Source organism: Vanellus vanellus (assembly GCF_965231255.1).
Source record: "Vanellus vanellus genome assembly, chromosome: 16".
Taxonomy (NCBI): Eukaryota; Metazoa; Chordata; class Aves; order Charadriiformes; family Charadriidae; genus Vanellus; species Vanellus vanellus.
Genome location: NC_138921.1, coordinates 10,990,244 through 11,050,008, shown reverse-complemented (window position 1 = coordinate 11,050,008; position 59,765 = coordinate 10,990,244). Strand labels below are relative to the sequence as shown.

The window sequence follows — 59,765 nt, the reverse complement described above, 5'->3', positions numbered from 1 at the left end:
TTTTTTTTTCTCCTTGGCTGAGAGAACTGTACCAACCTCTTCCTTCCACGTGAAATTTGTAATGGAGAGGAATAGCGGTGTTTTGGCAAATATTTTGGTCTTCCTGAGGTTACAGTGGTAGCTTTCCCTATTTGGTACTTAGTATTTTGTATTTCTTCCTCATTGCGTATCATTTATTTATACCTGTCACCTTCTGATCTGCTTTCTGTTATTTGAGGTCAGCAGAAAAGGAGCTAGTGGAAGGGTAGGAAATGGCCGCTGCAGACTGTTCCTTTTCCATGTGGGCGCAGCATTTGAGCACAGAGACTGCGCTGTTACTGTGTGCTTAATAACCGCTCCCTGGGCAGGGTCTTGGCCCTTGTGCCCAATCCTTTAGAAAAGGAGGGAAGGCTGACACAATCATCCAGCAGCTGATAACAGTAGATTCATGAAACATACTGCACTCTACAAAATATCAAATTATTTATTTATATAAAATATAATACACAACAGTTGTACACATGCACACACCCACACAGTACTTTACCACAAATTTAGGCCAGTTATTTTCTTTAATTAAATGTTATAATCTAGCACACGGTATCTTACAGTAATTTACATTATTATCTGAAGACACAATGGGGAAGCTTTGATCATTCATTTATAAACCTTCCATAAATTACAAAAAGAAAGGCAGTCTGAAAAGTATGTATAAACAGTAAAAACAATTTACAAATGGACAAGAATTACAAAATAGTAACAGCCAATGACTGCCATCAATGTGTAAGATTTGTTTTTATTGAGATGCCAATATTGCAATTAATATTTGATTATCAGCTGTTGCAGCCTTTTTACTGGCTTCGGCTGAGTGTGTGTAACAGTTTTTCACTTTTAACTTTAGACATGCGCTTTGTCTTGAATGTGACATCATCAACATGAAAATGCCTTTTAACTTAGGACTGTACCTCCACAGGAAAAAAAGTTGGGGAGTAAAGGTTTTTGTTGTGTTTTGGTTTGTTTTCTTCCCCCCCCCTAGTAATTTAGAACGGTGAAACAGGAACTCCAGAGCTGGAGGCTGCACGGTTGAAACTGGGTGAGCCTCTGAATAACTTACACTGTATCTGATTTCAGTTTAGTGAAAATGTTGACAAAGGAAACTGATACAAGGGGTTTGGTTTGAGGAAAAAAAGGCAAAAAATCAAAAAGAAAGCATTTTGCACAGCACTTCCAAACTCCTAGGAGTTACATCAGACATTGAATGGAGTCAGTAACATAGTACTTGATCTTAAATTACCATGTTTTAGGGAAGATGAAGACAGTTGAATACACAGTACATACAAAGTATACGCTGTATATTTATTAGACAGTACAAATCATTGTGCATTAATAAGGCAAAACATCAAGGCTGATTAAACTAGGAGTTTCAAGACCATTTTTGTTTGTGATAAATATTAGATACAGTGGGGTGAGCTCTCTGAACCAGGAATCAATGAATAGAGTTTTCTTCCCCCCACTCTTGGCTAAAGGAGAACAAAGGCTGAGGTTTATCCAATGGAGTTGCAGGTGTTGAGTTGACTTCAAATAAAACCATGTTCTTCTGCTCATAAGCCCACAACGTTATTTTTTTTTTAAATAAAAGCATATTTGCAACAACAAATGCACTTCCTTTTTTCTTGCCATTTTGTTTAAGCAATTCACATGATTCTATTGATGTCAGAGTTAAAAATGCAAAGGTTTGGGAAAGTTGTAATGCATAGTCATGAAAGCCCTAGTTTTGACGTTTAAAAAAAAATAAAATACACAGACTGGAAGCTTTACAAGTTGTCCAGGAGTACATGAATCATTTCACTGCACCAAGCTTTTTCAGCAGTTTCTTGCCTTTGGAAAGCAGCCCCTTTTTCTTTTTCGAGGACATATCCCTGCCTCTCCCGGGACTACCAGAACCCATAGGTGACGTAGGTGACCCAGAATGGAGATGAACTGTGGGGGATGGTGCTCTCCGGGATGTACCTGTATTCTCAGGAGGAACCTATTAGGTACATTGTTATAATTTATTGAATGTTTGAAAGCTTAAAAGCTATTATCATCAAGAAAGTTGGTAACATTACTTGTCCCATTACCCACTTAAACAAAAGGGCTGGTTCCTTTCTTTTTTGTGGCTTAAAAAACAGTATGGGCTTAAAGTAAAATACAGAAACTTTGAGAAAAAAAGTATAGACAATAGAAAACACTCCAATAGAGCCCTGGTTTGGTTATACTTTTTTAAAGAAAGAGTTGGGTAAATTGGTTTTGCCATAGTTCTGGCCACAAAAGCCACAAAATGGGGTTTGGTTTTGCATTTCCATACTGTGATTGTACAAAAATTAATAGGGATACTTTTAGCTATAGATTTAAGAAAAATAAATGTGTTAATTACTACAGATTAGCAATCTATAGAAGCCAAACTTTTTGGAAGAAGTTTAAAATGCTACATGATCACTTTTTTTTTTTTTAATGTCCTTTAAATGCCTTTTCTTTAGAATTGGCTAGCAAACTTTATGTACATATTTGAGAAGATGGCACACTGGCTTAAAAAAAAAAAAAAAAAAGAAAAGGAAAAAGAAAAAGCTAAAATGAACCTTAATCACAATCAAAGAAAGCTTAAAGACCCTGACTGCTTGATGCGTGTGCTGCAGCTATGATGTTGCTGAATGAAGGTGAATACTTGTACGATAGTTAGATGACAGCATTCCTAAATATCTTAAACAACTATTTTTTTTTTTTCAATCATCAAAAGCACTTGAATGAAAATGCTAAAGCTACTTCTACTCAGCCTATCCTAACTACAGTGCCTGGCTGACAGGATGTGACGCTATCGATTAAGGTGATATTTTCACAGCAGAATCCATGCCTTGGGGACCCCTGTTATCTTGTAGTTCAAGTTCAAACATTAGCAATTTACTGGCTTGTGCAACAGGGAGTTAAGCAAAGGGGCTTCAAGCCTACTTTGATTTTAAATCAAGGTCTAGTTCTAATGAAAAAAAACCAAAAACCAAAACCAACTTGGTAAAGCACCCCAACGTACACCTGAAGATACCATATATTTAGTCTAATGCATTCATTCAGTGAGCTGCATCTTTCATAGAGACTTTTATTGCATTGGTAAACCAAACAGTTGCTGATATTTCAAATGTGCACTTTCTAGGAAAAGCCAAGTAAATTGTATCATGTGAAGGGATTTTTTCAGAATTGTTGAATAGTTGGTCTTAGGCAAACTGGGTATAATCGATTATGGAAAACACATTTTAAGGCAGACAATTTAAGTAGCTATATTTGAGTGTAATGAGTTTCAAAACCAACTATACCCTTGTAAACTACCATACGTATCAGCTTACGTGTCATTTGTATGGTCTTTAAGGGTTGGGGGTGTTGTGCTTTTCTCTTGATGTAGGAGCTTGGAATTTTTACATCCCAGGTTGGCTAACAATGCAATATGCAGCTTTTGGTTGTAGGGTAGTTAGACATCAAACTCTCCTTTCTATGTAAACATAAACAGTCAGCTCGGGAAGAAATATGTTCCAAAGGTTGACCTTCATAAAGTGAGGTCTAATTGACTTATTTCTAAAGATTCCTTTTTAAAGGATTTGTCTCCTAAAAAAACTAAATTGACTTGGCTAGATACAGTAAAAGCAGACAGCCTATTCTTCTGTGGCCAAGGCTTTTGGAGACATATTTCTTTTTTTTTTTTCCCCACAATTAAGTTTCAAGACTTGCATTAGAGAGCCAGGTAGCTTTAATTGAAATCTCTATTGGTATCTTCAGTTGCTCACTTACGTGAAGGCTACATTGCCTTATTAAGGTGTGAAATGAACACTCTTCTTCTGTTTCCAAGCAGATGAGCAAAGAAATAAAAATATATATAAAATATATAATATATAAAAGTATTGCAGTGATGAAACAAAACCAAAATGAGATACTCTAAACATGATTATTCTTTCATAAAAGAGAAGTCTGTGGGCAATTAACTAATGCCAGTTGGACCAGGAAGTCATACGGATTAAAAGCTGAGTGCTGTCAATCAATCAGCTGCATTCACAGCTTGGCTTTACCGGAATGCTGCTACCACTCTCGTCCACAAGAACTTTTGCTTTCCTCTAGATACCGCGTGTAGTAAGAGCAGCTTAGAAGCATTAGGAAGTAACTACTTTCACCAGGGAAAAGCTGTTTCAACTCAAATTATAATAGAAGGTACTGTAATGACTGAAATCCAATGGTCAATTTAGTTTCTTTATTTACAAATGTAATGAGCTAGTGGAAGGCTACGTAAAGTCATTTTTCTTTGTTTTATTTTATCTATTTGAAAGTTAATTTTAAATGAGCAAATGGATTTAAAATGTTAAAAAGTAATGTCTAAATTATATATGAAACAGAATGGAATGGAAAATAAAAATTTAAGATTTTCTTATTCAGTTGCTTACCCTTTTTGCTTTTGTACGCATCGGTGTATCGTGAACATATCGCGAGGGTGCATCAGACAGATAGACTTCAACATCATCAGGCACTTCTTCAAGAAAGTTGGAAGGAACCAGCCCCTTCTGTCCATTAAGTTCACCCTGCAACACGATGAAAATTTCACTGAATGTTTTAATTAAAGCAACTGTCAGTTCCCAAGAAGGTAAGGAAATACTTTTGACTATTTCAAAGCCGGAGAGGAAGAGGAAATATCCACCTACAGTCACTTAGGACCTTAACCTTAACCCTTTTGAAGACCACAGGGGCTAGCGTGAGTAAGGAGAGCAAATGAACCCCTGTGTGCTTTATCTCCAGGCAGTGGAGAAGCGGGAGCTGCATTCCCACGCAGCTGGGTGGGTCCTCAGGAGGGCAGCGCCACGGCTGCGTGTGCTGCTGGGCTGCACAACCTGAAGGCGCTGCTGAGGCCAGCAAACTTTTCCTTTGGGTCTCAACAGAGGCCACTTCTAAAATGCATCTGAAAGAGACAGCTGGGCCTCTTTCTATGGCCAGGACGGCGTGGAAATGGAAAATGCACATTCCAGCTGCAGATGGGCAGCTGCTGTCAACGTGAAGACAGTTCAGCTGGCCAGGCAATGCTGGAATATTGCCTCCCGCGATCAAACTCTACTTCTCCTAAAGGAATGACAGCAGTACGATCCGTTAACTACTGCTTAAAAGAATACTGAACTATTTTATTGATTTATTTTAATCAAATAACCCTTTATTGTAGGGACAGGGTCTTTCTAGGGTTTTCTCCCCCGTGAAATGCCTTATCCATTAGAAGTCAGTCACATGTTTGTATAGATGGATGTATGATCAAAATACACATTTTCCAGCTAACTGAATGCGGCAAATACAGAATGGTAGCGGCAGCTCTGAGCTGCCTGAACAACACTCCCTAGAGAAAGGGGGCAGGAGTGAGCCTTCTGCAGTGCTGTGGGACCCCCCCAGCGGAGGGAGCTGCTCGGGTCCTACAGCCCACGCAGCAGCAGGAGCTGAGCCTGGGTCAGTGTGCCGGCTCTACCAGGGCTGGTTGTGGCCTCCGTCTCCCAGCGACAAAACGGGCACAGTGACACTAACCCTCTTGTGACATTGCTTCTGGGCACGCCAGCTGGGGCCATGGTTTTGCTAAATTAGGGTCATGGCTATTCCCACACCACGCCGAGCTGGAATTGAGGCCTGGAACCCGCCTGGGCTGTCAGCTGATAATTCGTGTGAGTGAAGATTGCTCTAACAGTCTGTAGCAGTTTGACCCGACCAAACAGAAGCCAACTTACATAGTAAAATCCATCTTCATCAATTTCACCGAAGACCGTGATAATGTCCCCGGTGCAGAACGTCAGCTCAGCCTGCAGAAAAAGGAACAGGTGACAGTGCGCGTCTTGTTAGGCAAAGGTTAACATTGTCTTTATTAATGGTAGATCCGTTAATATTTCTCCCTCTCCTTTATGTTAAGACACACTTGGTGAAACCAAATTGAACTTTGAGAGCAAAACCTTTTTTTGTTTTATAATATTTTTTTTTTTTAGCTTGCTAAATCTGGCACCTCTCCCACCAGCGCCTCGACAGCCCCAGGGCTCCCTGCGACAAACCAGCTGAGCGCGCCCGGACCTTGGCGATCCTCAGAACGCATCTGCACACAGCCTTCAACAACCTGAACAAACTGAAGCTTTGAACTACCTGCCTTCAAAGGTCCCTTTCAGTCAACCCCTCTGAGGAGAGAACAAGCCAGCGGGAGGGACACGGCTCAGGTTCACGATCTGTACGGAGCTGCGCGCTAGGACTAACGGGAGCAGCTGAGGCTGCCTTGCCTCAAACAAAGTTCCTGAACTAAACTGTTGGTCAACAAAAGCTTCATGATGGGCATCTCCAGTCTCTTGATCTGCAAACAGTGTACCGGGCTCTTTTTGATTGCCCGTGGTTTAAATGTAATGTAATTAGTTTTTTTAAACTTATTTTTAGTTACCTGTGGTCATGGGAAAGAGAGAGCAAATAAAATTTTTGCACTCTTATCAGTACAATTTATTTGAGTTGTTGCCCAAACTACTTCAAAACACCGTAATTTAGAACCAGATTTGGTTCAGTGAGAAATACAAGCAACCCTGGTTAAGTTTTAAAACATCAAGTCCTGCATATTTCAAAAATCACTTTCTTATTTAAAAAATTCACAAATTAAACCAAACATTTTAAAGGATAACTGAGAATACCCGCAGTATTTTTCAGAGCTTTGAGTATACCCTGACATTCTTACCACAACACAAATATAAATGAAAATTGCACCACGCTTTGACTGAGGGACTTACTGCGTAACAGCAAAGACAATGGAAAAGTGATTCCCTTGTCCCTAATGACAGATATGGAGAGGTGGGGGACTGCATGTGGGTCAATGGAAGATAAACCCAAGACGAAGCTCTAGCTAACAGTCAGCTGCTTTTTAAATGAAGATCTAGCTAGTGCTCAGTTGTTTACCATATCCTTAAATTATTAAAAAAAAAAAAAAAAGATTACAAACAAGATGTACACTCACAAAAGCTCAGATGTATCAATTCACAGAAAGAAAGACATTATGAATGCTTTCTACTGTGCTATCTTGTTCGGGTTGGGTTGGGAAGGAGGGTTGATTTTTGGTGTCATTGTTGGTTAGAGAGCGTTGGAAGCAGGCATCACTACCAGCTTGTCGGCATGAGCTCAGGCGCTTCTCAAAAAAAAATCGCGTTCTTATGTGGAAACATACACAGGAAATTTGAAAACAATTGGGAAAAATAATCATTCCCTACTATTTATAACTCCATGTGTTTTTAATATAGCCTTTTGTTTTAGATGTATGTATACACATATATTGCACAACCATATATCCATAACTGACTATATAATGTATTGAGCTATAGTAAATAAATCCTACAAAGGCCATTGTTTGAGTGGGCACCATAAATCTACTTGTACAGAAGCCATAAGTTTGTCATAGACATCTGCCCGAAAACACTTGACCGATGTTTGTAATTCTCAACTTTTTTTTTTTTTTGCCCAGCCACTGTAAATATGTCGTAGTGCTCATCAATGCCAACCACATCCCTCCATACATGGTAACCACAGTAAACAGTTATGGCAATACCTCTACGTCAACGTTAGGAGAACTTTCTCTTGGATCATAATCATACAGCGCCACCATCCTTCTTGTAGACACTGTGTGCTGTCTGCCACTCCGTCTGTTTCTTTCTGTTCCGATCACAAGGAGAGGAAGGGAAGGAAAGGAAAGCTATCAAAGTTATTTTGAAAAGAAAAACAAGGTGCAATTTTTCCCCACGTCATTCTCACAACAGTGCAGTAGCTGTTGCTCTTTCTCTAGCATAGTGATAAAAGGTCACAGATTACCAAAACTATTAACGCAGATAAAGGTTTCAAAACAGCATGTATGTTTCATAAATATTTTTTATGCAGTTGGCTCGCCCTCTTTACTCTAAGCCACCGAATCCTCTGAACAGTATTTATCTGCAAAACTACTATTCCGAAATTTTCAGCCATTCTTGGTTGTAAGAATCAGAGGTTACCAGCGTATACAAAAAGCCAAACACTGAAAAATCATGTTTGTTTCATTTTATTCAAACTTCCACGTTTACTGTCTATGCCCCCCCCCGACCCCCCCCTCCTAATCACAAGGAATTTTGTGCCTGGGATTATTCTTCAACTTTCTGCTGGGACACTGGAAGGAGACAGGGACGCTCTTGGCTGGCCCAAGACAATAGGGGCCACCCGCTATGCAAGTGGTTTGCAGAATTTTCAAGACTCTTGACTACAAAACCGGATTCTTAAATACCGCTTAATTTTACAAATTTCCTTTGTGGGGAACAGAAGGAAAGGAGTAAAATTTGTAGTTTCCAAGAACCACATGAAATGTTTATTGATTGATACTAAACATTTACAGCGAAGTCCCAAATGGGCTTCAATTTAAATTTGACTGATATTAGCATGATTCTCGCGGATGATCGCTGCAGCAAGAGAAACATGCTTGTTAGTGCTACTTACAGACAGGCATTGAGGGCAGGTCTGATGAGCGTTAGGCAGTGTGACAGAGGAAGCCCCAGTGAGGGGGAGCCCTATGGTTGTTCCGGCAGGAGGGGGAACATTAAAGGTTGGCTGATGTAGGCGCGAGCGCTGAGTGTAGCATGCACTCACAGCCGGCCCGGCCCCCCCGGCTGCCGCTGAGCGGTCAGTCAGAGGAGATGGCGTACTTTTGCAGTGGGTGGTTTGGAGTGATTTTCCCCGCTACCAACGGAAGGGATTTACACGGAGCACAAGGAGAGTGCCAAAATGAAGGCACGGGCTGTAAGAGACGCGGGACCCGACCCCTGATCCCCAGAGCAGGGATCAACCCACACCGAAGCGATAGTCTCAGGGCTGCACTTTCCATTTTGAAGTACCGCTCTGGGGCAAAACACTGCCCTCTGCTCAGGGTCAAGGGCCCCTCTACGACCAAGAAAAGAATCCAAAAAGGAGCCTACAGGAAATTGCTATGTGACAATATTTTCCAACTTCTGGTTTCCAAAAGTTCGAAGGCATAAAAAAATAACTCTAGACAGCTCAAATCATTTCAGCTAATTTACAGCTTGAATCAAGTTATTGGTTCTTAGCACAGACCTCTTTTAGACTTTCTGGATCTGCGGTGTACAGAGCGTGTGCTCTCTTTGAAACGGTCACAGTTGACTTCAGGAAAGGAATGCATACAAATAAAAGAAGAAAAGATATGAAGCTGTTCAAAGTTCTGTTTTTAAGGATTTCATGTGGGCAAAGGATTAAGAAAAATATAGTCATATGAACACAGCATGTAAAGTGTCTGATATGACATTAAAAATATGAGTAACAATATGAGACAGACTGGCAATTAGAGCCTGCTTCCGCTAAAAATCCACGTGGGCAGCCTCTGTGACAGCAAAGGTCTGGGCACGTGGATCTCCGCTGTTCAGAATTTGTATTTAGTTTAAAATTAAGCCAAACTAACTATTCTTTCCGAATCCATTAGTAGGAGTGTTTGTTGGTTTTTGGTTTTGAAATGACTAACAATTTAAATCCATATTAAAGAGAAAATACATGACGCTTTTAAAGTGCTAAAACATTTAAAGGTGAACTGCTGGGGGTAGGTTGCTAACAGCTCGCTCAGAAACATCCCAGAATAAAAAGAATTGCTTAAAAATGTAAGACAGGGCAACACTTGTGTCACAAATTGCCTCTCCCTCTTTCCATGATAAAGAGTTTCTGATTTCTCAGCCATTTCAGGAGACGCTGCCAGTTAAGCTCAACAAAACCAATCCAATTATATTAGGAAAATATGACTCTTAGCCAAAATATTCAAATTATGGGGAGCTATGTAGATGAGTGTTTGATTTTCACAAGTGTTCTGTATCAACAACTTGCCGACTTTGATAAAAACTGAGAGCGCTGAGCAGGACTTGAAGCAGTAAGTTTCAGTCGTAGCTGTTCAGGCAGATATTTTCTGTACCCACATGTGACCTCATTGCTAGAAGTAAGAATATATTTAGACACTTCCTAATCCCATCCGGCCCCGGTTGTGTTTCCAGCTGTACCTAACACAGGTTAGGGAGCTCATTCTGACAGACCCCAAATGATGTAGACCCATGCTAAGATGAGGATTTGTGCAGAATAATGCCGTCTGCAGCCAACCCCTTTGGGCACACCTGTAGGTCCCACTCTGTGCCTGTCCCAGGCTTTCGTCCTATAAATGTACGTGTAGGTGTCTGTGCTATACCTTCAGGAGCAGATAGGCAGTGGGGTTTACAAGTGCACGTGGGTGGGAGTATTCATTGTATTTCTGCGGCACAAGTAAATAAATACACAGATTGGAATTAAGAACTCAAGCATTTAAGAATTAAATCATACTTCCCTTTCATGGACAATGGAGAATTTAAAAATATCTCAATATCTTACAAAAAATAAATATTCTCACATTTACTAATACAGTTTTGGTTTGGAAACAATAAGGTTTTATTCAATCTAAGAAAACAAAGATTTCTTTGTTTTTTTTAGCAACCACTTTTACAGTTCACTTTTAAACAGGACTGAACCAATTCCAGCCCTTTATACTCTCTGGTTCCTGTTGAAAGTTTTAAAACATATTGAGACAGTTGCGTGGAATTTCTTTTTCAAAATAAATCTAAGTTAAGATACTTGCATTGTGTATCTGTGTACAACATTGAACCAAAGATGTAATACAAGCGGTTCATAACACAGAATTGTTTGTCCAAGCTCTGCTTTTTAAAGGGTTTGTTACTGCAATAGTCGTAAAATCTCATCATACGTAGTGCTATCCCACATGAGATTACACATAACCCTTTGCCACTATCCCTTTAAATTATTGGTAAAGTAGGAAAATGTAGAAGAATAAAATAACAACAAATAAGTGATTCTTTTTATGCTTTGCAGCAGTGAGCGTATCACAAAGCACCTCAGCACAGCACACTCCAAAGCACAGGGATCATGTTCTGTGTCTAGAAATCTTTCAGGTGACAAACCCCATTTTTTTTAAAATAAGAAAATAAAGTAATGAGTGGAGTGGTGAAGATACAAGTCCTCACTTGCAGCAAAAGTTGTGACCAAGATTAAATATTAGTTGAATAAAGTCATCCAGATACTGACACAGAATGTATCCCATGGTGTAGTAAATTGCTGTAAAATTTAGATGCATCTGCATATAGTAAAAAAAAAAAAAAAAAGGCAAAGCAGATCCAGCCAAGTTAACAGCACCCAAAAGTTAGGAGAAGTGAAGTGTATATATTTTTCCTTACCAATTTTCTCAACTGGTGTGTTCAAAGGAAGAAAACCTTGTTTTAGAAGCTGATCCATCATCTCTTCATCATCTGCTTGGATCTCAGAGACCATATTACACGGGATAAGGCCAATTCTTGTACAGGTTTCTCCACGATAGAATCCATCAGCATCTTTGTCCCCATAAACCTGTTATTCAAAGAGGGATACCGTTGACCAATAACGCTTTCAGCATTTAGGAATTATAACACAGGCTAAATGTAGACAGATGACTAAAGTTTGGCTGAGGACTTACATTAGTTTTGGACTACTCTGACTTATGTTAGAAGACTAGAATTATTACATTAATTCGAATTATGACTTCAGATACATAAGCAGAGTTTGGACTTTTTTTGTCAGCAGTGAAATGCACTGAACGTGAGAGCCACAGTTAAAGTCATCAGTTTCTCCCTGTGCAGAGCCAAAAGGATGCTTAATGGCTGACACTCGTGCTTATGGAATCACTCACATGGCACCATTTTTGGTGCTATGTGAACTGTATTCAAAATGAAGCATTTGCAAAACCGTGCCAAGTGTCGGTACTTTGAACAGAACAACTTGTATACGATCAAAAATGCCTATCTAACACCTAGTATACTTGATATGCGTTAAGCTCTGCTATTGTCTTTCCAGAAAACATGAATTAAGGCACAAAAATAGCATCAATTTTCACCAATGAGAACAGGTAAATCCAGAATTTCTCTTAAATTCTAAAAATGCAGTCAATTCATAACGGAGACTAATGATGCAAAGGCCTAAATCGAGGACTGTACTAAACAAAAGGGATGTTGCGAAGGCCAGACTGATGCCTGAGTTTAGATTGTGCCTTGTTTAGGCTCAATCGTTTCCTCTTTAAAAACAAACAAAACCCCTAAACTAATCCCTTCAGTTCAAATCCGAGTTTATTAAAAATGACAGTTGAATGGCCTCAACTTTTGAGAGCAGGAATGTTTTCCACTTTGCACCACCACCTATCGGCGACTTACCTGGCACCACTACTGCGTCACGCAGCACAGCGTACGTGACTGTAACGCGTGTGCGGGATAGGCTGCATACAGCTCGTGGTGGAACTGATCCTCCACCATCCCACTGCTCAGGTAACGTATGCAAAGTATTTTGAAAATGCAAACTAATCCATCTTCACCACAATTTGATGAGAAATTCAAAGCAGCAGATCACATACTAATCACCATGGTCCCAAATATAAAATAAACATCCCTCAGAATAAATTCCTGATGTGGGATGTCTCTAGACTTTTCAGTGCCAAACATGTACATATTTGTGAAGAAATAATTAGAATACCTGAGTGAAACGAACATTCTTGCAAAGAAAAACAAGCTCTCAAACAAGTTCTAGATTTTTGGCATAGATCTTCCATCATGTAAGGAGGTAAGCAAAATATCTAATATCTAACAAAGTATTTAACATTAAGAAAATTGTGATTTATGATACAGACATTTGTGTTACGATCCAATCCAACACAGTGGAAGTCAGTCGGTATTTTAATAGCTTAGATCACTATTTTATCTTTGAAACGGGTAGTGTAACAAATGCGCCTACATGTTTTCAGGTTCTGTTTCAGATCACACAGGAATCCGTTGCCCTCAGACTACCGGCAGCCGGTCCTTCTGCCTCTCTCATTTCTGCCCGTTTTGCACCACACCAGTGAAACACAAGGCGGCAGGAGGAGTTGGTTCCATTTGCCGATTCAACAGAAAAATCTGCTCGCTTTTTAAAATCAGATCAGCAAAGGGAACAAATTTGCCTTGCAGCTGCACAATCACAAGGTGAGGCAAGCTGGGGCAGAGGGCCCGGCTAAAAGCGCTGACAGAGCCTAACGCTGTCCCTGCCACCTCAACAGGGCCCATTTGTCTTCTGCGCCTTGTTTAAAGGCAGCTTGCGTGCTTTGCACCAGCCAGGCAGAAAGGGGAGCAGTTTTCCCAGGTTCAGAAGAGGATGACTCTGGGAGAGAAATACCGAACTTCCGAACTTTAACGAAGCTTAAGTGTATCCTAGCTAGGAGCGTTCAGCACTTAAAAAAATACAGCAGCTCTGGTACGCGTGAAGGTACGACACTAAGCACGTCTGTGGGAGCTTTGCAGTTAAGAAGACACCTTCTCTGAAGCCTGCAGGGTTTGTGGCAACGGACACAGAGTGTTTCAGAGCCACAGTTTTAGTCTTAGCACCTCAGTCTCTAATTCAGCCTGGCCCTAACTATCTGTAGGAACTTTGAGATTTTTGCCCGTTACCTAATCATTTTTAAGCCATCAGCCACTATATATTAGGTTCCAGATCCAGTGAGATTTACAGCCTGAACCTCTGGAGGACAAAAGCCCTTGGACTCTAGTCACACAAGTTGCCTTCTCCACGGGAAACAAAGGAGACCCTGTTTGTAAAACTGGGTCCTTCGTTTCCTTTGCTTTTAGATCCCACCTTAATGATCTGTCCTTCTTTAAATGGCAGCTCTTCTTCTGCAGCATCAGGATTTGGGGACATTGTCAGCGGATCGTAGTCAAAAAGTGCAACAAATATTCGAGTAGATATATCCTCTGTGCCGGGATCTGTTTCTGATTCTTCATAAATATCGGGAGAAAGATGGTCATGACCACCATAGCCATCTATGAAAGTAAATTCAGAAAAGAACAATTCAGTAATACAAGTTGGCCTCCTCTTTCACCTATTCCAGTTAGTATTTGAAAAATGTTTGGCATTTCAGTGAAAAAACCCCAGTAACTTAATGCATATCCTATTCAGTTTGGTGGGGTTTTTTAAATTAGCAAATTGTTTTTTTAAAAAGCATATACAATCTGCATGCACTTAACGTGGTATCGGTCTCCTGCACCGCACTGACATTTACACACATGAACACAGCTCAGGTAAGAAAGCAATTTTTGTTAGGATTCCCAGAGTTTGCCATAAATTAATGAAGCATGTTAAGAGTGACATAATGATGAGTCTGATAGGCTTTATCATTACTGCAAAAATAACCATGCTTTGGTCCACCTGTTTTGCAGCACAGCTGCTTCTGCTCTTCATGGACACAAGAAAGCACATCCCAGCTGTGTTGACACACCATGTTTTAGGTACTAGGTTTAAAACATGGTTATAACCTCTTCTCTCCAGACAGGCAAGAAGAAATGTATTTCAGCAGCGTTAGTTATGCCCGGGTTGGAACTGCACTGCCCACGATTTTGTTGAAACGCAGTCAATAGTTAACATCGCCAGCAGCGCCCCAAACCAACCCACACACTAACAAGATGTGTTAAAAACCAGGAGGAATGCAGCTACGACTGCATTGAACCATAAGCTCATTAGGAAAGATCATCCATGGATATCACAGCTCTTAACACTGCACTGAACTCTGTCCACTGCAGGGTACCAAATCAATTAGGACATAATAAATGAGAACGGACGTTTTCTCTCATAAATCCTTCAGACTTTTCAAATGATCTGGAGAATGCGTTTAGTCCACGATTCAACAACATACTTAAGGATGGGCTTCAGTAAAACTGAAGTAGAAAATTGGGCTAAAATGGCTAACCATTAGTATTTTGATCAACAGGTTTCAGAGGCTTTTAATTTCGTTTTGAAAGAGCACGTGGTAACGCTTTCACTAAAAATAGGCTCTTTCGAGACATACGAATTTGAGTCCCAAAAAATAAAGCCCTCAAAATCACAAGCTACTTCTGAAAAAGTTGGCTTATTGTGCAAGTCCCGCTAACTTCAGTGAGAGCCGCGTGCTTTTGATCTTTGCTGAATCAACACTTATCATCCAGTTTACAAGATCCTTCACGATGAATTAATTGAAAAAGCAATGCTATGAATTATGATGAAAGTGTAGCTCAACTATATCAATTTTTTTCCAAACAATTTTCATATTAATACAATTTTTACTGTAATCGCCTCTTACAAAATAATGACAGCCATTTTTGGTAGCATTTTGAATATTCAATATGGAGCATTTTAGATAAAATTACTCTTTTTGCCTCAACATCAGATGCATTTCATTCAACATTTGATACTTTTAAACTACCTGAAAACATATTTTCAGAGGGTCACAGCTTTAAGGGAACAGCTACGAACTCTTGGGTCCAGAGCGCAAGGAAGAATGTGAATAGGGTAAAATGCAGAACAGCAAAAGGGCAGGGAAAAATTCCAGCCAAGAAGCTTTAGGCAGGCACAAAGCACAGAAAGGAAGTGTGGGAGAAGGGCACATGTGGGACAGAAAGCAATGGGACACAAAGGATGGGGTTCTTCTCTGTTCTCCTCCCACAGTCAGGTTGCACTCACTCTGTGGTTCACACTCAGGCCCACCGGGCAATGCAGAACAGGTGGGTTAAGGGGTGTTCCTTTTTGGTTTTTAAATTAAAAATACCGATTTTTGCACCCAACTGTAACTGCAGTTAATGGGGGTTAGGTGCAAACATGAACTATAGCCAAATGTTGCTCTGTTAAAAGCACTGGCCTGGAACAATCGGACTCAGAATAGTCACGCTGGCTTCAGTGAACCAGAGAGCAAATAATCTCGATTAGCTCATTAGCCGCTTATCTGACTCTTTCCAGAGGTATATACGAATATCATACATACATACACACATGTAACTGTGTATGTCAAATCTTAGTCTTTGGATGCAGCCAGCCAGTTTCCCAACCGATGCACAGCTGCAGCGAATTCACTAGATATACACCAACGTACACGAGCTGATGATCTGTCAGATACTTTGGCTTTGAAAACTCAACATTAACTTACGATTTACCTAAACTTTCAGGGCCCCTTTTATTTCATTTCAGGTATCAACAAAACCCGAATGTGTTTCTTAGCTCTATATATGGCCTGGGCTGTTCTTATGGGTTGTTAGACACTTCGGTTTACTGTGTTATGAACTATGAAAACTGAGTTGTTGATCATGTAATGATTTCTATGTTGATGAAGCAACAAATACTATCAGTAGTGGGTAGAATTGCCTTACTCGTGTAATAGAAGTTTGTCATTATGATGTAATTATTCCTAAAAATAAGAGTAATTTTTGTCTTCACCAAGTGGAACAGCCAAAGTCCTGCGTGGTCATTGAAAAGACCCCGAATCTCCCTTTAGCCCAAGCTGTAAATAAGAATAACGCTTGGCAAGTGCTTCCTATTCCAGGATGCCGGCTTGCGATATACTGGCTACTGCTTGTCCCTGTCCAGTGTATATGAATCAAGTGGAAACGTGGTCATTTTGATGAATGGTTGTTCAGGTGTGTACAGTAAATACTGACTGGCAGTAGTAGCAGCATAGCTTCACAGAGGTTCATGCAACGCAGTGTGCTCGGACTCAGTCGAGTATGGCAAGGTGGCTGCACAGCAGTTTCAGGACAGAGGACTAAGGGCCGTTCGTCCCTTACAGCTGAGCTGCAGAAACTTACCTGAGAGCAGACGGGACTTAAGAGCTAGTTCCCCTGGCATTCTGCATTGCATGCAATGTTGTCATACAGAAACCGCACTTGTTAACAGGCAGCTCTAAAACGTGTCTGTCATAAAGGATGAATAATGTTCGGCATACCGTATCTATATTCAGAGGCCATGGTACGCTGCTGAGGCCATTTCTTGTGTCCACCAATGCTGCGATAATAAGCTTCTTCTTTTACAGGTGAAATATTTCCCTCACTACCTGACCGAGACCGACCGCCTTCACTGTTACTGTCCATTGTAATTTCTATGGAGAAAAAGGGAATGATCTATTAAAACATATTGTATCGTTGCCTTTGCGGAGGCTCCTGCGGGCAGGCTTTGCCTACCTTTTGTTCTGACCTGCATATAGTAGGAAGGCTACACACTGAATATGCTTTGCCAGAGGCCTCAGCCTCTAGAAACCCTTCTTCAGCAGGGGAATCACAGAAACGTGTATCTCCTTTTTTTAAAGCGTCTGAATTTTGCGCTTTTAAAAATTCATACAGTGTAAATATTGTTTGTTAGATCTCTGGATAGGTATCATCTTTTATTATGAGGTTTAAACAATCCTACCTGCCAGATCTGCAAGGTCAAGAGCACTGTAAACTCTGTTTCACCTTCTAAAGTATCAACCTAAAAACAAAAATTAATTAATTTACTTAAATCCTACCTGCAATAAGATACTAATCCAAAGTATTTATAGCTTAATGGAGAAATTACCTCAAAGAATTTAAATTCTGGAACATTTTGGAGAAAGGGTGTATCATTGGAATCCTAAGAACATTACAATTTTGAAGGTCTTTCCCACGAATTTCACCTCCCAGAGTTGCCTTAAGAACTTTGCATTTCTAAAGCGACCCTTTAGCTGAATAACTCAGCAAAAACTCCAGGCATACATGTAAAGGAATAAGCTGCTGCCAAGAAATTTGGAATCCAAATTTTGAGCTATATGCTGAGGCCAACGGTTTCATGTATTTAAGCAGTCTAAACTTTGGCTCAACTGTATTTACTTTCTTCTTTCATTTTACTCTGCTTTTCACTTTGTGGATCTACATAATATAATGGCACAACTATAATAAATTCCTTCTTCAACAAATGTATTTGCAGCTCTTATTCATGGGAAACTTCCTCTGTCGGTGGGAGTTCTGAACAGGGGGTTTATACAATGCTCTACTACATGCTTTTGGATGCCCTACTTTTACCACATTTTATTTATCTGAACTCTTGCTACATTTTACATCTTGTGGATTTTTTTCCAGCAGGCTTACAGGAAGCAACTTTTGTGCAGAGTTTTATCAAGTATTCATATCTGCTTCACTTATCTTCAAAGTGATTTATTACAGTCTGATGCTGAACATGAGAAATATTGCATACATATCTTTCAGCAATTTTCAACACTAGTCTTTTAGTCAGAAATTAGGACTCTCGAACTCTAAACCACATAAAGCCTTTCAACAGCTTCACAGGAAACCGTTTTCTTTTTGTCAGATGCTGTACGTAATGCTCAGTAGTTTGCTTGTTACCAGCATTAGACAATTTTTTTTAATTAAAATGAAAATTAAAATGAAACCCAAAGGATTAATTCAAACAAACCTGTCTACTCTCTTGCTATTCATAAAAAAACATTTTAGTAGATAATATAAAAGAAAGAACTTAGATACAAAACTTGCTTTAAGTAGTCCAAACACAAACCAGAAATCTTTACTCCTGAGAAAAAAAAAAAAAGGCTGCTTTCAGAGAAAAATTAAAAAGGACATGAAAATCTAACAGTCTTCACACATCATCCGAAAGCTATTTGGTTCAGCTAACAACAACCTGTCAACAGAAGCACGAGAGCCTCCCTGGAGCTGATTCTCCCCCATACCATTCTCATACCAGTGTGAATCCATTGACATCTGTGAAGATTATCCTGGTTTATACCAGGATGTGGGGCGAGAATCAGCCTCTGTCCAGTCATGCTATATCGAAGACACTGAGAAAGTTTAATGCATTACAGCTGTGTGTGTTTTCTGATCTACGGTTACAATAATAATAATTACTACCTACTAGATATCAAAATAATTGTGCCCACTAGGGGGTTTTTGCTTTTAATTTACAGTACAGGCATTTTAGTGTGATTCTATGAAAGGGGAAAAATATTTAAGATTTAAAAATAAAAGCATTCCTTAATGATCAGTCTCTTTCCTTCTGATAATCCACATTTGTGATGTCTCTTAATCACAGAAATGTTAGGTGAGAATTGCCTGACACTGCTTCCTTCTCCCCCTGACGATGCCTACAGTATTCACAAATTAAAGTCCAGATTAGGGGTGGGAATGGGACCGACTTTACCTCCCCACAGAGTAAAGTTTTGCTAATAGCTCAAAGAACTCTTTCTGCCTTTGTTTTGCATGTGTTTTCTGATTTTCAATGTGAATGTTTCTTATTTGTCAGTATAGAGTGCAAGTTTTAATAGATATGTATTTGTCCACAGTGTCTTGATTCCATTATCTTTTCTGCACTACTTTTTGGATTTTATGATATACACCAGCATATAGTTTAAGACATAAGCAAACCAGAATAGGAATGATTCTGTATGAAATATCAAATCTAGTAAATATATGTGAGTTCTACTAACTTGATACATTTAAGTGCTTCCATTTTTCCTGCCAAATTCCAAAAAGTAGTCAAGAAAATGGAAAGTGAATGCAAAATGATGGTGGGTGAATGGGAAGATGGATGGCTGAATGGATGGCTGAATGGGTATGTTTATTTCACTGACCATACAGTAGCCTGCCTGCAAACTTCTTAGGTAATATCTAACAGTATCTAAGCTTAATCAAGCTCAGAAAAGCTCCAATACCCACTAAATTCAATGAAAAGACTCCCAGTGATGTCGATGACTACTGATTCAGCCCCCTGTGAGACCCCAGTACACTCGTATTTAGATGGAGATGTTTTCAGTTCCATTTCATCCCATTTAAACTAAGAGTAACCGTGGTTCAAGACAAGCGTCTGTTGTTCCTTTTTTTAAGGACCGCCTTCCCAACTCTGAGGCTGCAAAGAACAGAAATGCACCAATCTGTCCAACTAACCAATGGAAGGGACCAACATTGGTCGAGACCTTTGTGGCACTGCACTGCCATGAGAGGACCTTCGCCCTGCATGCTCCGCCCTTTCAGGCCGTCCTGCAGATGATGGATTACCTAAAAGCTAAAAAACAACAACAGAAAAAACAGGTTTGTAAGTTACATGCATGGTAACATTATGGTTATATGGTTGGACACTAATCAGGTCAATCACATTTGGAAGCATAAGCTCTAAAGGCAACTAAACTTAGTTTTTAACTGAAAGGTTAGCTGAAAGGAAAATACTGTTGCCTGGCAAACCTGCAAAAGAAAAAATGGTTCCCTGATTTATGGCAGAGTTTTGTAACCAGCAGTCACACATCAGAACAAAAAGAAAAGAAAAGAATAATTTTTGAAATATTCTTTTGCCTTTGTTGTTGCTGCTAAGATGACGTTATGATCTCCTGAAGAGTAGTACAACCAGTCATGAGAGGTGTGGAGGTTGGACTGCACTGAAAAGGCAAACCTTTTTTGTATTCAGCTACACAGCTTTGTCCAGTTTGCAGCATGTGAACAAGTGTACGTCCTTCTGTCTTTGAGCACACTGCTCTTCTAGAATGGCCTTCGGTTGTTAAAGCTTTTTAAAGGTCATTGAAACATGTAGAAGGGAATGTAGGCACACTTCGTCTCACATCACAGCTGTCTCTTTCTGTTCGCTACCCTTGCAGAAAACGATGCTATCTTAACTAAATGGTACTATTTTAATGCTCTCCAGAGTTTATCATGCAGTCATTGAGATTAATACAGCTTGGGCACCAATTTTAATAGGAGAAATTTGTAAGGATCGTTTCAGCACAAACTGCTAGGCTAGAAGAGCAGGCAGCTGATTTCTACTCTCACATGAAACATAGCAGATTTGAGGTTTCCACTCTGGACTGTTGCAGACTGAGAGGGTAAAGAACTTGCTCTGGTCTTTAGGGAGCAGGGAAGTCTACGGAAGCATCTATCAAAGCGTGGAGACTCTGCTACGGATTAATGGTCAGAAATGCAAATAGGCAAGATCACGCAGAGGCATCCTTGAAAGATATGGGATGGCCCTGGCCTCTCCCTTTGGAAGAAGCTGTTTGCCTGCATTCTCATGCAGAGATGCAGTCTGCAACTTCAAAGGCAAGAAGAGATGGTCTAAAAAGGAAGGCAAAGTAGTGACAGTGCAGAGATACGGTAGAAAATGGAAACATGATGAAACCCGTGACTCCATAAATCTGGGTCACTGTCACACTGGGGAGAATCTTGATTTTTGTCCAGAGATGTTTCATGATAAAAGAGCATATCCTGAAAATTCTGGGAATGAGGTGAATAAAAGCAACATGATGAAATGAAGTCCTTGACATTAAAAAAAAAAAAAATTACTGATGAAACATTTTTCCAGTTAAAATGCAGCTTTTTTTTAAAGCAACATTTAGATGGGCAAAATAAAGAAAAGCAATACTTTGGAAAAATTACAGTTCAGCTAACCCTTAATTAAAATTTAGATTCAGTTGTCCTTTAATAAAAGCAGCCATTATTGTAATTTGTTCTGTGGGAAAATCATTGTAAAGCAAATTAAATTGATTTCAGCGTGACACAAAAGCGGACTCTAAAGGAAAATGCAGAATAATAAACAAAAATGACTGGGGAGGAAAATAAAAAAAGGGGAAAATGTCGCAGACAGGTCCAAAGGATGGACTCTAAAAATTAATTCAGAAAAAAAAAAAAAGAAAAAGAAAAAAAAAACCAACCAAAAACAAAAGAAAGAAAACAGACTGATTTGGCAAGCAGATGTTAGAAGGAAGATTTATTTCACACACCAGAGAGTCTTCTGCATCTCTGTGGGATGGCTTTGCAAGTAGACCAGCTGCCCTAGAGTCAGCCATTTTTAAGTCGGTCTTCCAGCCTCCCTGAACATCTTCATTAGACAAATTATCTGTTCTATTACATTTCTGAGTCTCATACTTTTTCTCGTAACTGGGCTTGACCTGTTCACTCCTGGGCTCCACAAAGGAAGGACCCAGGTCACCAAAATCTTCTTCGATGCTGGTCTGTCTGGTTAAGGTTTTCCTGCGAGCAAGCAATGGCCTCATGCTTTTCCTGCAGGAACAGTTAGCAGTCTCTGCACAACAGCTAGATGCAACGTTGGCAGAAACTGAATCACAAGTATATCTGAAATTAAAACGAGATTCTTCTTCTTCGCTTCCACAGTCTAGTCCACTGTCTGGGCTTCTCGATAAGGATCGGCTATATTTACATCCTTTGTCGTCTGCAGCAAAGTCCTCCATGCCTGAAATTCTGTGCTTGGCTGGGTACCAGAAGTTGTGCTGCTGGTCTTGATTGTAGGGCCTAGGTGGTCTAGAGTCTCTAGCTATTGTGGGATTCTTTTTATAGGGCATACCTAAACCCTGCTTGTACAGTAGTTCAGAGTATTCACCATCCTCTTCAGCTACTTCTGGAATACTGAAAAGCTTTTTACTGTGATGTATCTGCTGTGAAAAGTCAGGCTGTTCCAAAAAAGTGGCTTCAGTGGTCTTATTCTTATCGCACTCCTTAAGATTATGTAATGTTAAAAACCAGACAGGGAACAAAGAGTGTGTGACAAAAATAAAATGGGAGGGAAAAGGGAGAAGAAAAGAAAAATAAAGACAGAATTAGTTTTAGAGCAATGGTAAACATAAGACATGCATCTTATTTAGTGAAAAGGATGTCATGCTTTGAATGAGAATCTGTGAAAAATAAAGACATGATTAAGAAGTTGCTGGGTGTCAGATACAACATGAGAGGTCAGTACAAACAACGGAGTGATGCTCTTAACAAGAATAAACCCATGCATTTAAAACAAAGCAATAAAAGCTGCATACAGGTTCCAGCACGGTGAATGAGAATGGCATTAAAACACAGCACTAATGCTTAGCGTGTTCCTTGCCCCATGCCAAATTGCTATTTAATTTTTCTTTGTAACCGGAACCCATACTTGAGAATGAGAATTCTGTTCTAGCAAGCCTTCTTGCTTTGCATCTGTTAAAGCATCCTACATGAGTAGCAAATACTCCTAAATCTCCTGCCAGAGAAGACCTATTTTGCAGACATCATTAAAGGAGTTTGTTTCCTTTGTAAAATTGTAAAAAACTTGCACCATTTTTAAAGCTTGGCTTCCACAGAAAGAACCCGAGAAACAGGCTGCTCCGATGGCACTTGGTCTGCACTGTCATCAAATCTCCCATCATAATCTTGTACCTGCTTGATAAAACCGCTATTTGAAAATCAGCCTATTAGCAGTAGTAAGTAAAAGTCTTTGTTTATACCAGAAGCAGGTAAAAACCATCCCAGCCTGGATAAAATAAGCATTATGAACACGACAGACACATTTTGTAATTCTTCCATTATATTTACACAAAACATAGGTTGGTGTGACAGAAGAATCCTATGCAGTATCTTTGTTGGACTCTGAGAAAAGACAAGAGAATAATGATGCAGGAGGTGGTGGTTTTGATTGACGTGGTTTATAGATTCTACATCATTGAGATCACTTCTCCTTCTTTACTCAATGCCTGGATCAGGTAGGTCTCTGGACGAAACAAAACCCATAAATACTGACAGGATCATGTTGGTGACTTCAGCAACGCCTCTCTCTCTGAGCATGTTAAACTTAGCTGGGGTTTGGATGTCTTCCCCTTTCAGGTATTAGGAACTTTGCAAGTTGCTTTATGACTATTATTTGTTTCACCTGTTTTCATTAATTTTTAAAATGCGTCTCACACTTGCGAAACTTTTGAGACAAACTGCCACAAAAGTGGAAAAAATTCAATAAATATGAACAAGGATAGTTTTGATTGGAGCTCAGATCAAGTGAGTTGAATCTTCCCTTGATCACTCCGGTAAGCCTTTGTGTTAGGGAACCATTGGAGGGAATAATAATCTCCCAACAAAGCAAATATATATCTGCATGCAAAATGTTTTCTTGTTACTTGGGGCATCTATCAACTTGGGAGAGACTACTCAATTCCAGCTGCAAGGGCATGGCTGGCATACTTCCAGGTGCAAGAGGAACAAGAATCTGATTGCTTTATGGAAAATTCAGCAAACATGTTTTTCATTTTTTTGTTTATTATTGACGTTGCAAAATGAAATTGGATCTAGTGAAAGAGGGTGAAATTATCTAGCTCTTTGGGATCAGAATCTGACCTGCATTTGACATTAGAAAACTTATCAGCATAGTAGGCCACGTTCTCCAAATGAGACTCAGACACCCATGAGTCCTTCCCCAGGAAGTACTCATTTACTGAACTCCACTTCTGCAGAATGAGTCAACCAACCGTATCCTTCCCATACACTACTATATCAGCAGAAGGATGCCTGCAGACTTTAATGGGTCTAAAATGATTTACTACACCAATTAAGGGTCTGGACCTTTCCTTTTAAATAACAACATTGGCAATACTAATTTAAAACCGAGAAGTAAATGTACTTTCTGATGCATAAAGAATAAGAACAGTCTAGGAATAATTCACTTTTTCCCAAAGGAAAGGGACAGAAGCAGCATGCAGAACGATTTCAGTTTCAATCTTTATGTTAGTGGAACAATAGAAACACTATTCTTTTGAAAAAGTAGCTGTCTCATTCCAGATAGGATCATAATAAAAGGACTGAATTTATAGTACAAGAAAGCAGTTACAAGAATGGTCAAAATTCTTGTATGCATGAGAAAATAGTATATTTTTTTAGTTAAATAGCAACATATTGGAAGAAAAAAAATCAACCTGTGAGTTTCCTTATCATTCAAGTTATCCAGCTTTCTAAGAAAACACAATTTAGTATAATTGCTAGACACAATTTACACGTACAAATATACTGTAGGAAATATATATTCTGTATTGGGTCAGTTCAACATTCTATGCATGCTTCAATTGTGATACTAAAATTGTCTTTCATGATGAATATTCCTGTGTATTGTTAAAGCAGTATTTCTGATAGGTATATTCTACTGTCTCTGATGATTCCTTAATAACCAGAGCATGAGGATTTCTGCATTTATCAAACAAAGCTGACTCAACTCACTTTCTTACAAGCACAATTTAAAGCCTGTGGAAGAGATGGAACTAGCACTGAAAACATGGACAAATTACTCAGACATGAAAAAACTAAGGGTTTTTTTTCTGTATGTTTGTATGTTTATATATAATCTCCTTGTACATGTAGTATATTGTCATAGACATGGGAAAGGTCCCCAGCTACAGAACAGAAATTGCAACTTCAACAATTACATATAGGAAAACAGTCAACTAGTTAAAAGATTAGCTATCAAATAATGCCCCCCCAAAAAGTAATAAATGTATTAAAGTGGCCTTGACATCATAAACAATGTTCACCCCAGTTCTAGGTCTATATGACAGTGTGAGTTTTAATGGTCTGCAAAACCCATAATTGACTAAAAGAAATGCTTTGAAGGAAGAATCAAAATATGGAGGTACTCCTACGGTTTCTCTGCAGTCACACTTACCTTAAGCGCATTGTGTGAAGTCACACTGACTCGTCGCCTTCCTCCATCCTCCAGCTGCATTTCAGAGTACAGCTCTTCCTCATCTTCTTCCATTATATCAGACAAGTCAGAACCTCTGCTGCTCTCTGTATGGTACTCTTCACCATGGCAATAGTGAGGCTAATTGACAGGGTGAGAGGGAAAAATCTTTACTGACTGTAAAGCTGCTAGTCCTTGCATAACACCAATGAGGACTAGAGCATTTCTTAGGTTTGAATGTCACGCTAATAACCACATATAAATTACATCATGCAGCTTGCTGCTCTGTTCTAGTGGAGAGATCATGTACAAAATTTTCTTGCCCATTTATGCTCCCAATTCAAGAAATCCAATCTTAATCCCATAGGTGATAAAAACAGGATGTCTGCATTCACAGCACCAAATCTAGTTTTAGTCGTGATTAAATTCCCTTGATTTAAAGGCTTCCTTCATGCATCAGTGGACTTGCTGACCAAATTGTAAAAGCCCTAGGATAATTCACATATCATCTGTTCTTCACAGCTGTTTGTTACATCACATTGCAATTTAAAAGTCATCAGCATTTAATTCTTGCAGGATGTTGCCATCATTGTATGATATCGCTAGCTGATGGAACTTGAAGCTTGCATTTTCTTAAACATTGTAAAAATAGACTAGCTAAAACCTTAATTGTCTTTTACAATTAGTCGAAATATTTCAAGTTCTTATAAGCTTCCAATTATTTGGAAGATAAGGAGGAAAAAGTATGTTGTACTGAATTGCTAATGTTAAATAGGAGTGGCCTTTGTTAAACATCTAATAAACCAGATCATACACCAAACTCATTGTATTTCCAAGGACAAATTTTCAAATGGAGTCATTTGACTGTCAGATTGCAGTAGAATATTTGAAGAATCAAGTATTCTAAAAGTACCAGAATGCTAGAAATTACTGCATTCCTTCCGCCAGCAATACTAATGAAGACATAATTTCTGTGGTAGCAGATCCATTCCTATAGCTATGTAACGCGCTGGTATCGGTCAATCCCAGCAATGAGAAGAAAATGTCTACAATAAGCAATTTCTCCAAAGTGAAGATGGATTTGCCCTCCAAATACAAGATACGATTTCTCCTCTTTTAGTTCTTTGTTCTAGAGCTAAAAAGATTGTAGGGTGAAGCCTATAGTGAATTCTCGGTGCCAAGACCGCAAAGGTTTTCAGATCCTTCAGATGCATTATATTATGATCATCTTATAAAAAAAGCGACTGCAGTTTCACGATGTTTTTGTTTTCTTCTTGAAGTTAAAAAGATCAAACTATATTCTAATGCTTCATTTTTCACATCTAAACTTTGTGGCTCGTATACTAAATTTTATTATTTAATCAGATCTGTTACAGCAGAATCTTGGTCCCGTTTTTCATAGAAGATCACTCCCGCACTCTTGTTCTCAGCTGTATTCAAGTAGACTTGGGGGTTGCACTGGCACAGTAGTACAAACCTTGCCAATGCCTTGTAGATTATCAAAGTCCAATACTGCTGGAATAAAGCCCTGGTTGCTTGGGCAATCAGACTAAAGAGACCTAGCAAACTGTCTCCAAGGCTTATCTATTTTGGTTCTAATAAATGGAGTGCCTTCCTAAACAGCCACTCAATTATTTAAATACATCTTGTAATTCAAGCACTACATTAATTAAGGTATAAAACATAACTAGGAGATATTATATGAGCAATAATTATGCAATTCTCCTTGCAATCAGTTAACTCTGTAAGGAACAGGGTATGTGTACACTATGTTCAATAACTGGCTGCATTTACACACGCACATTTCCAGTGAAACCCCTATGGCCATATATTCCACGCATCTGTGTTTATTATTTCACGTGTTCTCTAGCGCTGCCCTTCTTGCAAATGTCCCAAGTTGGCTCTGAATTTCAGGTTTATCTCCGATACTTACCTTCCTTACCCTTATTATCTATTTACAGAACAAATCCAATCTTGCAGAAAACAGTATGTTCAAACATTTTTGTGACAAAAGGTAAGAATCATTATTCCCATTTTATTCTTGGCTGACAGACCCACTCACCCAGATCCTCAGAGGTATTGAGATATTTAGATGCATAAATACTTGTGAGGATCTAGGCAAGAAAAACTAACTTTCTAAGTCTAAGTTAAAAAAAAAAAGGCTGTGAGACTGATACTGCACCACTGTTTCAGAACTGTGAACTGTGGAGTTTAAAATCAATATATCTTCCTATGAAACACAATACGACAGACAGACATGAAGGATTTCCATTAGTAGCCATATCTCATGCTAATAAAAACCTTGATGAAAAAAACCATTAACATTACTTGCATTTGCTTGCAGTTTTTTTACTGTTATCTATGGAGTAAGGTAAGTCAACTGACAGAAAGGCGCAGACCTTTGCTAGGGAATCAGCAAGCAGAATAGCACGTGCTTCTGGAAGATACCAGCAGCACTTGAGCGCTGTAACAAAATTAGCAAACTAACAATTTCTTGTGGAGAAACCCACCACGATTACGTTTCTCCAATTGTCTCTACTTATTTCTTCATTAACAAACTAAGTGGTGAAAGTGTTTATCTTTCATAAACAATGCAAACGATCAATTAAACTGCAAATAGGTGTATCTCATGAAGCTATAAAAGAAACATTTAATAACCAATTTACACTTAACACACTGCAGCTGTTTTGCCAGACATAATTTAATTGCTGTTTCTCAAAGTAAATTTTTGACAGTATTTTAAAGCAATGAGGAATTCTTTCAGCCTTACGTGAAAACTAAATTTGAAACCTAATCACATCTGAGAATACTTGCAGCCAGAGAGATTTGAAATCTAGCTCTGAGGACGTACCTAGTAGATAAGAGAGCTTAATCTTTTTAGGCTTCAAGGAATACAACTTTAAGGGTTCCCAGCCTTCCAATGTTCATATCCAAACCTTCTATTTTGTAGAACTTGGTAAAGCAGACGCACTCCAACCCACCTTTTAATGATCTGAGGTAGTAAGTCCACATGGGGCAGCAAATTTGTACTCACCTGGTAGATACCCCAAAGTTTATTTACCAAGGTTAAATATGAAGAATAGTTATGAGAAAAGTGAAATCGATCTTGGTCCCTTACAAACACTCTAAACTTTTTACCCTGCACCTTCTTAATAAGATCACTAGTCCTGTTAGAAAATATTGGCCTCTTTGTGTCTAAGAATAATTTTAATTCTATACAATGGTAGAGATGCATCTCACCCACAAGCACATCTTGTAAGAAGAGCAGGAGTGTATGTATTCCAAAAATGGGAATCACTGTATGTGAAGATGGAACCAAATCAAATCCTGAAGCCACATATTTAGAATGCCGGAAATTTGGAGCAATGTTTATACATTTATAAATACTTGAACTTCTATAATAAACTGAACCAAAATTCCAGAAAGTCTCAGAACTGGTACGAGCAGGAACACTGTTGCTTGGGCCCTGCAACATGGGAGGTCAGGTGTTTGGCTAACAAGATTATTTGAACATGCTAAAATATAAGAAAATACCTCTTTGCTAGAATTTACATCTCTCTTGAAAGTAATATAATGAGTTACTTTATATTTGTTTTCACCGGGATCAGACTAAAAGCTGCACAGATGTGCAAAATTCTTCTGGCAACATCTTTCTATTCATTACAGCAGGCCAAGTACCTACACTGTTAGGTTTCTGCTAATTGGGATTGCAGGTTCTGGCTTTTATGGAACACAAAAATCCTTCCCCTTTTCCCTTTTTTCACAATACGTTTTCATATGCAGTAGTAACACATCACACAGAAAAAGCCCAGACCCCAAACGTGACATTCCAGTCACATTTCTATTTCATTTTTTTCGGCTTCATTTTTTTTCAGTTTCCAGTGCTTAAGACTTCTGCCTGGGATAACAATCTATAGCTGCACGGTGCCAAGCATTCAGTCCCCGTTAGACAGCGTTGTGCTCCAGTAACAGGGCATTCATCTGCCTCCCCACGATTTAGCTGCTTGTCAGTATAGTTTACCAATACGGCTACAATAATCAGACAGTGATCTGGACAGTCTGCTGAGCTTCATAAAATACTTGTTTCGTGCCAGACACCTGACACAGTAACAAGGCCAGGCTACTTACTTGCTTTCCAAGTTCTGACCCTTTCAGGAAATCATCAACTGAAGCCCCCCTTCTTTTGACATTAGGAGAATCATAGCCATCTTCCTCATCATCTGAGTTAGCGTACTGGGCCGCATTACTCCTTTCGCTAAAAACACTCCTCCTCTCCATCTAACAAAGCAACAAAAAAGGGAAAATTGTGAAGCAGACTCATTCCTGCAACCAGTGGAAGAAATGGCAAATATAAGACATAAGGACTCAAGAACACAAAATTTAAATATGCTCATGCTTTAAAGCAATGTTAGCCTCCCCTGACTGTAACCTTTTAGGAGTTTTCAAGAACTTTTGGCTTGTCATATTTCTCTCACTCATAAACAATTATATGCCTTTGTGTGACCATCAACTCAGCTGCTAGCTTTCTTCCCTGTACCACTTATGTCAAAATTGTCAGTATTCTACAGTCAGAGTATGCTAATGAAGCCCCTAATTTCCCCTTGGCAGTGGGCTAGCAGACAACTTACCCACTACAGCATTTTTGACCTCGGTACAAAAAAAACAGCTATAGGATGAGACTTTGTGCTCTTCCTGTGCTCTGAGGTGACACTTACCCCCAGCTAGTGAATCCCGCTGCTTACTCTCGTGACGCTAGCCATCAGCCATCTCACAGGCTGAGAGAAGGGCAGGGAGAAAACACTCAGCTGCTTCTGCAAGGGAAGAATTTCTACTACCGGGGACTAAACGTGACAAATATCATTGGCAGTGTTTGATTGAATTTAGAGTGAATCCATCTGAAAACTTCTGTCCAGATCCTTGAATTAAACATTTCAAGCATCACTAAAATTAATGTAATTAAACATGGTTCAGAGCATATGTTATGTCAGCAATTTTCAAAACCAGAAAATGTATTTCAGTGCTCTTTCCCTGTATAGTTGTTAAATCAACTTTCACTTTAGAGTGCCAAAGAAAAGAAATGCCTTTTCTCCCTCTACTACGTTTATTCCAGTTTGCTTTATTTATAAAGAAAAGGAAGAAATATACACATGCATATGTATGCATTTAAGCAGACCTTATTGATTCAGAATTATTCAGCTTCCCAAAAGCTGTATCATCACCCACTGGCTCAATTCTGTCCCAAACGGAGACAGTCAGTAAGTCGGGGCTGTTAAGACATGTGTGAACTGTCAAAATTAATGGAGTTATTTTGGAGGTACAATGGGAGACAAAAGACCGGAAATAAAAACTGACGACTGCCAGATGAAGGATCAAGATAACATATGAAAAACGTGACACCGGAGCTTGAAACAAGTAATGGAGAGTTGTGAGCAGCTTGTGATGAGTATTTAAGGATTGTGTGCTCGGGCAGGAAAACCAGAGGATGCTGTCAGGATGCATACACATCAGCTATGCTGACCCAAGAGCCTCAAATATGGGATTCAAATCAACTAGCAAACATCAAAGTCACTACAGAAGCCATGGGTCATAATGGTCTCAAAACCAGGGAGTCTCCTTTGGGCAGTGATGCTTCTAGCAGCTACAAAAGCAGCTGTAATGAAAAGCTTTCGAATGGCAGCTATGTTGAAGCAGTTGTAAACTTCTGTGAAGGTGTAGCACTGAGAAAGGGGCACTCTTGAAGGGCAGATATGTAACATTGCCTGTGGATCCGTGACAGCACACAAAATAGTGCTTTACATGCACCTAACCTGCTACTTGCTATTTTGTGAAAGCGGGTGGGTTTAGAATACAACCATTTCTCTTATCTGACTGCTGGTTATATTCCCTTATAGAAACGAGACCCTGTCCTCATTCTGTAAACTGTCAAACAGACTAGCTCTCACAGGAAGCCTGCTCAGGACTTTTGTCTATCTACTTGTTTCCAGACCCATTTTTAAACTGCCTTTTATTGGTTTGGTCTCTTTCAAAGTACTTCAGTACTCTGACTTTTCTCACGGGGGCGCAAGCCGCCCTTTTGACTCCTATAGGATCCAAGCACAAACTTTGATGATTACTATTTTTTTTTATTTTCAGAAGTAAGGCTCTGCATTTTTGGAGACAACGTTTCTAGTGATGTTATGGGGTTTCTGCTGCTGATCAAAGGCTGATAAATGCTCTTTTTATGGTTACAAGCATATTTGTGGAAGATGGCACACAATTTTCACACACTGCTGCTTCTCAAACTATGGATCTTCAGGGTTTAGGAATGATTAGCTGCTCCTTCAAGCATATGATACAAAAAATTCTTTGATGGAAAGTGCCAAAATGAATAAAGCCAGCTCAAAAAAGCCTTAAGAAAAAGTTTGCCTTTACCCTATTGCTCTCTGCAACTCGTTGTGCAGCTTCTCTTGCCATGGCTTTTGCGACGGTATTTGGGATTGGTGTGCCTTGCGGTTGAGGGAGTATTCGGTTAGGCGATGGAGACCTCCTCCCCTGAAGTGGGCCGTGAAAGTTAGGGGCAGGTGGCTCAAGCGTGTGTCCATGAACAGGGGATGCCGAACGAGTCTGCTCCCATGACTCATCCATTTTTAAATGTGGACCTAAATGTTCTTCTTTGGTTTCTGGGGCTCCGGCACTTGCTAATGGCTTAGATTTGGGAGCAGTTCTGGGGTGAGGGGTTGGAGGCACCAGTAGGTCAGATGGAATGGCAGCAACAGAAGAGTCCACTGATTCGCCTTGTGCAGAGAGCGTTCGAACTGTAAGCTCCTTTGCTTCCAAACTCTTCAGTCTCATTAGCTCCACCAACGTGTTCTCTGCTGTTGGAAAGATCACCTCCGCCACCTGAGTACACAAATAAGCACTTACTAGAATGAAGACATCTGTTTCTGTCCCCTCAACCCCACTAAAGTACAATCTTCACATGAAGTGAATTATTGCCAACATGGAGTGGGCTGCAAGAGCCCATATTAAGGCTTAACACCAATTACTACCGGTTGTCTTTAATCCTTTCAACCACTTTTGTCCCCAAGCTTAAGTGCTTATAGAAAGGAAGCTAATGAGCAAGTTACGCACAAAAAAACGAGCTGAGAAAGCCCTAAACACATTCAAGTGCTGTCACATGTTTATCGTTGCCTTTACCTGTCAGTTCAAATTCACCTAATGTAGATGATCACTGTAATGCTGGAAGGAGAACTCACCCGTTGACCTTTCGCATAAACACCATAGCCTGTGACATTGGCGCCATGGGAGGTCCCTGTTGCTGTCAGAGTTGGTGGTTTCCAGGACACCTGTATGGTTGCTGGGGTGGACCCAGCCCGTACAGTAACATCTTGAGGTGGAGCTGGAGGACCTAAGAAAGACAAGATTGGTCACCGTTGAGCTTTAGCTTAGAAGTATGTATGTCAACCGATATACCTGCAAGTAGGAAACTACAGACATCAAAGCAATTCCTTTTTTTTTTCTTTCAGAAGAAAAAACATCTTTATTGCAGTTATTATGTAAAAACAGGAGCATAGGCTCAGCAGGTCATGGAGCCAGGAACTGACCCTCAGCTTACAGCCATTAACTAAACGGTATTTCTTTGCAAGATGGTATGTACTTGTAACTTGCTATGGAGCTATTTTTATCCCTCCAGGCTGCATAACTGCTACTTGCTCCGAATGCAGAAGATGTTAACAGAAAAACGCAGGGAGAAAAAGGCCCAGGAGTGGCACTGGTAGTGGAAAACTGCTGCAGGTGACAGCAAGTGACTTTTTGGTACATATATCTGCACTGAGTACACACTAAATACTCAGAAATTAGTTTCAAATTCTGTCTCTCTGGACCATCAGTGGCTCCAAGTCACAATTTATGGGTCCGAAGCACAATGACACTAAGGTGCAATGTGGACTGCAAGCCAAAACTTTAACGTTTTCAACCAGCAGCACATTGGTTTAAAGGACAACTGGACTCAAAGTCTTTCCTCTGCACTGAAGAAGAAAATACGCCTAGCAAACTTTTAAGACATTTACAGCATGTTAGTGTAATAGCACACCAAATACATCCTTAATTAAAAGGCATTATTACCCTACTATAAATAGCTCTACTTTGGACAGCAAGCCAAAGTAAAAATATCCTAGAGATTATTAGTTCATGCATATTTCAGGCATCCTGTTGTGTTAATTTAACAGTCAAACCCTGAGAAGTGTTTCACGCTAAAACATTTCAGAAGCAGGTTCAGCTGTAGCTGTCTGCATAACAGCTGGGAGAATACAAACCTTGGTTGCTGTGAGTTTGCGTTAAACCGGTGAACTAAGTAAAACCAATTTCTGTTCGTCTACCAAAAAAGCTACAAATATTTTAACTGTGTGCATTCACTGCTAATAAAGAAATTATGATACAAGTGTAAATATGACACGAGCCTCAGCCTCCAGATATGCTGGCAAACCGTCAGTGCATTTCAGTAGTTTGCTGTCACTAAATTTCATCCTCTAGTGGGTGTGGAAATAAAATTATGGTCCTGATCAGGACACTAGAGGCACAACATGAAATTTGTGCCTGTAACATCCCTTGCACCTATAATGTATTTTTAACTTGCAACGTCCAAGTATGCAAACTGACCTTATACTATTCTTGGCCAAGAAATAGATTTTGATTTAGGATTGAATTTCAGCTTCCCCGATCATCCTATTTTATTGACAGCCAACATTCCCAATCCAGTAAACCTCCTCAGTTTACAAGAAAGAATGCATCTGTTCTAGTCTGACATCTTGTCAATGACAGTAACATCAATCTGCTCCTGCCTTCCTTCCATTCTCCCAAAACCAAACTATCCCCAGGGAGCCTAACTCGACTTTCACAAGCTGTAGCAGAGATAGGTTTAATAAACTGTAATGCCCAAGGCTTAGTATGGTTTCTATTTTCCCCCATCATTAAATGGGAGATGACCTTTGATGGTCTTGGTCATCAACACAAGTTGTTTGTTTCAGAATTCTGTTACAGTTTGGTCTTCATGAATTTATTACCTAAATTAGTTCAAAAACCATAACAGTCCCATTGGTCCTGATCCTGTCAATACTTACGTCTGTTTGTAGATCTGAGTGCCTAAAAGAGAACTACTTCTATTTCAACTTAAGCAATTCTAATGCTTTGATGAATCAAGAAGAGGAGTTCAATTGCTCAGCAACAAAAAAGCTCTCACTCAGCTTTGGTCTGACAGGAAGCAATGTGTTTTCAAGTATAAATCATGCAAAACACGATATATCTATGCAAAGAGGAAAATGAAAAGGTGACCTCTAATTGTCCTGTACTTTTCATGCAACTGCTCTCTCTAGCTTTGAAATGTGAGCAGTTTTCTCAAGTTCGTTTTTGCTTAATGTATTCCTAAAAAGACCCTGAGATTGATACAGTGTGATCTCCACTGCCTTTTTGGTATAGGTGGCTGATGGTATCCTTTTCTATAAGGATACCACTGAACACACCAGTAAAGAGCAGAGCTTTGCAGCTTCAACTAAAGCAAGCCCATGTATTCCTTTGTAAACGTTTCTGAAGCCCTGAGAAAAATGTCGGTACAACCGTTAGCAGGTGCCTGTGGCCAGTTATGTTGCAGTGCCTGCTGCACCGTCTGCTAAACCTGACATTCACAGCTAAAGGTTTATTTATGCAGCATCACTCACCCCCATGCATCTCCTAGAGAAGCACAATAACAAAAGATTTCCTTCACACAGAATATCTCTATTGCACCCTCAGCATGCTCTAAAATCATCTTTGAAACATCTTCCTTACAATATAGATCAACTGAAGGTATTTAAGGTGGAAAAATAATTCAGAGTCTGAGAGAAAAACCAGTATTAGTCACATTAAAGACATTTTATCTTTTCTCTTTCAACTTCTTTCTTTTAACTGTAGTCTGATGAAGAGGTATGTGATTACTCAAAGCCCGTAATATTTGCAAGAGAAAAACACGACACACTATGATAGTAATTCCCATTGCTGACTCTGATTTCATGGGCAACCTTTTCCCTTTGTTTCAATGACTTTTGAAATACAAATATCAGCCTCTAATCACTTCAACAGTTGCTATTTTATTTTGCTAGAGAAAAGTGAAAAGTTGACATGCTTTTGTAAAAACATTCTCTGTGAAATGAAGCGGTGGGGAAGATTCTGGGATCTCTGGATCTAAAAGCAGAGATTCCGTTGCATTCTAGCTCCTCGATAGAGAACAGCTCGCTTATTGCTTTAGCATACTTTAGCAACTAGAGGGAGATACAGCATGCTACGTGTTTTGCCTGAAAAAAACTCACTCAAAAGGCCTTTCCCAAATAACAAAGAAATGAACGTATCTAATAAGTTCAAGCCACCACCTAGGCAGCATCTCCCGACTCCCACAGAATGTATACGAAGTTTAAAATGCCCCCTCTCCTAGCAGAGTCTGTAATAGCGCTACCACTTATCTCACTGAAATGATTTAAGACAAATAGTAAATGCCTGAGCTGAGGACATTTTTACTGAAAATATAAATCAACAGCATCAAAAGCAGTAGACGTACAATCTTAACTCCTTCTCTACTCAACCAGCATTACTGTCCTGCATATCTCCTTACATATAAGTCACGCAAGCCAAGGAAGAGACCAGAACTAATTCCTGACCTTTTGCTAGAATCAAATCCCAGCAGGGAGTCGATTAAACCATAGCACAATACATGCTATTGAAATTTCAATCATCAGGAGACACTTGTACTTGACTGTCCCTGCTTCACAGGCATTCAGTGCTCCGAAAGTCTGAATATACAAGGAGTCTTCTGCCTGTCCTTGATTAGATGACCTTGGTTAGATGAATCTATAAGGACCGATGTTAAAATTTTTCAGGTACTGCCATACACCCCCAAAATGATGAGATTATCCTTTAAAGCACTACATTATTTCAGCTCTAATTTTCAACATTACTTCACTGTTCTTAAATACTGGGAAATGACTTGTAACACTTATCACCATTCCTAATGTAAAAGCAAGGTGGGAAAATACCTTGGACTTTCCAAAACAAAACCAATTTGCTATCTTTACAAATTCAAATTGTACAATGTGATTACAACTTCAAAATCAAAATGCATTTACATCCCCTAAATGACTGTGTGGTCCTCTAAGATGTGTGGGTTGTTTTTTATTACAGAAAAGGGCTGGATCATCCCTGTAAAAAGTGCTTTAAGACACACAAATAACATACAAACAACATGTCAGAAGTAATAATTGGTTTTTAACCAGTGTTGTTCACACCAATGAAAAGAAATTGCTACCAGAAACACTATAACTGAACAAATTAAGTACAAATGGAGATTAATCTGATAAAACACTTAGCGTGTGATCAGTGATGACGATAAGCATGGCTTTCCCTTGTTTATCTCCCCCAAATGCTTCAGTCTTTGCCCAGGAACAAAGAATGCAGGACAGAAATTAATTTTAGATACCATAAAGCAATCTAATAATCCCCAGTCTGCTCACGAATGTGACAGGGATTACAGCATAAAGCTAAAGGTTAGATTAATTTATCTGGAATTTTCAGAGAAACTTAACTGGAGAGTTTTGGGGTAGGGAGAAAAATATCAAACCTGCTGGCAATGTAGAAAATTCCACAAAGGCTTCCTTTTTTTCTCGTTGTTCCAGGGGAAGCTGCCAGGGCATCTGATGGGGCTTTGCCATGACCTTCACCTTGTAGGCCATATTGGGCTTCAAATTAAAAAAATGGTACTTGTAGCTAGCAGCCTTGACAATGTCAAATTCTTCTTCATTAAGAAAGATCACATGACTGTAATTACTATTTGTAGGGAGCCAAGACAGCTCAGCAGAAATCTGGGTTATGTTGTCCACTTTAAGATTAGAGGGGGCTACTATGACATCCTTCCCAACTAACAAAGTGCACTGCAGTTCATCTGAGTTACCCTTGTTTGTAATGCTCTGAATTGATATTCGGTATGTACAAGTAGAAATGTTAAGCTTTTCTATAAGAGCTTTTGTTCTGCTTCCCAAGGCTACGTTCATCCGAACTTCTTTATCAACCAGAACATTGTAGCTGCTAATGGTTCCCCATCCGGGTGGCACTACCGGTGGCTCCCAGCCCACAATGACACTTTTGGCTAGTTGTTTAATAAGGGTGATTTTTCTAGGATAAGGCACAATGTCTTCTCCAATTTCATCAATGTTCACATCCAGAGTCCCTGCGCCATTGCTGATTACGCTAGAGTCTATGTGACTTGGTGGACTTATCTCCAAGAGGTCTCCTTCCAAAGTAGGACCCGAATGGTTGATAAAATTCTGATCTTGTTCACTGCTTAATGTGCTCGATAACCGGGTCTCATTGTCTTGAACAAAATCCACAAAATTTGAAGGGACTAGTCCTCTTTGTCCATCTAGAAGTTCCCCTGGTGAGAAAGAACAATGCCATTAAAATCCTTGAAGGAGCTTGCCTCCCACATGTCAATGCCTTGCAAGTGGATAAGGAAGAAGATATAAGTGAAAACTGTGCACAAACAACATTCACAGTTTGAAAATGTAAAGGCTCAGTGAGGCAAAACCCAGAACTGCCAGTAAGCTTTCTTGTCAACTTAAATCTTGCCAGTAGGAAAGCTGACAATATAAAATATCTTATAATTAGCTATGCCTGCAAGGAGCAGCTTTGCTGGTGCAGAAACTCTGTTAATTAACACAATGATGATAGAGGTAATTTTAGCAACTGATTTGGTAGTAGATGAAGGAAAGAATTGGGAGCGTGTTTGACAGACGAACTGATTTGAATCTGCATGAATTAGCATGAATTCACAGATTAAAAAAAAAAATACCTTCATAAAAGCCATCTTCATCCATATCTCCATACACATAAAGGTACTTTCCTGCCGTAAGGGGGAGCTCTGCTTCTGGATTTTCATTTGGTCCATCAAAAGGGTTGTAACTGCAATGGAGTACAGATGGAAAACGTGTGTTCACTTACAATCCGCACACAACTGAATACTCTGAATACTAATCAGAAAAAGGTGTACAGTTCTAAGGCCGCACAGGAAGGTAATTCCTCAGTTCAATCTTTTTGCTTCCCTTCTGAAACATATATTCTGAGGGGAGTCTAAGTGAGTTTGTTGTTGTGAACTGTAACTGTATCACCAACAGGCTGCCATGAAACACAACCTATTCGTTTAAGCGCTATACACTTAAACCCACATCCTCTCCTGTAGAATTTACTAACGCATTTCTCACCTAGGTCTCTTTGAATACACTGGCCAAAATCTTCTTTATTTTTTAAACTGAATTAAAGCAAACTCAGTTGTGCAGTTCTTTTCCAGTCCTCATATTCCATTTGTTTTATATAGCAGTCTTTTATACAAGTTTATTAGCTTCAACAGAGACAAGTTAAATAAAGAAAAAAAACAGTGAGTTACAGCTAAAACAAGCTACTCAAAAACTTCTTGTAAAGTATTTAAATCAATTTCCATCCTGAAAGAAACTGTCAGGCACAGATGTTTTTATCGTGACAGTACTTTATATCTGAAATTTTAATATGCAAAGCAAAGACATGAGGAACTTTTAAATCTTCCTTGCTTTGATGAAAAAGCAATTTACAGGAACAGATGGAGACATCCTCTGTAAAGTAGGAGGTACACATTCTCATCTCATTAAGACACCGAAGGCTAGAAATACAGCGGTGGGTAAAAAAGCCATGCCATGTCAAACTTTCTCTGACAACTAAATCACACAGAAATGGCACTATTTTGCAGCCAGTGCAGACAGGAAAGGGGTCTGCTGTTCATAACGTTGGTTCCGGTAATAATTCAGAGCATGAATAGAAGTGAAGCAAAACCAAATGTTGAATATTACAAATATAAAAAATATATTACAAATACATATATGTATTATATATGTAATGAGCTGGGTTTTTTACCTATATCGGGCAATGCAAAGATGGACTTTCCCAGAATATCTCTGCTTTGAGGTATTGGAATTCTGATCATTATCCATCTGTAGAGGGGAAAAAAAAAAAAGACAATGTGATTTCAAAAAGATGCATGCACTGTTTTCCTGACAGACAATATAAATCAGACAGGGAACATGTAACATTAAAAAAAAACAAAAATTAAATTCTAACATGGAACATAAATGGTTAATTTTACTTAGAAGGCCTTAGGCTAAAAAGGAAAAATAGTAATTCTTTCTGTTATACTTCGAGCCTAGTAGAGTGTTTAAAATGAGAGATACACTTCTTTCCTACACTTATTTTACAGTATGCTGTGAATTCTTTTAGGAAAAATGAACAACTTTTCACCTGAGCTTGAGAGAACTTTAGTCAAGGTAGAAACACTAGGTTTAACATTGGGATCAGTTAAGATATGTTGTCAAAAAATTGACTGAAATTTTACAATCTGGACAGAGTGAATATTCAACTGTAACTTTTGGGCCTAAACTGGTCCCTGTTTGGTTCCCAGTATGGAACAAAAGTGCACTAGAAAACTATTAAGTTACTCGTCCTCTGAATTAACTCTTAAGAGATGGGTTAGCTTGTTGGGTTATCACAACACGCTCTATTCTGCCAGCAATCCACTTCCACTGAGGAGGACAGTAACAGTCAGCTAACAGGTATTCTCCCCTGTGGAGCATTCGGGGATGCAGGCGAATTTTCAAGGTTATCATCCTGATACCTTTTTATGGGCACGTCACAAAGCTCATAACTAACGCAATAATGCTTATTCTAGAAGACTTGGTTACTAGTAACAATCAGGGAAGTTGCAGATATAGTTTTGCAGAGTATATATATATTTTTTTTTAAGACTTCACAGCATTATGCTCCATTTTTAGATTTTATTCATACACTCTCCCCCTGGGTCTGGATACCTCTAAAAGAGAGTTGAGCTTAATTTCTGTGAGCTTGCATAATGTAAGCGTGTATCCCATAATTACACTCCAGAAGGCACAAAACGAACCATTCTGCAAAAGAGGGCTTGACATTCTCAGTGAGAGATAACTCAAAAATCATAGAAAAGGGGAATTAAATTTGACGTGCACTTCTTCTGTTCCTTGCTGTTAGTTCTGCTTCCCTAAGTCTCGTTGCTAAGCTGCTTTTTCCAGTTTGACTATTTCAGGCTGCCTTTTCTGTGGCCTCTTCAAAAAGCAGTGAATGTTCCCACTTTTCAGTAATGCTGCTATGCATAAATATACACATATATTCATTTGTGGATAATCCATATATACGTCCATGGAATTCCTACTATACAAGAATCTAATATTTTGTTGAATATCCTACCCCATACTCAGGCTTGCGATCCATTTAAAAACATTTTGATTCTATCAACTTTCACAGGTTCCGTAGCAATGAATACAAAATAGATAGAAATAGATATGCACACAGTTTCAATTTATTTACTTCTATAAAGATTAAGAATGGGATTCAGGACTGTAAGGTGAGGGGTAAAATCTGAAGATCATTTCCTGATGGCTGTTTGCCCACATAAAACAGGCTTACAGTATTTAATAGAAGATAATACCCTTCTATAAGGTTTTCAAAATGTGTCGTATACCTCCTTGTATTTAACATTTGTCCTACATATCAACAGCCAACTTCCTATGGCACTTTTGTAAAGCTGAGCTTCCCTTTCACTTTCTAGTAGAATTCTACTGAAAACCAGAAAACCTTTCTAAGAAAGGAAGAACAGAATCTTTCAAAAGTCCAATTAAATACAAGCTGTAAAGTTGAATGGTGGAAGAGTTTACTGACAACATTCTGAAACCTTCACTTCCAGATTACAGGCTCAAAATCAGTTTAGGAGATTGTGCTGGAAACTGCTGTTAGCAGGTGGTATCAGCCTAGTTGTAGTGAGAAGATCAACACGTCATGTAAACCAGGCAAAGAACGACTCCTGCAGAATGAGCTAATCATCTGTCAGAGCATACCTGCCTGGACAGAACACTGCATGGAATTTCTCTTCCATTTGCCCAGGCTGTATCAAAGTCACATCTTTTGGTAGATGTAATAAAATAATAATAAACCCGCATAACATACACCAAAACAGACACAGACGGAGATGCTGACTTACACTTCTCATGCACAGAAACAGTACAATGGTCTTAATGCATCACTGAAGGCAGAAGTTTTCATAGAAGCTTGAGGTTCTCACCCACCCATTTTTTATGCTGTGTCACTAGGATATCAGCTGAGACTTCTTTGAAAATATCAGTTAACTTCCCACTGGTCATGTCCCCAAGTTATATAAGAAAATGAGAACATTCATGTCTTGACTTTTTAAAAGTAGGTGGATCAACCTGCATTGGTCCCCTGGAGAAGAAAGGTGCTGGCCCTATAACATACATTTTCAGTAACAAATTTAAAGACTCACGTCTGAATCAAATCTGCATCTTGGGGTACCAGATCTTGACTTGGACAGGAATGTGGGTTTGACAGACAATTGTTCTGGTTTGTCTCCAGATATTTGAAGGGGTCGTATAAACTCTGAAATCACACAACGACTTCCAGACGGACTTTCATGACCTGGCAGGGAACAAAACACATATGAGAATAAGTAGTTGTTCTCAAGCAGAAACACTGCTAACTAATAAGCAGCAGTGAGTTATTTTCGTCTCCTGTTAAAAATAATTCAAGAAAAAGACTAAGGCAGGTAGACTGCAGAGTATAAAAGTAGCTAAGCCTACTATTTCCCAGCCTTTTTGGTAAATTACGTAAGTCAACAATATGTAATGGTACATAACGTAGAAAGTGAAGGTACTTTAATTCCAAACAATCAAAGTTAAAGTTTCCTAATGAAAAAAAAATGTACACCTTGTTCTGAGCATCTTGATATCTTTGGAGAAGTTATCTGACATGCCGATCAACATGCCCAGAACTTAAAAGCTGCTGTTGGAACCCTTCTACTCCTTTCAGCGATGCTGTCATATACTGAAAAGCAGAATAAAGTTGTGCATTTATCTTCTAAGAAAGCTACTGAAATGCTAATAATTTAGTGAACAGGATACTAATTTTGAAATGAAGGGAAGTGGTCTGGCTTTTTGCAGGGCATAAGTACCAAAATTCATATTTCTTAAGAGCTCCTTGCTAACAACAGTACTAAAACACAATTTGATCACAGTGCCATCTCTCCAGTTTCTAAAAGGCGGAAGTTGCAAACTATGAAAAAGGAAAAATCTCCAGAAATGCTTTTTGAATATTTTATTGTGCTTTTTTAAAGGACTTAAAAATGAAAAGGAAAAGACAGTTTATACTGCACATTTAAAGGACCTATGGAGGCAGTCTTACACGAGGCTGAACAGTCTTATCTCCTATTGACTCAAGTGAAAACCAGGCCTAACGGTGAGGGGAGACAAGTAAAAAGAACAACGTCATCAAGGTTGCCAGAGAGACTAATAAAGTGTAATATAAAATACTTCTACATTTTTTCCCTTTTACTGTTAGCTTAGTCCCCAGACCACATGAAAACAAGCAGGAAATTGTAAACGGAGGCTAATTATAGTTGCAGCATCAGCAGAAGTTATAGCACAGCACATAGACTAGGGCATTGCTGACACAATCAGATATCCAGAGTGCTTTCTCCTTTCTCTCTCTCTCATTAACATAATGAGCCTATGCTCTAATTTTTCAGACCCTGGATATGTGTAGGGTCAGCATTTCCTCTCCAGTTCTGCCAGTCTGGACAGCAACGTTTTGCTACTCAATTGCAAGCTTCCCAGACACGCGTCACCAGGAATTACTAGTGGAACCTCTTCATTCATGTCGCAGACGAAAATAAGCTCCAAAACATATCATCAGTGGGTTTTTCTGGTGTGCTCCTTAGTCCAATATGATTAATTTTCTCTGCATCATTGTAATTTACAGCAGGACAGCTTAAGCACATTGACAGCAGGGAAATATACCAGTCATCATACAAAAGATTAATTACAACCAGCCTGCTTACAGCAATCCCCAGGCTGGAAAAGGGCACATTTTTTATTCTTGGAACCTTTCTCACATATATAACAGAAAAGTCATCCCTGTTCAGAAACCTTTAGCCAATTTAGCTCCTTCTGTTTGCTGTTAATGTGCTTGCCATATCAGCCTGTCAGTGCCAAGCCTATAAATAATTGGTCCAACTGTGATTATTCATTCAAAGGAAACTGCTGTTTGGTCTCATACCTCCTGGATTTTTCAGGCTCTGTTATTGAATTAGTTGCACTACATACAAAATGTAGAAATAGATTCTTGGACAATACAGCCCTTGCTTTGCATACATGTAGGATGATAACCAGGACAGGAACACACCTTATCAGGAACTCCAGGAATATCAAGACTCTGGAAGATATTCAAATTCCTATTTTTTCCACTTGTAAAACAGTACATAAAATTTACCTTGAGTCTTTAATACATAGGAGAGAAAACTGCACGGTAGTTGTAATTGCATCATGTGACTGAACGCATCTATGGCTCCAGCTGGTGCTAATAACGAGACACAGCTTACTCAGATACCCCACTTCCCATCAGAGTAAGTCTATAGGCATATTCATCAATGTACGTGGAAATGTAGTTTCTGCCCCAAATCTAGCTCTGGAAATGGATCTGCCTTCCTAACTAGACTTACTGCTGCCTTCGGTGCCCTCTGTTTCTCTATTCATTTGGCTACTTGTGCACCGTAACGTCTCCCTGCTCAATAAATCTGCACTGGGTGCCACCAACCCGTCTCTCTATGAAAAAGTGTGTGAAACAACAGAGGCTGATCATCTAAGGCTCTTTCCCATGCTGCGGGACTGCTTTTATCTGGGACCACAGTGTGATCTATTTCTTAATGCAGCTTAAAAATTACTGCATTTTCAAGGTATTCTAATATCGGCAATAAACTGGAAAGAAGGGATTTTTGGGCGAGCTGTATTATACAATGTTAGCAGTTAGTTCCTGTATACTCTGTACAGAGACTTCTTCATAAGGTCATGAGAAGCTTAAATAATATATGTAAATTCATGCTGATTCTATGTATGTAGAGCCACAGTTGGATTAAAAAAAACAAACACAAGCATCATCAAGAAATGCCTTCGCAAAAAGCAAAACTGAGATTCATTGTGCATGAAGCACATGCCTCCTGAAACCTCCTCTCTGTAATCTCCCCATCATTTCTATAGAGGATGACTACTTTTGCAGATTGTGAATACATGAGTACAGACAAAAATGGCTGCATTTAAAAGCTTAACTTTACTTCCAAAATAAGAAACTATTTCAAACTACGTTCTCTTGTTGATCCAGGGCAATTTCATTGATGTCCCTGGGCTTCAATGTGGAGGAATCAGGCCTATAAAGACTGTTTTAAAACAACTTGTTAACTCACTGGAAACTAAGCAAAAAAAAGGCACCTTTCCTTTTATATTTGCACTCTGGGAAAAACTAATAGTTAAAAACGAAAAATACAAGAGGTCCGTTCCTAAGAACATGCAGCCGCTTCTAGAACCGTGTCCTTTTTTCTCTAAATACTAGAGAAGAACCTTATAAAGCCACAGGGGTTTTGTCCATAAAGACTCGTAAAATCCATATATGCTCAAAATGGCCTTTATTTTCCCACGACTGGCAAGTATGTGTTAAGGAAGTCTGAAGAAGACCCTTTCAAGGAAAGAGGCAAGGAAGAGCACCAGACTTAATTTAAATGTCTCGGCAGAATTAAAGCTGGCCACATTTGTAGTACAATTAGACCCTCCATTTTATTTGTTGGAACAGCTGATTCATTATGGACTACCTAAATTATCTAGAAAAGCCATTTAAATGAGCCTTTTATCTGATGAATAATAAATCTTAAGGTTTCTATATCTGACTGTGACATTATTACACGTTTAGAGTGAACTTTTTACGTTCTAATCTATTCTGGCTAGGTTTGTTTCATTTCCTGACACATTCAAACATCACCAATTAAGGCAAAGCAGCTGGTCATAAACTGATCTCATTTCCGTCATTTGCTTTGCTTTGAAAGCTGTTCTTGTGTTCCTTCTTGTGTTCTTTCTTCCTCACACATAATAAAAATAATTACACTTCTGGTTTGAAGAACTTGCTCTCGCATTACCATCATTATTGTGAAATGGTTCATTTCAATAATTAGAAATCCTGCCCACTTGCTCAAACATTACTTTATTGTTATCGGCGCATTCATACTGAGAATGAATATTGTCAAAGGATTTCTGATGTTTATACTTTAGTGCCACAGGCCCTGAATTCTAAGTCGCATAAAAATCACTAGGTTATGAGAAAAGGTTTACAAAGCAAGGCCTCTAAATGACCTCAGTACAGACCTAGCTGTGTTTTCTGTATTTCTAGCCAAGGATTTTGTGGCAGGTTTCTGTCTGTTATGTTTTGAAGGTTTTTCTAAAAGCTATTGCCATTAGTATTTCAAGAATAAATATCAGATTAGAGCCTATTTAGATCAATTCCAGAGATGCAGACTGGACCTTCACTAGCTGCCTAAAGGACATTTCAATACCTAATTACCTTTCCTATAAAATTAATTGTTGCCTTGAAAATCCTGTCCTTAGAGACCCGAGGAGCTAACCCTGCTGATATTAAAGAAATTTCTACTAAACTCTTTTGGGTATCAAGTAAAGCCTTCCGAATTCTCCATTTAGCACACTTTAATATCCACTTAGGTGAGACTCGCAGCTCCAGAAAAGCCTATGAACTAACATGCACCACTAATATGCCACCGTGGGTAAGACTGCAAACACCTCGAATTTTGTGTTCAAAATCCCAAGGCATACACAGTACAAAGTTGCTGAAGTGAAATGAAAGAAGGATGTCACCTTGGTTCCTTTTGACTTCATTTCACCTTGAGTTTAGCACCCTTCACTGAAAATAACTGCTCATCTGTAACGATAGGGCAATGATTTGTGATTTCTCGGGCCTATGCTTTAGACTTTTTCTAGAAGCTTAGGAAAATGAAATAAAAAGTAGTCAAGACTATTTCATTTTTCCAGTTCCTCTTCATACTTACAATTTTGGGGGAATTTGTAAGCAATGGAAATTACCTGACATTTGTCCCTTTGCAGAACAAGTGGTTAAAGCCATTCTAGCATGGGTGATACTGAGCTGGTGAGCACGTTCCTCAGCCTTGATAACAACATAGTTATAATACACAATCTAACATGCAATTTACATGCAAGTTATGTTCAAGTGTCCTCAGGTAACCTCTTGCCTTGATCTTTGACATTTTCTTATGAATAACGAATTGCTAACAAAGTTGTGTACTTAGGAGGAGCAGTTGCTTCTGGCAACAGGAGATGACCTGGCAAAACTTCAACAACAATCTTGGAAAAACACCTACTGTGTTGAAGATACTAGGCACTATAAGTGTAAGAACACCACTACAAAATAAATTCTTTTTTTCTTTTACTTTACATTCCTTATTTCTTTTAAAACTCAAATCAACAATATTTTTGTTGTGAGTTTTCTATTTCTAAAACACCTGGCAGCTACTTCTTCAAATACTATTTTAAACACAGTTAAAAATTTAAACACACTTTTGCACAGTTTGGTAAGCAACTGTAGGTATTATCCCTATTCAGTTCTGTTAAAATATATCCCGTGAAACTCCTTTCCAACCAAAATCACTTTGGGACAGAGTTTGTGTTCTTGTAGACAGTGTTTGCTTCCATTAAATTTTTTTTAAATGCATTACTTCCAAGTTTTTATGGAGAAGTGCATATTTTCTGTTGAAAAAATGCAACTAAAATAAAAATGTTTTCATGTCTGTCGAAGTATTCCATTCAGTTTTCCCATTTTCTACCCAGATCTATTTACAAGTTTCTTTTATGTAATGGCTAATGCATTGTGGGGGTCTCCGTGCTTTCTTTCCCCATGAACTGCTGCTTCACCAAGACAGCACACAACTCCTGTCCCCAAAACAGTGAAGGCTTTACAACAAAGCCCATACGTGCAGACAGTCTCTCTTCTTCCAACAGAAGTAGATAGTTACACAAGGAATACAACATTTTAACACTGAAGAGGTTTCTCATCACTGCACCCAGCAACAATTAGAGAGAATTCTGCTCACAGCAGTGCCCGAATAAAACTGGAAGAACCTCAGTGAAGTCTTCAGAGATACTCTGAAATTGAAACAAGTCACAAAACAGGAACAGGAGCAAATTCTATCCCCCATTTGTCCAATCAAACTCTATTTACATCATTGAGTTCCATCTTAAAACCTACAGGGCAGAACAGATACCTACAAATAAAATGCTGGCCCTTACCTTTGCCTATAGAAGTGGCTATTCCATTCATCAACTGGGATAGAGATTTACCGGGAGAACCAGGGATATCTGAGGATGCCACCGAGTTACTGCTCAGGAGATCAATCTTCCCTGCTTGCTGTCGAAACTTCTCCAGTTCTCTGGACAGGAGGTTAAATTGTTCGCTCTGTGTCCGGCATTTCTCCTCTAGCTCTCGGACCTTGGCCTGCACGAGCAAGACATAACACAGACATCTGACTGAGATCAGACCGAGCTGCGACTGTGTCAGCTTTTTCTAAGTACCAGGAAGACAGGATAGGCAAACTATTTGGGATAAACAGGCCCACAATCACACTTTTCTCCCCCTAAATTCTCACCCGTATTTAGAACAAACCTTTTAGTAACCCTGTGCTATTGAGGTAAGTACTCCTTTCCTCCCCAGTTTCTAAAGGGGAAATTCCTCATCATATTTTTTGGCAGCACTGAAAAAAATCACTGCCAAGAACACCTGCAAACAGATCCTACAGCTCTGTGACTTCTACACACATTTGAATGTCACTTTTGTGCACTTGTCCAACTTCTTCTAAAACTCAGGTGTATTTCTGAGGTTTGCCCATCCTCTGCTACTAAGTTGAAGCCTCCTGAAATGCTAGATTAACATTTAAGTCTTAAAAACCATAAAACAACAAAAAAAACCCACAGTGGTACATGCAGAATGCGGGCTTAGCGACTGGCTGAATTCACTCTCAAAAATAATGTTCCTCATATAGATGCCAAACCACACAGAAGTAATCCAGACACCAGCCAAGAGGAGATTGTTTGTAAGCTTGTGAGAAGTACCAAAATGTCATTGTTGGCAAACATTTGTGTTTTAATTTTGAGGCAACAGCCTTTAACAGAACAGAACTTCAAAGATAAGCTTCTGTGCTGACTTGGGAAATTTCCCTACCTACAGTTTATGAATTCCTGATGTGAAAAAATGGATGAGGTGATGGAAAGATTCCCTGGCTGAAAGAAACGACAAAGGGCGTGCAAGCAGAAGTAGCTCAACAGCGGCAGTAATAGGCTCCTTATATTAAAAGCTGATGATTATATCCTAATCTGATGCTTTATCATGAACAAAAATCACTCTCCTTCATTAAAAACCCCTTTACAGTATATATGTCTAGTTAAACAACCGTACTAAAAAAGGAAGTCTGGATATCAATTAGATTCATTCAACTGCACTAAAGGTTTCTTCCTCTTGAAAAAGAAGAATGTTCTCAGTTCATGTAAGAAAAACTGCACACATTACATACCAAGAAAATGACATACATTACATGCCACTTATGCAAAGATCTTAGCACAGCTAAAGATAAACAAAACACTTCTACTACCCAGAATAACACAAAACCCCAAATTTCCTACCATAGAAGGTGGTACTGTTTGTTCCATTTTTTTGGTAACAAATACATTTTTAAAGGTACAGTGAATTTTGAGGATATAATTTCTTTATATTCATAAAACAAAAATTAATTTAGTTCAGCTAAAGAAGTCTCAGGGTATCTATTTGTCTGACTATGAAACAGAAAACAGTAAGATACAGACACGTTGTGGGAGTTTTACACAAACATTAAATGCTTTGATTTTGGTTTTTTGTCTTTCATCTTTTCACCGTGGTTTGGAGCAACCAAAATGTCAGCCTTTCCTACTCGTTACTTTGCTGCATGAATAAGGCACCTATGTACAATTTCAAAACAACATTAAACAAACAAAGTAGTAAGGTGGATTTGGTTTTGAGATCCCTCTTTCCAATGGAAAGTTTAAAGATGAGCTATTCAGCTCTCTAAGAATGTATACTGACCTTTCCACATGCTGTTATGGAAACTCTAGCATAAAATAAAAAATAAAAACATCATCATCCAGAACCCAACAAGATGCTAAGGCTGCCTTAAAAAATATTTTTGAAAAAAATATAAATTTAATGTCTTATTATTATTTATTTATTTAAACCTTATTTGCATTTCGGTATATGCCTTCTTTGACTTTTCTTTCAAGTATCTAGAATCTTCATTTTCAAGTTGTTCTCTCACAACAGTATGAAGCCTGGAAGAAAAATGCCTTTACTACTTTTTTTAAAATCAAAAGTTTTAAGTCAGAAGTGAGCACAAAGCTGGTACTATACAGAGGAAAAAATTGCCATAAGATCAACAATAGGACTAACAGGAGGCATCCCCGTCCCCATCTTTGTTTCTTCACTTCAGGCAGGTGCTTGGTTCGCTGTTAGCCAGCCAGACCCACCTCACTGCAGAAAATCCACATATTCATGTATGTCACTACAGAGAGAGGCATGTGCTTACACTGTCAGAAGTACTGAATTTTTATTCTGTACCATAGTTCTGCCCATATAGCCTATGCTAATGACAACGGCACAGAAGTGCCGAGTCTACCAGATCTCCCTAACACTGGATCTGCCTATAGCAGTGGTTGTATGAAAAGACATTCTCTACTGCAGACCATATTGAATGTATCATCTCACTCAGGACTTGCCAAGTTTCTCATACAATACATAGTGCTATTTCTAAAACTTAAATAGCTTCTTAAATTGAAAATGAAGTAGACTTCATCCACTACAAGACAGATACTGTTTGCACAAGACAGGTAAGATGGTGAGCAACTTTCCAGGTGGACAGGCTTGAATTCAGACTAGTAATTAGCTCACATATTCTGCTATGGACATACCATTTCATAGTTTAATTGTTTACGTAGCAGCAATGCATTTCAGTAGGTGGCTCAATAAATCAACCTCAGGTGAAAACACCACATAAAATTATCTTTGTATTAACAAAGAAACAATCTGAATTCAGGCAAAATCCACACAGTCAGAAAGCCACTATCTTGAATAAACTACCAAACCATTCTTACTGGGCATGCTCACAAGAAATCCATTTTCAAAAACATATCTGAGTTCTCATTAAATCATGCCATATTTGAAGACCAGTTTCTTGCAGAAGAAAATTCTGGGTTTGGTAATTTAGTATTAGGCCAATAAATGCCAAGCATGCTTGCATAACAATGGTTCTAGCACACATCCCATGCAAGGTTAGGCAGGACTATCGTACTCATTTTGAAGGGGAAAAGTGCAGAATTCAGGACAGAGAAAGGAGAATTGATGCCCTAAAATACCTGCATGCTGTCCAAGGTGTTCTGGATGAAGTGCAAAGCAATAAATTCCAAACAAGACACAGTAAACAAAGAGATGGGAAATAAACAAAGAAATAAAAACAGTTTTGAACACTTTTTTTACATTTCAAAGCAAAATATATTACAACAGTTAACACGTGTAAAAACATGCATTAACACAAAGCGCACTATAGAACGTTTCAGAAATCAATACCACTGCTGGAGTTAAATTGCAAAAGGCAGATTAAATAAAATGCTAAAAATTAATGGGCTTCTGGCAATAAGAAGCAAAAGCTTAGGAAATTTTGATGGGGTTACGCAAATCAGAGGTTGCAGACAAATCAGCAAAATAGGAATTTTCATTAGCTTGAGGGAGGTAAATAAGCACTTGCCTGTTTTGTTCCTACTTATGTTTTCCTGCATCATATGCTTTCCACCAGGCATTAAATAATAATTTAATCTTATGTTCTTAAAGGCAAGACAAACTTAATATATATGATGATAATGAAAGCATAAGTAAAACACTTCTTGTTGGAATATTAACTTTTATAGATATAAACAATTACAAAAAAAATTTTTTAAAAAATGATCAATGCACCAGAAAAACCACCTTCCGTCAATGCATGACCAGTAAGTACACAGACAGAACAACTACTGTGAGAAGGTGGAAATTACCTTCTGCTCAAAACAGATTTCTAAGCGAAAAGTTGACAACGCACTCGCTATAATCAATCTACAGTATCGCATGTTCTTTATGATATGTACAGTATGTTAAGACTTAATAACCATTTTAATGCCTTTGCTTTTTCTTAGACAGAAAAACTAGTTTGGTGGTTATCAGTGGAAACCTATTTTACGTGCAAAAATGAAGAACAAAAAAGAACAAAAGGAAGTCAGTTAGCGTGCTATTTACTTGGGCATCTATACTTTCTGACACTTTACCTTATCAAATCATCAAATGATCACCACATCAGATGATTCGACTGGAACTTAAAGAATCTGTTGAGACTGGTTTTGAAAAACTGAGGAGGAATTATTTGCTTTAGGAACCTTCTTGCAAGAGTTCAGATTTCTGCTACTTGTTGTCATGTGTCCTATCTTACACAACAGTGTGGGTCAGCCTGCATTTCTATACAGCAGACAGCAAAGGGAATAAAAGGTCTTGTCAGCACCAAGCAGATATTTGAGTGTATACATTTATTTCAATTCTCCTTTGATTTTTTGTGTTTTCATATGTAATTTAACCATAACTGTATACATCCATTATAAAGGTTCCGTTGTTGTAAGAATCTCAGTTTAAAGTCTCTAAAAATTTCATTCCAGCTTAAGGCAACGAGGTTTTGCACACCTTGCCCTGTTCCAACTAAAATTGACAACAAAGCTCACGGTTTTTGAATGGGAGAGTAAGAATTTGTGCCTATTCTTCATTTAACTTCCATACAAGACACAAGCAATTCTGCATCCTTAGGCACAGAATATTAAATTACTAGAATTTTTTTTTAGGACTAATGACTTGAAGAAAGGCTTAAAATGTGATGCAAAGTGCATAAACAAAACTACTAATGAATTTACAGGTAATGCCCTGTGCTATGAGCAATTGCTAATGCAAATACTAGGATCTTTTGGTTTATCTTTATGGATGATGTTGCCTTTATGGATGATGGCAGTACGTGCAGGTATTTAGTGCCTTAAAAATTAGTAAATCGGATCATCTGAATCATCTCTCAAAACTTAATTTATTTAACAGCGTTTACTTACTAAATCCAACAGTCACTGGCAAGTTCTAAAAACATATTGCAGCATAGTTGGGAAATGCTAAGGCCCCTGCTAGTGATACACAGCCATAGGATTAGTGGCAACGGACACGGGTAGCATCCAGACAAAAATTCTGACAGGATACAAGAATAGTATTCTTCATAATGAAAGTGCTTAAAGACTGAAAGAGGCTGCCCGTGGAGGCTGTCATATCTCCATTCCCAGAGATATTTAAAAACGGACTGAGCAAAGCCTTGAACAACCTACAGTAATTTTGAAGAGGGCCTTTCTTTGAGCAGGGAGTTGGACCAGAGAGCCAGAACTATTCTATGTTTCTAATTAAAATTTGAATATATTTCTGGTGCCCTTGATTTTCAAACGCCCAGTTCAGGCTACCTTGAAAAGATCTAGTTTTCCAATAAAAGAATGAAATGTTCTCTCTTTACCACACCCTTTTAAAGTTTTTTCGAAGTATCCAAATTCTTTCATTAGGTTTAAAAACTTCGGCTCTTTAGCATGTTGCTTTATATTTACTAGACAGTAGTTAATTAGGAACCTTAGGTAATTGATTGGTATTTGCAGCTAAATTTCCAGCCTAAACAATAATAATTCTCACAAGTAATCACTTTATATATAACTCCAGTATTTTACAAAAAATGGTACCAAAATTTCCATTCTATACAAAGAGAAACTAAGGTACACACATCACTTCCAACAGCTGGGCTTAATGCACTCCCAACCGAATTATCATCTTTAAAGGATGCAATTACATTAGAAGAGGGGGGGGGGGAAGCCTGTTTGCCTACATATCACTTGAAACTTTCAAAAGTGATACTGTAAAGTTATCACATTCAGAATAGAACCTCCACAAGCAAAGGTAACACAAAGGATATCTTCTTACCTCTAGCAATTGAACTGCTCCTTCATGTTCCTTCTTAGCTTCAACCTGAGCCTTGTTTTTATAATTAAAAAAAAAGAGAGGAGAGGAGAGGAGAGGAGAGGAGAGGAGAGGAGAGGAGAGGAGAGGAGAGGAGAGGAGAGGAGAGGAGAGGAGAGGAGAGGAGAGGAGAGGAGAGGAGAGGAGAGGAGAGGAGAGGAGAGGAGAGGAGAGGAGAGGAGAGGAGAGGAGAGGAATTAATTAGCCGTGCCACATATAGTATGCTCTAACCACATAAAGTAGGATACTGTTTAATCAAATCCAAAGCCAATTACAGTCTTGAAGGGATGGCTCTGTCAATACTACTATAGCACTTTGGTTCCAAGCCATTGAAATAACTGCTTATTTTTAGTAGATTGTATCACAGTGAAGCTTAATAGCATCAGTATTTTGTTGGACCAAGATGAGCATGCTCAACACACTGCAAGAACACATCTGAAGTATCTCTGAAACCCTCTAAAACTGAAAAATTAGCTTGTTATTCTACATGCAGGAGGGTTCATAGTGTAGAAACCTACCATACTAGCTAGGAGAAAGTAACACAAAATTTAAGCTCATTCTTTACATGCAGCAACAGTATTTATCATCTAAGTAAATAGCTCACAATACACTCCAAGGCATCCACAAGAAAGTTGTCTGTAAACAGGAGGGAAACATTTAGAGTCCAATCAACTGAGTCAAAGAAGAAAAGAGGGAATCATTAAGAGCAGAAAAGTATATTTTATGTAGCTCAGAAATTCAGTTATCAAATTTTGGTTGGGAAAAGTCTAAACCTTAGAAACAAAAAAAATACCCCTCAGTAACTTTGTGTTATCCTCACTTCATTTCCATTTAAGTTTTCACTGTCTTCTTTATCAAACCTCACCCAAGATAAGCAAAACTTTTTATTAACCATTGTACCAGGCTGATAGCAGCGTGAATGCACTAACTTTGCCTCTTAGCTCCTTACTAAGGTAACCCAAAGACCACATTCTGAACCTTCCTCATGAGAGAAAAGTCTGAAAACCGACCAGTTCAGCAGAGGGCAACACTCCCCAGACTTTCTAATTTAACGGGCCAGATACTCCCATGATGGACACTGACGCAGTTACATTAACTTCATTTTCCTCACAGATGAGAGCTACCCTACTCCATTATTGGTTTCAATGGAAGCTGGGTCAGACCATAAAGTCACAACAAAAAACATAAGCCCAAACGATACTTCACTGTCACACATGGTAATAAAGCCTCCTTCGGTCCTGCAAACATAGTCATATTTCTTTCTGTAATACAGCAGTAAGTCTTATTGCTAGCACCTGATAAATTATTGGCTTCACGAGCATTATCAAACATATGATGACAAGTAATAGAAAGCCTTCTGTTATCCATCATTACAAATTTAATAAAATCTACCCAGCATATGAGTTCTTGATAAATGATTAGAAAACTTGAATCAATAGCTATCTCTCTTTTACATCAAACTGTCTTGTATTAAGGCTTTCTTGGAGAAAAAGACCATCTGATCCCCTATCAACACAAAACCTTGATGAACAGTCTTATAGTCTTTAGTCTCCCTTTCAGGCTGAAAATCTGATCAGTCTGTTCATTTATTAAAAACACAATGAATTTTTATTTATGCTACCAAAACGTGACAGCAAATACATCAGACTGTACCAGTAACTTGCTTTGTTTTAAAGTGCACATTTCTGTGGTTCATCAGCAATTTTACAACAGTAGCAAAATATGCTGTGGAATCTCATCCTGTTACTGCCTGGAGTTACTACTTTCATTTCATGGTACTTTTTCAAGTAATTAGATGACTAATAAATAAAAGGAAGAAAGAATTTAACACACGTACTAGGTACGCTGAGAGGTCAGCTCTTCCTGTTTAAACAATTCCTGTTTATGATGGAAGCAAAGTATTACAGTTACTTAGGTAACAGATTTATTTAAATTATTTTTCTGACAATATACACTGCGTTATGTTGAAAAGGAGGTGTGTTGGATACCTGCAGTCTAGAACTTAAAGGACAAATTAGTCCGTGCTATGGCTAGAGAACTACAGGCAGCTTCGGCATCTCTCTACAAGGTAGAACAGTGCACATATAGACATCCCCCCGAAATATTTCAATGTTTTGAATACTTTCCCTCTTCTACCCATACAGTTTACTAACCTGGTCTTCATTCTTACTCTGTAGCATTAACAAAACCATTACAGAAGCAACTAAGCATCTCAATCAAGCTGGGATCTCAATGTGTCACGATGGAAAAGAATGTGAGCTTGGAAGGGCTGAAAACCAAAATATAAAAAAAAACCCAAACAAAAACCAAAGCAGCCCTTTTTCTTTTTGAGTGGCATCTAGAATGAATATCATATGCAGATTTTGTGAAGAGATGTGATGGGTAGAACGTTCATTTGTCACAGATCCTTATCCTGAGAGGCAATAATAATTAAAAAAGGCACAATAGGAACTTAATAACATAAAGAATTAGATGGTTCAGGGTCAAAATGAGTGTCTGTGCAAAGTCCTAGCAGAAATATTTCAGGCTAACGAATTAAACCAGTAAGAAGGATGAATTATTTCTTAAATGCTTCTATTAAGTACTGCATCAACGAATTGTTATGGTGGATTTATTATAGGAATTCTAAGCTAAAATTCTAGTCAAACTTAGCAGTAAATGATTATTAGATAATAATTTTTAACATAAATGATCTTGTATTCCACACTACTTCAGGTCCACTGAACAAGAATTTAATCACTGGTTACAGATGCTGAGCTAGTTGCATTGAGTAAAATACCAAATACAATACAATCTCATTTGGGCTTGAAGTTTATCATGCTATAGCTTAGCAAAAATGACTGGAGAAAACAGTATTACAGAGATTTGTCCCCTGTTGCCAATTTGTAACAAAAAGACCCGTGTAATGGGGATTTATTAAAAGAATATAACAAAATCTAGCATGAAGAAAAGCTGTGCCCTTTGATTTCTTTGTTTTGTCAAGAAATTTAAGTCCAAAAATTTATGCGGAAGTTCAAAGAATAACAGCTGAATATAACTAGAAATGGCATTTTGAAATATGACTAAATAGATTAATTGCAAAAGAATAAAAGAAAATTAACTGGAAGGTTTTATTTGGCGAAGCTTTCTATTCCAAGCAAACTATATTTAGATACATCTTCTTATTCTGCTGAGAATCTCCCTTCATGCCAATTCTCTATCAAATTATCATTAGCATTATTATTTCTGCGTTTTGATCTAGTCAAGCAATTGAAAAAAATCAACATTAGTATTGAGACAATTGCAGTGACTTTGGTAAGACTGAAACTCAATAGCAAGGTTTTTATATTAAAATGGATACTGAAAAGTTGCAGCGTGAAAAATAACCTGTCTTAAAGTGAATTAGAGAATGGGCTTGGAAATGAGGCACTTAAACAACTGTTTAATTTATGAAAAAGACGATCAACTGTGATCGTGTCAAGTACCTTGACAAGAACCTACTTTAATCTAATTTAGTGGAGAAAGACAGTAAGAATCACCAGTGTCTGGAAGAGGAAGCCAAAGAAATCCTAACAAAACATTAACGTGTCAGTGAGAATGACTGTTCCAGCAAACTGACAAGGAAACGGTGGCTTCCCCATATTTTGATTAACATGAAATTAAGACAGGATTCCTTCCTGACGTTTAAGGAATGCATAAATATTCCTGAGCCCAATACAGAGGGAAGCAAAGGTAATAAAAAGGACATACATGTATTTGTATCACTTTTCTCCCTATTGGAAAATATGATGGCTTACATAAACTGGTCAGGTTAATCCTCACTGGCATAAACATTTGTAAATCAATTTACAGTCATGTAAATCCAACAGCACACATTCACTGGTTACAACTGCATCAGCAATCATGCAGAACAATCCAGAACAGGAACCAATTTGGCGGTTGTGGTTTAAGTTCCTTTAAACCAGGAGACGTGTTTCATGACCCGTGCTCTGTCGCTGCAATTTGCTATTTCACCTGACTTTCCCTTTCTCCACTTACCTTCTGCAGGAGTTCAATTTCCTGCTGTTTGGCGTTGAGAACAGCCAAGGCTTGCTCATGCTCCAACTCCAGCTGTTGCCGCCGTTCAGCAGCCTCTCGCATATGCTGTTTCAAAGGAAACACAAAAACTATCAGATGACTTCAACATACTCTACCTGCAGCCAAACATGCTGCCATTCCCAGCCACGCAGACGTTCATCTAAACATAAAAGCTCTCTGGTATCACTGATAGGCAAGCTGGAAACTGGATAGGATTTTAATTCGGTCAGTACTTAGGGGCATATTGCCAATGCTAAACTCCGGCATTTTCACAGCAACCTCTTTCAGGATATATGATTCTGTCATTGCCAGCAATGTGGCCTCTGTGATGCACAAGTGAACAGCACCCATTTTATCCACCTGGCACACATTTACATGCGGCATTGTGCTGAAAAGTTAAAGCTTTGAAAAAAATTAGCTTGTCAATTCCCTAAGTGCCTCTTTATCTAGGATACAGTTTTATGATTTGTTTTGCAAATGATGACCCAAAAGAAACAGCTTACCTTTGCTAATCTCTGCCTATTATTTATAGCGAATTAGACGGAGCAAAACTAACACAGTTGGATTTGGACGAAAATGACTACACAGTGCTCAAAAACAACTTTTAAAGTACAGTTGCTACTAATGATTCAAAGCAATATGAGAAAGGTTCTTGGGAAGAGCACAAGCTGAACAATGTCAAGATACCCTTTGCAGATTGAAATCTTTTTCATTACAGGTTAATATTATTCTCCCTATATCATTATAACTTCCAAACACCCTGTTAATAAATGGGAGTTAAGAGAGATCTCTTTATAGATTCTGATCTCTTCTCTGATGAAACTGGTATTGAAGATTTTTATTTTCAAAATTACATATTATTCCCATAATACTCTCAGAGCAGAGACACAATGTCTTATCTGCAGCACCACAAGTTATTACACACAAACCTGGAAGGAATCAGCACTTGGAAACACAAAGACGTGGCTAAAATTTACAAGAACAGCTCAAAATATCTCTTATTGTATACAAGAGAAAATTTTATCAAGCATATTGCAAACCTTTAATGAGCTGTTATTCTCTGCTACATTACTCATAACAAAGAGGGACAGCAGAGTGAGGATGACTTCTCTCAATCTGGATATGTTTGCAAAGGAAGCAGAAATGTCTCCAATACTCCATTTGGCCTCCGCCTGGGATTTATTTATTTTCATTTGATGTGCTGATTAAAAACAACTAAAAAAATCATCAAAGACTTTTCCAATTCAACAGTTTTGACTCTCAAGTATGGCTTGTTTTCTAGGAGTTCTGTGAGGACTCAGTTTTTTGACTGTAGAAATTTCTGAGCTGTGCATTTCGTGCAAAAGCTAAATGGATCTGTTCATGGGTAATAACTGTTCTCAGTATTTGACAATGACCAAAAATAATGGTTCTGATTCTCATCTCATCTGAATGAATATAACCTATTTTGCTAACTAGTATTATTCATTATTTAAATTAGCATGAAGCTACATTTACTGAGCTCAGCAGCTTCCATCAAGTCTTATGTAAAACTTGACACTGATGGAGCATCAGCACATTTCTTATATTCAAGAAATGGTGAGGCAATCAAGTCATTCTCACACCTTTAATTAAAACCTTTAATTATCAGAAAAAAACAAAGCTCTCATTTCATTCTCTCAAGATTTAGTACCAGATTTGGCACAGCATATTTTGATATTGTTAAGTTCTTACTACTTTTACAAAAGTTACTATAGAGCATTTCTAGTCCTTTGCAGAGATCAACAAATAATTAATACTGTGACCATACTGTGAATCTATAAAATGTAATGAAGAAACAGATTGTGATACATGGTCTGTGATTCTCCCCAGCTTTTAATTTCTCTGTTTCCTAAAATACGTATTTAATGATCTACAGTTCACAGATTTTAAGGTCAGAAAAGACCATTTGGTCATCTATATTAACCTAAAAGTACCCCTCAGTCATTTTAGTATTGTCATGATCTACTTAGTATTTAAAGCAGCAAGGATCTCTTCACCCCAGCATCTGTCCCTCTCCTGGCACAGCAATTAAATCTCCCCCAAACCAGAAGCAATTCCTCCCCTCCCACCCTGCTCACAAATCGGTTCTGCCTGCAAATCTGTTTTGCGCTTCCTATCTGCACATCAGCTGCTGTCATTTCTTCTTCCAAGCCTGAGGGAATAGGTTAGAGCAGTGGAGGAGGACTGCAGAGATCACTAGAACAGCAGGGAGAAAGCTCTGAGCTGTTGAATTTTTTTCTGCATCTTCCTTCAGGACTGACTTCTACAATGACCTCATTGCCATGGTTTGTGCA

General features: G+C 38.6%; 1 protein-coding gene across 7 annotated transcripts; it reads right to left on the bottom strand.

Moving 5' to 3' along the window:
• Nucleotides 1-1,703: 1,703 nt before the first annotated feature.
• On the bottom strand, nt 1,704-57,516 carry RIMBP2 (RIMS binding protein 2; the record flags this gene model as incomplete). 7 transcript variants are annotated; one of them, XM_082491470.1, is made up of 20 exons in its annotated part: nt 1,704-2,008; nt 4,437-4,571; nt 5,748-5,819; nt 7,583-7,686; nt 11,268-11,436; nt 13,720-13,904; nt 16,829-16,981; nt 19,791-19,908; nt 21,611-22,342; nt 25,294-25,452; nt 29,440-29,589; nt 31,723-32,190; nt 32,547-32,698; nt 36,932-37,741; nt 38,159-38,268; nt 39,250-39,326; nt 41,696-41,847; nt 47,562-47,766; nt 53,359-53,409; nt 57,412-57,516. In XM_082491470.1, the coding sequence occupies 20 exons, from the start codon at nt 57,511-57,513 to the stop codon at nt 1,820-1,822; spliced, it is 4,293 nt and encodes a 1,430-aa protein (XP_082347596.1). The 7 variants fall into 7 exon arrangements, with proteins under 7 accessions (XP_082347596.1, XP_082347599.1, XP_082347598.1 ...); XM_082491472.1 differs by lacking the exons at nt 1,704-2,008; nt 21,611-22,342 and adding an exon at nt 3,813-3,839; XM_082491471.1 differs by lacking the exons at nt 1,704-2,008; nt 16,829-16,981 and adding an exon at nt 3,813-3,839 and having other exon boundaries at nt 57,412-57,513.
• Between the last annotated feature and the right edge of the window lie 2,249 nt (nt 57,517-59,765).